The sequence below is a fragment of the Diadema antillarum genome, unplaced genomic scaffold (genome assembly GCF_040938485.1).
Source record: "Diadema antillarum isolate AM-2024a unplaced genomic scaffold, OU_Dant_1.0 seq00001826_RagTag, whole genome shotgun sequence".
NCBI lineage: Eukaryota > Metazoa > Echinodermata > Echinoidea > Diadematoida > Diadematidae > Diadema > Diadema antillarum.
Window position 1 is genome coordinate 220,149 of NW_027272500.1, and position 72,089 is coordinate 292,237.

At 36.2% G+C, this 72,089-nt stretch overlaps 1 protein-coding gene across 1 annotated transcript; it reads right to left on the reverse strand.

Annotated features, from left to right (window-relative positions):
* Positions 1-10,158: 10,158 nt before the first annotated feature.
* Positions 10,159-19,209, reverse strand: LOC139712603 (galectin-3-binding protein B-like). Its single transcript, XM_071624411.1, has 6 exons — positions 19,042-19,209; positions 16,375-16,453; positions 15,372-15,680; positions 11,640-11,768; positions 10,610-10,891; positions 10,159-10,269 (listed from the first exon to the last, which is right to left on the reverse strand). Exons 1-5 carry the CDS (start codon positions 19,207-19,209, stop codon positions 10,788-10,790), a joined length of 789 nt encoding a protein of 262 aa, XP_071480512.1. The 3' UTR covers positions 10,159-10,269; positions 10,610-10,787.
* Between the last annotated feature and the right edge of the window lie 52,880 nt (positions 19,210-72,089).

A 72,089-nucleotide genomic window follows, 5' to 3' on the forward strand; every position in this document is an offset into this window, starting at 1 on the left:
TAAATCCATTATTCAACTGATGGTGTAGTTGTAGTTGAAATGGGGCTTCAGGTTTCGAATGCTTTCGTATGATTATTGGAAACTTTCTTTTTATGAAGCATCAAAAAGCATATAATCTTAAGAAGAATTCAAAGTTAATTTGACGAAAATTGCTTTTGAAATGGCTGAGATATGAAACAAGAGGTCCTGATAAAGGTGCCATCTACTTTTTAATAGGACAATTTTGTTTTTATCAAATAAGCTTTGAATTTCTTTTTAGAATTGTATGCTCTTTATTGAAACATCAGTGATTTCTAATCATCTCTTTAATAAGAAGAGAGTTATTGCCCTCGAATAAGCAAATATAAATATAAAAGAGATTTTTGTCCATTGAAATAAGGTAAGATAAGGAAGTCGGGATGGAATTAGCAATATATTTGACGGCTAAAACAGTCAAATTCACCTTAAGTTATACGTATAATTATAAGCGTCATAATTATCCATTTGCAACACAACTTTCACTCACTGATTTACTGCTTCACACTCTTTAGTTGTCAACAGAGAAACAAACTGAAATGACGTATTGTGAAAATAAAAACCATTGTAGGAAACTATTATTCAGCTTACCACTGAGGTAAAGATTTATGAGAAGAAGCCAAGTATGCTGCAACACTCGGCTGGCAATCATTGTGACGAGATTCCTGTATGATATAGTGCTGATGGAAAAAAGGGGGAAATCAATCAATTAACAATCAATCAATCCGTAACTGACATCACCAATTATCATAAGCGAAGCGATATGAGGTAAATCATTAGCAAAATCATTATGTTCGATTGCCGTGGTTTTACGAGGAGTTGAAATGCAAAATAAGGATGTCACTGATTCAAAAAGAAAAAAACGAAAGTTTGGTTAATAACATTTGTTTATTGATATCCTCACACCTACTCTCGAGTTAATTTCTCTTCAAAAATGGATAGAAGTCGAAACGGTGAAAAGTTGTAAGATTCGCCAATCTTCAGACATAAACTTCTCTACCTCCTTACCACGAAACTCGTATCAAATCTAGTTCGGTTTCATGCATTCAAAATGTCTTCTTTATATGAAGTCACGGGAAGGTACGTGTCAGAGCCTACTCGCATGGTGAAATTCACAAGATTCATCCGCGTAGCGTGATTAGTCATTTAGTTTCCTGATTCACAAGCGAACACGATTTTTGTAATGGGATCTTGTTCTTATATTTCACTTTAAATGAATATCATTTGATGAGCTCTTCATCTTGCAGCTTCAGTGAAGGATATCAGATTTAGACTGCACATTCTTGTCTCTCTTACACTTATATTAGATGTGAACAATTTACTATAAAATATACAGTGAAGTTGGAATATATCGATACAGGGTCACTTTCGCCAACTTCGACAAATTCCCTTGTATCTTAGAAAATAAATCTAGCCTGTTTTCTGCAGTTTAGAGAAACAGAAAAAAAAAATCAAGCAATTTTGCAAAAGTGGTGTAATCAGCGTGTGAAGTGTCTCGTGAATTTAAATTACAGGACGTTTCTTACCAGACTAATGGTATTTAGATTTGAAAAGCGCGTAACACAAATCAAAGCACTAATGTAAGTATATAGGAATGAAAGAACTAGAAACAATACATTCATATACGATTGCATTGTAAGTCCTTGCATTTGCCACTTAGTTATATAAGGGATTTTTAAAACAAAATTTTCACATCTCTGAGAAAATCACGATCTTCAAGCACATTCAAGGGTCACCTCAAATGAAAAAAGAAAATAAAGAGAACATATCATTGCCTTCTAAATAATTTGAATTTGATGAAACCCATTGTAATGTAATTTAACGATTAATGCTGCAAGTTATATACGCACTCAGACAGGTGTGCCCTAAATTTATAGAAGGTATTTAGTAAATTATTATTTAACAGCATCCATTTCATTCATTTACCGATGAAAGATGAAATAAAAAGAGTATAGAGAAAGATTCGTAAGCGAATAACTTTTAGTTTAAATGTGAGTAGTAACATCTCAGGCATTTTAATGTATCCATTTTAAAAAGACGAGTTTCCCATGCTGGGAAACAAAACACTGCCTTTCAGTCCTAGATCATGTAGCATCTTAAATCCTACACTATTTCTCCCTCTCTATTGACATGATACTTTATCCTTCTATCATCTCATGTCTCAGTACTCTTGTTTTCACTGCCCGTCTATTATTACCGGTTTTTGTTGACTTTTGTCATTATTATATTCCTTGACGTTAATAATCACACCGTACTTCCTCCATTACATGCATACGGTGCCAGATACACAGGGAGGGACGTTAGATGTGTACACAGATACATGAATCAACTTTCATGTGTAGCAACTCGAATATGCAACCACCATTAAGTGCGTTTGTGAGTGTGTGTCTGTGCATCTTTGCATAGTCGTATGTTTTTCAGATGTAAAATACTGACTTGATTCTATGATGATGTAGATAAGGAGATATGGAGAAGAATAAACGTATTTTAGTCTTTCCAAAGTCTATTATTCGTTTGATTTCCCATGACCAACCAGGCAAACTATTCTATAAGAGATGACGAAAAAGCACTTGAAACAGCTGCTGAAGCACTCTAATAATTATTATTATTTCAACATGTATTCAAACAAAATCAATATTTTTAAAAGAAATCACTATTTCTGTAATATTTCAAGACGGTATTTTAAATTTCAACATATAACATGACATTGATGCATGTCCAAACAATTTTAATTTCTATTTTAAAAGATAAAAGTTATGAAAAGTTCAACACATGGCATAAGAAGACAGGGTGGGTGTCTGCACATTCAATTGTGGTTATAATCAACCGAAGTACAGTTGTTTTGTTTTTTTAAACGAATGGGTTGTTTCTTTCTAAACTCATGTATTACTAATACATTCAATGTCTGTAAAACAGAAGAAAAAACTGATGGTTACAGGAAATGCTGTCGGATGATGTATTGTTTCGGTATTCTGTCTGCTAGAACCCTCGCATGCCACCTCCTGCAAAGAAATACTTACAAAATTCCTCTCATACTGCTAAGCTGTTTTCGCCTAATTACATTTCGAAAATTGGAGTCCAGCCTTCATGCAGTAAGTGATCTCAAATAGGAATAACTTGCGTACATTAGGCCTATGTTCTTTTGTAGAAATCCAGTGTATAAACTATTCAAAAAAGTAAGGTAGTCTAATGTATATCACATTAAATACAAATGAATTGGTTACTTATTTCAAATACAATATGAACTGGAGCAGTGTAAGTTCAGAGAATAAATACACGGGTGCCTAGAAGTTTGCCTGCCTTTCAATCACGATTTCAGGATAGGTGGTCATGCGTTATTTTTCTTCATGGTTCTTTTTCGCTCCAATTCTTCTTACGTAAGTTTCAAGATCCTTTCATAACTCATTTGTTGGTCATCTTCTTCAACTGAGAACACCATTATTCGTATCATGTCAAGTCACTTTCCTTTGTTTCCTTGTAAACTTTATTCTAATGCTACATTTTATCAAATAACAAAACAAAATTTAAGTGAATTATGCAAAGTAATGTAAGCAAACGTGTAAGATAGTTTTGTCCTTGGATGAGAATGGGAACTGTTGGCAACAGAAAAAGGAGTCATGGAAGAGGTTTGTGAGGAGTGGAGAATGGAGAAAAAAAAAGTAAATACGCCAAAAAGAGCCAGCTAGGGAAATTTAAATGACTTGATAATTACACAAACAAAAACAAGATAATATATTTAACACATGTCATAAAATATGTCCTAAGCGTCATTTTACTTTAATAGACAAAATGAAAAAAGAGGATTTTTCTTAACTATTGTCAACCATTACTATTAGAATGACGATTTTGCTCATCTACTGATATCAGCAGTAAGCAGAGAAAATTTGTCTTACTGAGGAATTCACTGTCTGCTCTGGTCTATGTGTACAGATTACCGTCACGTGAATCTTGTCTAGTTCTTTTAAACATGTACTATATTGCGATTAATTCTGAATTACAGATTAAGAATTTTATTTTGTAGAACAGGTTTTTTTTTTTTTTTTTTGGGGGGGGGGTTAAATATATAATTGGAGAAAAATTCGAGAAATTCTTTGACTGAGGTCAGAAATAAAAAGCATGCACACAACAATTTCCTTAGAAAAATGTGCATGTAATTATCTAATAAGTACTAATTGAGGAAGAGAAGGAATAATAATTAAGAATGCTGACGTGTGTTAGGTTTAATGTTATAACAGTGGAGTAGGTCTACAAGAGGAATGTTACATGGTAATCGTTAACTTCTGATTGGCTAGGCCAGCTTTGGTGAGATCAACAATCACAGCTCAGAAGAAGTTGAGGGCTAGAGGGCTTTCACAAATCTCACGCCATCGCAGTTTTCAATTCAATTTAATTCAATTTCAACTTAATTTAATTTTTTTTTCGAAAAGAACATAAACATTTCACTTTCTTTTGTAACAGAGAATAAGATTGCATAATCAAAATAAAGTAAATTGAGAAAAATATAATCGTGGAACCTTGGAGTTACAAATACGCTGTCATGAAAATTGACTGAAGTGATATAGACGATATAACAATACGTAAAACATCGAAAAATGGAGGACCCCACTAAAAAGACAAGGCATGTAGAATGTAGGCCCCTCAGGTACAGAATGTCAAATAGAAAAAGAAATAACTGATGCAAAAAGGGGGGGGGGGGAAGGCTGGAAAAAAGTCAGAAAAAAGCCTTGAAGACCACTAAGAAGACAGAGTTACAAACAGATACACATACACACGCGAATAAAAATTTGAACGGGACTGGGACGACGAAACTAATAAAGGAAGACTAAAAGACAAGACAGAATGAGACAAGACATAACATAACAGGAAGAAAATATAGACCTAGGCCTGAGAAAATTCAGATATGACAATATTAGTGTAAGCATTTTCTTTATCGGTTTGTGTCATCAAATAAGTTATACCTTATGTCTGTGTAAATGTATAATATATATATATATATATATATATATATATATATAATATAATATAACTTTAATATGTTCCTAGTACTTTCCTACGTCTTGACTTGAATTGATTGAATGCAAAAGTGAAAATAATTTTAAAAAATCCAAGCACACACACGTCTTGTATCATGTATAGCTGAATAAGTGAGCAAAATTCTGAAAGCTTTTCCAACTTTTCTTTCATATGCAGGGCGGATTTTACCATTATCGCTGAACACAGCTTTCCCTTTAATACGTACATGTTCATCAAATCATCACAACTAACACACATACGAGAAGAAAAAGAGATATCACACAGGAATCCCATTCGGTCTAACCAAGGCAGGAATGACCTTAAATACAACACAACTGCCTAGAAATTCAGAAAATGACTTCATACAAGCAAAGGTAACACTTGCGTATATATAATGTCATATGAAATTAACTTTACGATAGAGTTTATGTTGAGACTGCAGATTATATATATATATATATATATATATATATATATATATGTATATATATTCATTATATAGTATTATATAACCATACGTCGAAACCTCCAAAACTGCCATTGTCAACAAACTTTTCGGACGCAAAATGATTTTGATTGCGAATAGTAAAAATTTAAATTGTCACAAAGGTTGTCAAAAAAAATACAGAATTGCACTTAACATTATAACCTCTTCTCTCTCTCTCTCTCTCTCTCTCTCTCTCTCCTCCCCGTGAGTCGGTAATATGTTTGTCATGGTATTGTAAACACACACACACACACACACACACACACACACACACACACACAAACGAACCAATACAAGAAATTACTGGCATTATAAAAACACATTGATGAAATCAGATGACAGATAAAAAGACATCATTTTTAATCTTTACTGGGTAATATCCTTTGCACAATCAAATAAAATAGATCCACGTTATAAGATTCGGTTTATCAGTTACCAAACATGACTGGAGTCATGCAGTATTTAAGCAAAATACATTCTTAGTATTAACCTAACTGTAGCTTGTTCACTAATCAATAATGCAATGAAATTGATATTAAAAATAGGTATTAGGTATGGCTTTCAAATATCAGTGTTATGAAATGTTATTGATTACAGAGGTCCGAAACAAAAATAAACAGCGGTTTGAGCAACATGAATAGAGACATTTGGTAATAGAGCTGTCTTTTTTCATCACAATGTTATTTTTTTTTTAATTCAGAATCAAATAGTAAAATGACTTGAAAGAAATAAAAAAAATCCTACTCGTTCTTATTCTTACCATGTGCCAAATACATTTATCAAGAATGATACGAAAAAATGAATATCATGATAGTTTTAGAACAGTACTTGACAGCACTTAAGTGATGAACAGGTAGGCCTAATTATGTAAAGAAAAAAAGATAACACAGAAGCTTTTTTCTCCCCAGCTTTATGAGTATCCCTGTTTTAAGTAAAATGAGCGCTTTATCAGAGTTTATCATTATCATTGAATAAAATGTAAAGAGTTCAACCTGCAACTGTTAAACTGTTCAAGAATGATACGAAAAAATGAATATCATGATAGTTTTAGAACAGTACTTGACAGCACTTAAGTGATGAACAGGTAGGCCTAATTATGTAAAGAAAAAAAGATAACACAGAAGCTTTTATCTCCCCAGCTTTATGAGTATCCCTGTTTTAAGTAAAATGAGCGCTTTATCAGAGTTTATCATTATCATTGAATAAAATGTAAAGAGTTCAACCTGCAACTGTTAAAGCAAGTCATAATGCTACATATTCATGAAAACAATCAAATCGCATGAAATCGATACATTTGCAATACAGATATCGATACGTCCAGTCTTAAATGAAATGAATATCTGTGGTTTAATAATAAGCAGGAATGAAACAAGACGCAGATGTAGTGTTTAAGAAAGAGCATGAAGCAAAACGAAAAAAGTATCCTATCATAGACAAAAACAACAACAAAAAGAAAACAAAACAAAACAAATATGGTTATCCCTGTCATGATTAAGAAGGTCAGATTGAAGACGAAGGTTAAGCTTTATTCAGCAGAAGCAATTAAACAGAAAAAAAAGGTTTGAATGTAATACAGGGCGTTTAATTTTCAAAAGACAGTGGCCTCTCTTCTCTTGACTATTACTGTCGCACAGGTCAACAACGACAGGAAGAACACGGCGACGAGCAGGGCGTACATGGTCGACGATTGTTGGAGAAATCCTCGACGAAGACCAGCAATTGGACCTGTAGTAATGCAGGACCAGATGTTAAGTGAGTGAAAATCACTTCGACAGAACGGAAAAAAGAACTATAAAGACGTTATGAGGAAATTTCATTCTGCGTCTAGACTGTAAGACCCCTGATTTTCTCGTCCACTTACATACAACTGATCGTATCACCTACAGGATGCAATAATGTATGAGTTTGACACCGTCTTTCAGTGTTTCGTAGGAGTTAACTACAACTGACAAACAAACACACACACACACACACAGATTCCTGCTTTCGAGTGAATTATACTATTAGAACATGTCTTACAAAATCGAGTCAAATTGGTATATTTATTTAGAGTTTATGAAAACACTCCATGACTTCTTTACGTATTTCTATTACAAATGTGTTTATTTCTCTGTTTATTTGATGGTAATGAAAATAATTTCAAACTTGGAACTTGAACTTTGAATCATCATCGGAGTACCTCGCGCTGACTTTAATACCTTTATCCGAGCCCAAAGTTGGACAGTGTTCAGCACTTGTGTAGGTCCAACCAATCCCGTTAGTCCCAGAGCACGTGACATTTATGCACCTGTTGCCTGGGCGTGGTCTGAAGAGAGCCGAGGCGCAGCTGGACGAGGAAAGCGTGGTGTTGTCGACTCCGATGGTGTAAGTGTGAAGGTGTGGGAACGGCTGGTCTTGAAGACTAATGTGACACGTGATGACGAGAATGACCTGGCTTCTTTCCCCATTGATCTCCTGAGTCTCAATGGAGAGGATGTTCCTCGCTGGGGGCGCTTGACCTATGAGAGAGGATACAATGTATGTGTCTTCATCCAAAAGCAGAACAAACTTATTCTCGACAAGTTCATTAAAAACAAAAAGTACATAGTATTATAACCATAAAATATTGTCACTTAGAATAATTTATGAAATAAACAAGCCATTTGTTTTCTCTTTAATTGTCTTATCTCCACCCATAACAAGCCTATAAAACTTGCCTAAACAAAACATAATAAAGAAATCAAAAAGCCGAAATAATATATGTGACCCTGCACCTCAAAACAAACAAAAAGTCGCCAGACATGAATTTTTAGTTAAGACCATATTCTGAAAGAGCAGACTTTAAGCTTTAAAATGATGTATAACTCAAATCAAATGGACTCTCCTAACCTATCTAAATATTGGAAAGAAAGCAAAAACTCAGGAAAAGTGTGAACTGAGAAAAGAGGCTCTGAAGTACAGTGTCTATTCAAGCGCTTAATCTTTACCAAACCGTGCTGGCTGTGCGATGAATGGGACAAAAAACAGGAAGTAAACCTCCAGAGTAACAACAATGAAGGGATTATCAGATTAAACTGAAATTAAGCATGCCTCATTAACACATTCTGTCCATAATTAATGCCAACTTTCAATGCAGTAGCCTTATCTTTTCAAAAGTTATTAAAGTTGAAAGTGAAGAGTGTGGACAAGGTTTTTCAGAAATGAAAAAGGGACTCTAAAGACACACCTAATCACACTATTCTACCAAAAATGTTTGAAATAAACTGCTAAAAAACCACACTTTCCTGCCCATTTTATGATACCAAATTTTAGCATAATGTAAAAGAAGACCCACTCTTTCAGAAAATACGAAAAAGTCAAGTTCGGCTAAGTTGACCCATTTCACTTATTTTCAGTCCTCACGCAAAATCAGTGTGTGCGACTTTATGTTCGTTTTGAGGTGCACAGTCACATATAAAAGCATTTAAACACATTTGAACATGAACTCTCAATCAAATAAGAAATATCATCTATTATCCTTTCTATTATTATCAGAAGCTATAAGGAATCTACCTGGTCTCAGTGGGCAGTAGTTCCACGTAGAAACCGTCTCCCCGAATTGATTGATACCGGTACACGATATATCGATACACCGGTTGGGTTGACCTTCCATGATCGTTGAAGATGCGTTTGACCTTGACAAAATGTCTCCATCAGCGGTGATTTCGAAGACACCGATCGGTGGAAACGGTTGATCGATCGGATCCACGTGACATGAGATACTGAGATTCGTTCCCCACTCATCCTTGTCTTCTTCTACCTTGATAGAAATGATGTTAGGCGCAGGTGGGTCTGAGAAATGGAAAGAGATGTACATGGGGTGTAGTACAAAAAGTTGACAAAAGTTGAGGAGGCCTTATAGCATAATGTATTGCTTTAAACATAGACATGAATCCGGCTTTATGGACACAATGTGTTGGAAGTGTGCACTAAATAATGCCAGCGCTAAAGCAGGCAATTGGAAAGGACTTAATAAAGTTAAACAAGACACAATTACTTTATGAAGGAGACATGTAGCATCTCCTTAATTAAGTAATAATGACCATGTAAAGTTTCTCTAGGGCTGGATCCAATGCACACGTCAAACGAGTCTTACTTCGGGTAAAGCGCTAAAGCAGAACAATGAAATTCTGTATTATATTTTGTTGTGAAAGGAAGCCTTCTTCAATTACAAACATTGTTTGGTTGTTTGTAATACATTAACATTAATGAAAGGGGAAAAGTCCATATTCCTGGACAGAAATTAAACTTAATGAATGGCAGATCTCTGATATTTTCAGCTTTTCCCACGAATCCCTAAAGTCCCGAATTACTCCATACCATTGCAAATGATTTCCAAAATTTACAAGAACATGTCCCGTAAAGGATTTCTACAGAAGAAATAACTCTATTAATCAATGCCGTGGAGACGATGGGAGAGAGGTACTTTTTGATTTCCTATTGCTCACCCCTCGGACAGTGCTTTGCCAACGTGGAAGTAATTCCGACGCCATTAGTAGCGGAACACGTGACATTAATACACCTGTTTGGGCGTGGTCTCAAGACGGCCGAGGTCCAGCTCGCGTTGGACAGGATGGTCCCATCAACTCCAATTGAATACGAATGGAGGTACGGGTACGGCTGGTCGGTCAGGTTCGCTCTGCACAGGATTAGTAGATTCATCTGACGGCCTTTGTCTAGGAACTCCGAAGTCTTGATCGACAAGATATCAGATGCGGGGAGTTCGCCACTGGTTTCTAGTGAAAATGAAAGACGTGCAGTTACAATGTTATAACTAATTACGCTCCATAGGTAGTCAGAAGAGTGACACTAGTAATAAAAACGAAATTATCCAACTAGTTTATGCTGGTTTTGTTGGAAATCCTTGTAATGGCAGTGGAATAGTGACATTGATAATAGTTCCAAATCTCCCTGTAGTGGTTATGACCGTCATCAAATTACAAGTGTTCCAAAGCCAAAGCTTACTTCATGTAGTGACCCTATCAAGTATTACAAAATCTCGGATGGCTTTGGAGTGTGATAGATACTTGGTGCCTAATATCATAGCAGGATTCAAAATTGCAAATGTGTTCTTACCGCAGCTTTTGGTACAGTACGTCTGTGTGCTGGTCGTCCTACCGATCTCATTATCACCGGTGCAGGAGATTTCTACGCATCCACTAGGAAGAGGGTCAAGGGTCACCGAAGGGGAGTTTGAAGATGACTGAATGACGTCATTGATTGCAATGTCGTATGTACTGATTGATGGAAATGGTTAATCACATAGGTTGACGTGACACGTGATGTTAAGGTCATTGGTTTCGTGTTCATCCTGGAGATGGCGGATCTGGATGAGGATGATATTATCCCCGGGGGCATCTGTCACGTTAACAAAGGCAGACAGCTAGTCTGGTCACTGCTGATTGAAGTCTACCTCAGGTTATACTATCTAATTTTATACACTGTTGGTCATAAACATTGAATGAATCATTTTAGACTTAATTCAAACGTTTCTGTTAGTATTTGCTATGGTCTACACAAACGGAAACGGTAGATGAGTAATTATGTATCCTGTCCCAATTATACAGGGAATGTCCTAACATTGTGGAAATGTGTCTTACGTAATAATGTCGTTTGTTCGAGACTATAAAATCCTTTACATGGAGAATTCCGTCTCCTCCAGGCAGGTTTTTGAGCTCTTTGAATCGTTTGCAATAAAAATCGGTAGAGATGATCCCTGGGCTATTCCTTGCCTAATGTATAATACTACGCGAGAGAGCTGCAGCACTGCGGCAGGAGGGCTTCAAAAAATATAATATTTAGAATATCGTCGGAACATCAAAGAGTACAATTTGTGAGATCCTGAAACGTCAAAGTGATGCATGGAAAGTGCGTGTGTATTTTACTCCTGTCTGTGTTTTGCAGGATTAGTAAAGTTTTTTATTTGATCTGAATTCTTAAACATGATGGCTTGTCTTTTTACAACCATTAAACAATATCATAAAGTAGCCTAACAATCTTGAATAACCCTCGAATTACATCATTCAAAAAAGCTTATCTCAATCATGCGGAATTTGCCCAATATTTTCCAACCCCAAAATTATTGTTTTAAAGAAAATATACTTACGTTGGACTTGCAATGTTCTGGTCTGTTCGCTGCTGAGAACCTTGCACTGAAGGACGCCCTCATGGTCAGCTACCGTCGGAGTTAATGCCAGCTCGCTGCGAACGTTGTACGTTTTTACTTTGACGGTTCCTTAAAGAGAGAGAGAGAGAGGGAGGGAGAGGAAGCAAAATGATATTAAACGGGTCATTATTTTGATAATTCAATATTAATCTTAACTTGTTTGACCGTAAGGAAGGACCATGAACCATTAACATCCTCTAGTTATAGATCGCAATCTGATTCGTCAAGATATTCTCTTGAAAATGAAATCTTTAAGAACTTTTGTCAAAAAGAATCATATTAGCGAACTTAAGAAGAATCGCATTTCCAGAGCAGCTATTATAGTGCTGTCTAATCCATAAAACTTGTAACAAATATAGATGTAGTAGGGGAAATGATAAATAATGTTCATATTTGAATGTGGCATTTTTTATAGTGTGAAGGATATATTCCTCCACCACCCCACCCAGTGACTATTACTGTTGTTGTTTTGGGGATTTAATCCTTTTCGGTGATACAATGCGTGTCATCAGTAGACATTCTAGTGTCATCCAAGACCGAGTCCGAGTCAAAACACTTTGAATCCACGTCTGTTTCAAATCATATGTCCTCTAAATATGAAATCATCGTAATAAAAACATCCCAAGCTTTAAAACCATCACTTATTGAGATACAGTACATGTATTTGGCTATCTGAACTACCTCTTTATATAGGAAATAGTTTTCCCCCAAATTTCTACGAATACATGGACGGATTTATCTTGTCACTCTTTCGTCTGTCCTATGACACACATTTCTAGTTATTTCAAAGGAAACCAAAACCCAAATATGAATGCGGATTAAGAAAAAACAGCAATATTTAAGTAGGACGTGATTATTAATGAAGTTTTTAAGAACAGTAAACAATTGATTCAAAATGTATAATATACTGTTGATTATGGATATCGTTATAAACTTTTGCACGTGTTAAAGGGATAGTACAGTTTTGGTTGAGATGAGAAATAGGCTTTCGAATTTTTGCAAGATACTAAGAAAACACTTATGATATAGCACAGAGCATACCATTTTAAGAGGAATTCAAAGTTTTTATTTTGATGAAAATCGGGTTTGGAATAACTGAAACATCCAAAAACAAAGTAAAACAAAGCGATGGTTATAAAGTGTGGGTCCCACACTTTATTAGAATCGTTCTTTTTTGGATATCTCAGCCATTTCAAAACCAATTTTTATCAAATAAACGTTGAATTCCTCATAAAATTGCATGCTCTTTCATATTTCATATGAGATTTCTCATTATCTCACATAAAAATGTTAGAAACCTGAAATTAGGTCTCAACCAGAACTGTACGATCCCTTTAAGGGTCATCATATCACTTTTTTATTATCCTTGCAAAGTATACATTTTTTTTCTTTTCATTCAATTCATTTGTAGGCCCTACATAAATTTTGTAATATACTTTGTGATTCAAGCTGTTATATGAAGAGCTCAGTTGCAAAAGGTACTACTTCCATTTTCCATCAAAATCCACTTTTTGGTCTTGATGTACTCATTTTAAGGACCTCTTTACACCTATAATAACGAAAAGCTGAATTTCCAACCAGAAAGTGTTAAAAAATTACATTCAAAAATCAGTTCGGTTGCAAAAGGTACTACATCCATTTTAGTTCGGTTGCAAAAGGTACTACATCCACTCCAATGACATCATCGGGAAATTGACCAATCAGAGTGCAGCATTGGCTTGACCCTCTCCCATTGTGTACTGACTTAATCTGTAAACAAAAGAGGTTGGCTTCTGGCTTTCTGGCTTTCCGTTAAAATCACCACGCAAATCTGACCAATATCTTGAAAAACTCACTACATTTTTATCAAGCAATGTAGGAAAATGAAGGAGAACTCATTGACAAAACAAACCATCCCAGGAGAAGGATCGTGAATTAAAAGCAGTCGACAAGAGCAAAGGGAAAACTGGAGAAATTACGAGACTCTCATGTAGTCCCACATACTGCATCTACTGTTAGTTACCGGTACCGTGCGTTACTGCTAGCAGTGTGTTGAGTTTGAGCCATTAATTGTCCCCAGAGTAAAGTACAGACACTTTGTAGGTATGGTCTATTTCTTACATAAATAGCTTAACAGCTAATAAGTGTTTGACAACTAGTCTGAAAGCAAAGTTACTTTGTTAGATGTATACAGCGGCATGAAATTCTGACATCCTACCAACAGTGCTTTACCTGTGGGTATGCTGTGATATTCTATACGTGCATGATGTCAAGTACCAGGCCTCAGGGCTTGAAAGTACATTGTGATATACAGCTTTGAACACTAGATTTATATTCATTCTTGTAAATGACACCTTTTGCTTATACAATGTCACAAAGGTAATACCAAATGTGCGTTTAATATAGGTGGTCATATTACTCATCGACGGTCTTGATAAGCTATTAGATTATCAAATTTATCTTACCTGATAAAGAAAATACAACAATGAAATTCATGTAATGAATTTAATTACACCGTTGAGAAAATACAGCACATTCAGATGCTGCTTTTCCACCTTTCCCTTAGAAGTTACATTGCAAAAAAAAAAAACGAAGAAAAGATAATAAATACAGTATTCTTGAGACACGTGAAGGGACAATTCACAGAGAGAAAAATAGCCAAAAATTTAATTCAAAGAGGAAAAAGATAAGAAATCTTGAGGTAAAGCTCGTGAGAGAAAAACAAAAGGAAATGGAAGAGAGAAATCACCTGGTGAGATATTGTGACCCCTCCCCGTCTATAACTGGTCACGCATAATGGATCCCCCCCCCCCATGCTTATGACCAATGACAGTCATTCATTCAAAACATTAGTCAGCAAGGGAGAAGTAGGGCATTAGCGATGCACATTGGTTTGTTATTCTTGATGCTAAATAGGGCAGGGCATTGTCAATTACCTAGGCCCCCTTGACCTCGTATCCCATCCCCATCAACACCATTGCTGATAAATAAATCCGCGAAACACGTCATAACATCACACCAGATATATCTCAGGCATGTGAAATTTCGGTTTCAAAAGGTACTACATCCACTTTCGGTTGCAAAAGAAACTACATCCACAAAAATATAAAAATGTTTAATTCATAAAAAATAAATGAATGGACCTGGATTTTCTCAGAGAGTGGTTTTAGTGTTGTATCACCTAGCAGTATAATAGGGGGAAATAGCATGCCAGTCTGAGCTTGCTAAATATGATAATTAAAAAATCTCGTTTTTCTCAGAACTTGAAATTATGGATGTAGTACCTTTTGAAACCGAACTCTTCATATGTGCATCCTTTGCAAAATTTTGATGAGATTATGGTTTGTAAAGTGAATGCATTGGGCATGTACTACAATTAAACCTGAGGTTGGATTTTGATTGAATATGACATTGATGATATTATGCTTTATAGAAAAAAAAAAAAACATTTACAACATGCAAACACCGTCAGGAAAGTCATTTACTATGAAGAATGACATGTAATATAGATATTTGAATCCCCTAAAAAGGAAAACAAAGGCACTTTCAATAGGCAAAACCCCCGACCAGTCCTCAAGAACATAGTTGAGAAAAATACGTTTTGATCCTATGTACCTTGACAAGAGTAGCATGGGGTGCTTTTCTGTCTGCCTACGAATCGATAAGTTCCGTAGATTAGTGGAATAAACTTACTGTCTCCCTCACACCTCACTCCAGCGTCTTCATTATGTTCACAATTTTCACATCCCCAGTACGCACGGCGACATTGCAGCAGAGATTGTTCCGTTCCATCACATCTGATTGGGTCAAGCCAGATAGGTCCAGATCCCTCCCCGAAATGGGCTTCAGTATAATGAGCAGAGGCTGATGGGTAGCCGAGCTCTCTGCACACCACGTGCGCTTCGTTGATACTCCAACAATCGTCACAAACCGTGCCCCACTGCCCGTTACACCTTATCTCAACTCGGCCCTCCCTTTCGCTTGATTCACCTACAAGCCTCACTGCAATTTTTGAGAAAAGAATATATCGATTCGTCTTACCACGACCAAAAAGTAAAATACAAACAACCAACCAATCAACCAACCAACCAACCAAACAAACAAGTAAAAAAAAAAAAAAAAACACGCATTCGGAAGTCAATATGATGTATTATTCTACTACTTATCGGCAGGGTTGAAATTCTTTTACACAATGTCTGTATTCAAAAATTAGAGATGCAGTCAATACGCACAAAAGAATAACGCATGTGTGATCTGATATGTGTATTCTTGTGCTTGTATGATCGAATAATTAACCACTATCAACCTACAAGCAATGCTTCTATGTAGATTCCTCATATTTCATGTTCAATTGTCTTAAATGCTGTATTTGTCAATTCATCCATGTATTTTCTTTTGTTATGTTTATGGTTTATTTGTTGAAATGTGGAATATGGAGCAATAAAAAAATGAAAACAAACTAGATGGATGCTTGCTGGTGAAGTCTTCCGAAAAATTGCTCAGTTTAATTCATTTAGTCATTTCACAAGAGAGGAAGACAACAAAATGTAAAGATCTAAGAAATCTAATGTGGACGCAATGTGTGACATCAAAACTTTCATTTTTTCAAACAAATCATTTTTTTTTTCTTTTACCCGGATGTTAACTGTGTGTTTTGGAACGTTGTCAACATGATTATCAAGCTGCATGTACTCACCCGCAAAGCCGGGACACGTACTTGAGCCAGTGTTACAGTCGCAATTATATAGTGTGGCCGCTGTACTCTTGGACTTGGTCTGTCTTTGTCAGTCAGTATTGCCTTGCATCCATATCGCAAGGCACCATCTTCTTGTCGAGTTTTTAATGATGATTTCCTGAAGAATGTGGATAAAAGGAATAAGTTGGGACTTATCCTTATCACTGATTCACTAAGACAGAAGCACCAATGATTAATACCAGACATATAATTAACATGAAATCGGTGGAAAAAAGGACTGCCATTTCCGTCCATCAGGAATTCAAACCTGTCTGGAAATATCAGCTGCTTGTCAGCAAACCTGTCATAATACTTTTCCTAGAGCCAGTCATTATCACCAATACTGATACTCTTTTTATTTTGAAACGCTTATTTAGAACGGAGTGAGACAAAGGATCAAACATGAAACATCTCCTACATCGAAGTGGCAGAAAATAAACATGAAAACACAATTTATTAATGTCAGTTGTTTTATGAACTTACATCGCTAACACAGTCAACGTCTGCAAGTTTCATATTCAGTGTGATTTATATACAAGGAAGACATCAAACTGTATAATTGAGCAAAAACAATCATAATGCGGTCCTTTTACCTCTGTTGTAGTGGGGACTTTATGCCATGACACACATCACTCTACCAGCACGTTCTATGTCGGAGGATGACAAAGTTACTCGTGAACCCCAAACTACACACCTGATGGACTTATATCACCTCAGGTAAGATGAACAAGTATTCAAACACTAGACGCCTATTGTAAATGGACACAATTCTTACCCTGCAGGGTGTTAAAACGCCTGTTTCTGTGATTAGTCGTGATTGTAGGTGAAAGTTCACTTCCGTTTTCAACTCCAATGCTTTTCCCTTTTGCGGTCCCTGTGACAAATATCTTTAACGCTATATTCATTTCGACAATGGAAACATCAATTACGCTTGAAATCGGTTACCTATATTCTACACACTTGGTATGGCATCGATGCCATTGCTGACTTGAGTCTTTCAAGTGACCCGGATTCAGCAGGGATTTTTTGTGACCTCAAAAATACGAGTCTGGACTAGTACAAGAATGTTAATTGTAATCTTTATAAGCAATAGGCAGAAAATGCATGTCTCCCAACATTAACGACAACCTTTTGATTTAGCTTTTTGTTAGTTTTACAAGTAAAGTTACGACTTCCTAGACTAGTCTACACTCCAGAAAGTTCCGGCATAGGTTTCTGTGCATTTCTTGATCTCTTTGAATATTTTTCCGGTCAGTCTATAACCGTAGAGGGTCCGTTATAAAAACCTCATAACCTGCCTATGTCGCTCTTGAAAATATTTAACACCATGCCTTAAAAGCAGCAGATTTATTATGTTTTTGAATATGACAATGGAAAAATAGGCTGTAAAGTTAAGTACAGTGATTCTTTAGGGACAGGTTGCCGTATGAGCCCACTGAAGAAAATATTTCTGAAGATTAAGAATCAGATCGTTTTGTTTCGCTCTCTTGATATCGGTCAAAGTTCATATCCGATCAACCTGCGCATTGAGTTCATCTGAGAACATGGGTAACTTCGTCATCACTGTAGGCGTGAACTGGAAGATGAGTTTTCTAACATATTTCACTAATCATTCCTAATCTGTAAGTAATATCATTATTATGAGGGTACAGCAGGGTTTCATTCATGTTCCTGTATGTTTTCTTCCGAAATTGTGTTTATAAGTAGTTTTTCTTTTATTTTCATATTCTCCCTACATCTACACACAAATTAGAGTGTCCGTTGAGAGTCTGTAAACTTTCTTCCCTTTCTCTCTTCTCGGCTCTATTGTATGGAAGACGAAAATTACACTCATTCTCTCCTAAAATTTGTCAAATCTTTGCCTTCTACAGCTGTGTGTGGGTAGAAGATGTATTTCTTTGTCTTTTAGAATCATGTTGCGTGTAATGAATGCATTGCCTTCGGAATAGATGTGAGCGTACCCATCGAGGGTATCGCACTAGGTGAAAGGTGACTTCCGTCGGAGTTAGCAGATTCACTTTTTTTTTTAAGCGTCCTCTCTCTTTGCCCTCGATGTAGATATTGAAATTTAATTGAAAAAAAAATTCTGTTGAAATTAGAGTGAGACTAAATCTCTAGAATACGATAGTAAATAAAGGGCAGAAAAAAAAACATCAGTTTAATTGTTATTTGTCTCTATATTTCGTAGAATGCATCACATCTCTCCCTCATCTAAGCGCATTGTCTATAACGCCATGTCATTATTCATTAATGGACATATATATGATATATATATATATATATATATATATATACACACATATACGTGTGTGTGTGTGTGTGTGTATGTTTGATTTTTTTTTTTCGTGCTATAACACGGAACAAATCCAATCCAGCTCTTGCATCACGTCTACTTAATTCTGATATACCCCTGTGCCAAGATGTGACCACACGGAAGCAAGGAGCAGAAATTCGCAACGAAAATTAAGCCTAAAAGTCTTGATTTTCACGCTCTTTCGAAAATTCTGTTCGAATAAACTACGACATCAACTTGGTCCAGACAGCGTCTTAGAGTTCTAAAAATAACAGATTTCAAAGATCCTCGCCTAAAAAGTCATCATTCTATCTAGTGCCGCATGTAGGTTGTACTGTATTTTCCACAAAGACGTCGCTAGTGGTGGTGAAGCCGTCTGAGATATTGACGCCATTCAAAGACCATGTCGGTACAGCCGAGCCTGAGACATCATTTCCAGTGCAAATCGCGGTGACTTCACGGCCAGCCCGTAGAGGCGAGGGTACCTCGAGGTTCAACGTCATTCCAGCTGAAAAGGAAATGTAGGAAGATCGACTGTTAGATCTCAATAAAGTCGAACATAACAAAATGGGAAGAAATGTCTTTTATGGGAGAAATGTCTTCTGTGTTTGCTTGAACAATATATCCATCATTCACAATCACATATATTACACAGGAAAAAGATGATATAGCGTTTTTCCTGATATGATATAACGGATAAATGAAATTGATATTTTAGATGAATAATGCAATTGATGCGATGGTATGATATACATCAAAATGATCAAACTAAATGAAACAGTAAGATAATTATTTTCATGAGTTTGAGGACTTTCATTCCCACTTTTGAATTTCCACTGAAAGTTTCAGCAGGTCTTTTTTTCAGGTCTTTTCATCCTGTTGATTCAGACTTTTAGGATGTACACAGAAATACGTATCAAAATGAACACAAGCGTAAAATGTTGATGAAAAAAAAAATAAACGAAGTCTTAAAGGATTGCTTACCACCGAGGTGAATGTATATGAAAAGAAGCCCGAACAGCACCAATACTCGGTTGTCAATCATTGTGAGAAGATTCCTGTATGATTTGAAAATATTAAAATAAATACATAGATAAATCAATCAATCAATCAATCAATCAATCAATCAATCAATCAATCAATCAAACAATCGATTGATTAAGCAATTATATCACGAATGAACATAAGTGAGGCGAGACCTATCAAACCCAAAGTCATTATTTTTTATTTACATAGTTTTACAAGTAGTTGATTAATACGCTTGAATATGATAACATGAATATCAATATTTCGAAGAGAAACAAAATCTGCATTGGTTGATTGCTTTCCTCACACCTACTCTCAAGTATCTCTATGACAAATGTGAGAAGTTGTAAAATTCGCCAATCTCCAAATATAAACTTCTCTGTCTCGTTTACCACGAAGCTAGTATCAAATCAGGTTCGGTACCATGCGTGCAATTAATATGTCTGGCTTTTATTGAGTCACTGGACGATAAGTGCATATGAAAGAGGCATCTCACATCGTCGGCGTTTTCACGAACCGACGCTATTTCGTTTTTGAGCGAAAATGCAGTTCTGAGAAAATCGCGTTTAAAGATCTCACAAGTTTAGACAACGTTATCAATGACTTTTCCTGTCTTGTGTGTGAAAATTTTGACAGGGTGATGAGAGTGGAAGTTGTTCTTCATATCCATAGTGTAATTTTAGTGTGAATTTAAAAAATCTACGAGATTTCTGTCTTCAAACTCACTGCGTCGGTTCGTAAATCCATCGTTTCTTGCGCGCACCATAGGCTATGTACTTAAGCGCGGGTCTCACGAACCGACGTAAGTTGTATTACGCCGGTTCGTGAGACCCGCGCTGTAGGGCCTGTACAATAGGTAACGTGCAATACGCTTGTATTTACGAACCGTCGCTATTTCATTTTCGTATGTGTTTACATACAAATACTATTGGGGCTATACCTGCTTATCAACAATAACCTTATTAATTGAAATTAATTGTCATGTAATGATTGTTGTGATGATACCAATACATTTAGTGATAATTAAGATGATAATACAAGCCAGTTTCTCTTAATTGTTCTAAAAAGAGTGTTATTGTTTTCATCTTCATTTAGTACACGCATGTATTGTTATTATAGCTGTGGTTGATCGTTCCAAAGATTTCTTTGCCCCCCCTTTTTGTGGATATATTATTTAACACTTTTGCACGTGGACATCTATCATTTGGTAATACATGTACTCGGTATACTGTGTTTCATATTTTTTTACTTTTTACTGTTTTTTTAAAACTTTTTTAACTTACTTTTTTATTTTTTCACATTATTTTTAATTCAAATTTAGTTCACTTCTTTCATAATAATTATGAATATTTGTTCTAAGATGAAGGATACCGCTAAATCTTGGGAAAAAGACGTGCCAGTCAGTAATAATTACTTGTATTTACTCATCTTTCATGCTCATGTATGCACTCTGTTATTTCTTTCTCTGAAATAATCTATTAATTTCTTTATTTCTTATTATTCCACATATTTGTGACATTTACTTTGTCACAATTTTTATCAATGTCATAATTGTCATTTGGCTCGCATGCGAATTCACTCATAATTCCTCATTTTCCATCTTTCTCTTTCCTGCTCAACAGATTCTATGATAGCTGCACCTGATCATATAAAAACATAAAACTCATCCTGCATGCACTCTTCGAAACTGATAAACTCCTAAAAATACATAAATATCAACACTATCAGAATTTCAAGCTTCATTTCAAATACTTAATAATGGTCATGTTTAATTATGCCTTTTGCAGCAATATATTGAAGAGGTACATTATGTAATCGAAGAAACATAGGTACTCAATAAAATATCAAATTTGAATTATTCAGAGATGAGTAATGACAATGGGAAGGATAACAATTGTGGAAGAGCTCCATAAATCAATACATATCTAATGGCAAATGGAGATGGAATCAAGATTCAAGAATATGTGTAATTCAAGTTCATTATTATGTCAGTTCTTGTGTGTTCACAAAAAGAGGAACACAGTTCGAACATGCACACCAAATCTTACATCGTACATTTACATCTATAGAGTGCGGACGGAACATATACAAGAGAAAGAATAACATTCTCAAATCAATATATCAAGCATAACTATGTATATGAACACAAAAAGATGTTGCTGCGTATGCATGAAGCTTGAGAGTGCTGCAACACCCATATGCTCAGATAAAAACTTGATGTATATCATACAAAAGAGAAGAGGTACTGCATGTACATGTAGTTACACTATTCACAGGACAGTAGAGAAAAAGCACGAGAGAGAGCACGAGAGAAATGGGTGTCTAAAATAGGTCGATGTAAGGAGTGCCAAGCCAATTAAGTCTCTAATAGAAGTCATACATATATAAGGAAACAAATTAATCACAACATAAATGATCGTGCTCATGTTAACCGATAATTAGCATCTAAAAATGTGTGTAGAAAGCCCATAATATCAGCCTTTCGCCCCGTAGGCTTGTTACATATGAGAAAAGAGAAATTTTGGCCGACCCCCCCTCCCTGTGAATCCTTGATCCACCAGTACTACATGTATAAACACATTCTGAGAATGTGTTTTAGTACATGTACTAGCAAATTCACCAGAGGGGTGGGGGAAATTCGGCCAAAATTGTGTGTGGCTAAAATAATCAAAAAGAAAGGTCATCAGCAAAACTACGGGGTGGATGCAGACGAATTTTCATGTGATGACTAAAAAAAATGCAGCTAAAGGAAAAAAAAAGACGGCGGAGAGGGGCCAAGGCTAATTTGACTCCCCTCCCCCCCCCCCCACCAAAAAACAAACAAACAAACAATCACCACTGTTTTACAGCACCTTTAAAGGACTCTTAATTTTTTGTTTGTTAAAAACAAACGTCTCGAAGTTAAGAATTCCATATTGTAGGCAAAATGTAGACCGATACAGTGTATAAAGTGTACATCCCAAGCTATTAAAGAAAAAAAAAACAGATTATGAATATCATTTAAAGTAAGAATTTCAGTGTGTTTAATCATCTTTAGTTGAATTGCAAATGACATGTACATATTTAATAAGAGCAGTAAACTTCGAAGCGCCCCCAAGCCCTTCTATACTTAATTATTCATGTGTAAAGGTAGCGCCAGGGCACTTCGGTGGTCTAGTGGTTATGACGCTGGTCTAGTAATCCAGAGGTCGTGGGTTCGAATCCTGCTTGGGCTGCCTGTGATTTTTTTTTCACAGCAGCCTACAAACTGCACACTGCAGTTGCGTGCGTTACTACGGATGGAGACAAATGAATAATCTATTATTTTAATATACAATGTTTGACATCCTTATTGCAATCACTTTCTTTAATCATAAATTTAGAGACATAATGAATTATTATTAAAAGAAATCATATTTCTGTATTTTGTTGTGAGTTTGCATGGGAACATACACGTATCATAATTTACAATTTTAGTTAAATAAAGAACATCTTATAACAGAACTGTCTAGTGATGGTTGAATAATTATGTCAATTTGTTATAAGTCCTATCAGTTACATGGAGTGCATGTTCCCATGTTTATAAGAATCATACGTGACACATTCAAAGTGGGTTGAAGACAACAAAATAATAAATAAAAGAAAAAAGGAGAATAGAACTTAATCTGATTACAGCATCATCTAAATATTGCCAATGTGCACTTAGAAATCTATCAAGATTTATCACAAGGTTATGATTACCACACAAAACCTTCAAGATTTATTATCATGAAATACATACCAATGAACACTTAAAAAAATCTAACATTCCATATCCACATGAAGCTTTCCTTGATATAAATGTCTCTCTGTAGTGTTATTAAAGTGTAGCAAAATTGTAATTACGACATCACAGAATGGAATGCATTGTTTTCACCTTCAATCTTAGGATCTCCTTTCATGTTTCCACTTTACAATCACATTTCACTATAGATATACCGTCCTTATGTTGTCGCCCTTCATCCCAATTTCTCCCTTCTATCCTATCTGTAGATTGTCTTCTTTCCTAAGCCATTGTATTCACATTCCTTGATGATCAGCACGATGCTGTACTTTTTTCTTCTTCTCTGAAACAGTCCAGCTCTTCGCTACTGCATGGCATCAGTCATCTGAAAGAAAAGACAGAAATTAAGAACTTTCGATTAAAATCAAACATCATGATACAAGATACAACTGTCATTTCGAGAAAAAGAAATCAGCCAACTAAACTGTAGTTGAAATTATTTTGCTCTATTTATATTAAACATAAAACAAAACGGTATACAGGATCAAAGAATGTCAAAAAAATACTGCTGTTCGTCTTTGATGCATATTCAAATTGTCTCGCCTTTTACATATTTTAATGATGCAAGATCTTATGTCTAGCACTTAGTAAGTCTCATGTAGAATTTAAATTATTATTCACATGAATAAATCTACATGTCCTTGTAAACAAGGCATTGCTTTGAAAAAGCTGAATATTACTAACTGCATTTGGGAAACAGTCTACGACAATCAAACTTGTTTATTATCAGAGACTTTAACATCTTAATTAGACCTAGACTCTACATTACCATTGTATTCACATCCGTTGGTGATGTACACGACCCTGTACTTTTCCTTTTCTTTTCTGAGACAGTCCAGTTCTTCGCTACTACATGGCACCAGTCATCTGAAAGAAAAGAAAGAAATTAAGAACTTTTGATTAAAATCAAACATCATGGTACAAGATACAACTTTAATTTTGAGAAGAAAAAAAAATCAGCCAACAAAACTGAAGTTGAAATTATTTTGCTCTATTTATATTAAACATAAAACAAAATGGTAGGCCTATGCAGGATCAAAGAATGTCAAAAAATGCTGCTGTTCGTATTTGATGCATATTCAAATTGTCTCGTCATTTACACATTTTACTGATGCCAGATATTATGTTTAGCACTTAGTAAGTCTCATGTAGAAATTGAATTATCATTCACATGAATATAAATCTACATGTATTTGTAAACAAGGCATTGCATTGAAATAGCTGAATATAACTACATGTACCTGCATTTGGGAAACAGTCTATGACAATCAAACCTGTTTCTTATCAGAGACTGTAACATCTTAATTAGACCTAGACTCTACATTATCATTCAGCTTTTAAAGGTATTAACCATTCACCTATAAAACACTGGCATTGTCATGTGCATAATATTTCTTTGATACTGCACATATTTTCATGAAGTCTGTGCAAGAATGCAAATAAAACACGTCTGCTGTTTGGTATTTATGAAAAAAAAAAATATCACTAACCCGGAAGTCCTTGGCCTTAGGAATAACACGTGGCGAGTTAGTAGGAATTGACGTTAAAATAGAATAAGAATAGATCTACTAAATAGGCCTTTGCCTCATGAATGTCTGGTCTAATTATAGACTAAGTGAAGTCTAGACCTTTCACTTTTAAGTTACCAGTGGCACACAGAATTTATATTATAGATCTAGACTACATCTAGATCTAGACATCTAATACTATTAGATCTTGGCAACTTTTGTCTTTGTGACACGAAGTTAACACGTCACGGATGATATTGCGGCGATATCCAACAGGATGACAGTACCACTATTACTGAATCAGTAAGTTGACATAGATAACTAACATCAACTTGTTAACGTACGTTAGAGATGGCACCATTATACAATAACCGGTGACACTGACACTGACAGATCTAACGACTACGTTTAGACTAACCTTAAAGAGTTAGACTCGCCATCTCAGTAAGTCGGCCAAAGACAAAGTCAATACAGGGCTAAGTCAGTGTTACTGTTATGTTAGGCCTAACAAACGTTAACGGTTGCTCGGTTAGGTTAGGTTTACCAGGACTCAAGAGTCCTGGTTAAATCAGTCGAGGGACATTTCTTAGAAGTCCTTCGATTCCAAGAATAAAAAGGGTGAAAGAACAAAGGGAAAAAAGGAAAGAAGAAAGGACAACAGATTATGTATGGCTGCTGTGGAAATCGACAGCGCTACTGTATCACTATCAATCACGCGTAAATATGTAAACGCCATTTGGTTGGGCCGCATTCACAAGTTTTAGGGAAAAAAAGCCCCACCGCTTTGCTTCAAAGGTACTCCACTCGAACTAACGTTAGACATAATGTCACATATCTACACACAGTACGGTACTAGGGCTGAATTCACAAGTATACTAACACTGCACTGTACAGGAAAGCCACCTAACCTGTTAACTACTCGTAGTGTTTAGGTAGTATCACTAGACCACATACTGTCATAGATGACATCTACACCAACGCTGCACACTGGCACTGGTCCGACGGTCCCTGACCAGGAAAAATCACTGTTGGACACTGACCAGTAACTTTTTCAGGAATGGACCAGTAAAAATTGGGGGAAAAAATGGGTGGACTCTACCTACTATTACCACTAGTCTAGATGTAGATCTACAGCTAGACTATAGACTCTGTGTTAATTTGACTTGGTCTTAGACTTCAGCTGATCTTAGTTTTAGTAACTGGTATTACAAGTAAAGTCTTAACTTAGACTTAATAGTTAAACTTGAAAGTTAAAGTCTAACATGTCTAACTTTATTCTTTACTCTTCCTTTGAGTTTTACTTTTAGACTTTTTACTTTTTGTTTCGTTTAGTAGGCCTACTTAGTCAATCTCATGATTTCATTTTCAACTCAAGTCAAGGCATAGCCATGAGTGTCTTCGAGACTTTGACATCTTGCATGTCTTGCACACAGACGTTACGACTACAGTACTCAGTAGTCTCAGAAGTAACGACATAAGTTGAAAAGAAACTATAAATAATATGATTTGGGATCTAATTTGAAATTGGATGGCGTTTACAGACTAGGCTTCATAAGCATCACGCGATTGAATACATGGGACTACACTCTACCGCAATTAATGGTTATGGTAGTCCAACTGAAACTGTTATTTTGAGCATGATTTTAATAGGATTATAGCTTACCATTCACTTTACTCGTGGACAGTGGGCTGGCTTAGGTCGTCATTCATCTTTCAGAAGGTTTGGTTCTCACTCTGAGATCTGGATTAGGGCCAAAACCTAATTCTAGGCCAGTAAGTTGAACAAAGCTCAAAATAATGCAACTGCGACGGTTCGTAAAACCCGCATTGCTCTTCACCCTAGCAATTCGGGTTTCACGAACCGGCGTACCTTTCCTGCGTCGGTTCGTGAAACCCCTTTTTCTCAATTTCTCGATATTTCGAGTACCGTCGTTTTTTTCTTTCTTTGATAAAATTAAGACTAATTAATTTTGTGATCTAAAATTTGGGGATTTGGTAGAGTTTTGAAAGCACTTTCATTTGGTACCAATATCTCGATTTTGAAAATTTTGACCAAAATCGAAATAGCGTCGGTTCGTGAAAACACCGACGACATGATCAAATCCGCAAGATTAGTCCGCGTATTGTGATGTGTCATTCAGTTTCCTGCTTCCCAAGCTGCCATGATTGTTGTTGTTTGTTGCTTTTTTTTTTGATGGTGCCTGGTTCTTTTATTTTACCCCAGATGAATTTTCATTTCATTATCTCTTCATTTTACACTTTATGAAATCTTTCAGATTTAGATTTCAAATCTGTGTCTGTATCACACTCAGATCATATGTCGACAATATACTTTCAGGTATTATATAGAACACTTTAAATGTATCTATAAATCACTGTTTTCAGCAAATTGAAAAAAAAAGCCAAAACTTAAATGAAATGAATATAGTTTGTCTTCTGAAGTTCGGAGAGATTAAAAAAAAAATCAGGGTATTCTACTCTTTTGGTAAAATCGGCGTTTCCAGTGTTTTACTTGTTTTAACTGCATTTTTTTTCTAACAAGCTATTGAAATTTACTTAAGGCTTAAAGGGATCGCATAATTTTGGTTGAGACCTAACTTCAGGTTTCTAACATTTTTTTTTTTTTTTTGTGGTGAGATAGTGAGAAACAACTTATGAAATATGAAATAGTCTGTAATCCCAAGAGTGAGTCAAAGTTTATTTGATGAAAATTGGTTTTGGAATGACTGAGATATCGAAAACAGAGCAATACCCTCGTGGGACCCACCTTTCTTTAGGATCACTTTGTTTTTCTTCGTTTTTGGATGTCTCAGCAATTCCAAAGCAGATTTTCATCCTATTAACTTTGACTTCCTCTGAGAATGGTGTGCTCTGCATGTATCAGAAGTTAATAGCCCAATCCTCATCACCACCAATACTATACCATACCTTAAAACCATGTAACACCGATCAGTGTTCTACCCTAATATAATATATAAGAATGAAAAAACAAGAAAATGAAGGAAACTCACCTTTTTGTTTCTTACAAATACTGTACTTTCAGGGACTTTTGTTAAAACAGTATGTTCAAAACTGTAAAAAGTTACGGTTATCAAGCACAATTGAGATTTACTACAAAATGTCTTGATCTGAACCAAACAAAAACATATTATAGGTTTGTAAATATGAATTGGATGGAATTCAATGCAATACAATTGATATATGGGACATATTATTATTCGTACTCAAAAAGGGAGTCCAAGTTTTAATTGTACTAGGTTTTGTCTTGATATTAAAAAAAAAAATTATCATGAGCCGTATTTTTCAATTCGGTATGGAAGATGGAAGAAAAATAATGGAGAAAGAGACAAGAACAATGATCAACGAATATCGTTAAAATTTGGTGAGTAATATCAAAGAAATATTAATGCCCCAATTTTGAAAATGGACGCGTTATGTCATGACGGGAAATGAAACATTGCATGTCAGTCCTATGTAGATCACGTAGTATCTGAAATCCTACACTAGCTCTCCCTGTCTGTTGACATGATGCTTTCTCGTCGTACCATATCATGTCGCACTGATATTGTTTTAACTGATTGTCATATTACCGGTTTTTGTTGACTTTTGTCATCCTCAGGTTCCGTGACGTGAATAATCTCACTGTACTTCCTCCATTAAAATGTACACGATACCAGATATGATAGCCACTATGCGCAATAAATGTGTACGCGGATACAGGGATCAACTTTCACATGCAGACCCTTGAAATGCATGCATTCATATCAATGCGTTCATGAATGTGAGTGCATGTATCTGTGCATATTAGTATATCTATTCAGATGTAAAGTACGGTCTTGATTCTCATGATGATCGTGTAGAAAATTTAAAGGAGAGAAATAAACTTATCTTAGTTGAATCTATCTCTCTCTTGGTTTACTTCCCCATGGCAAACCAGGAAAAAATATTCTAAAATATGTGACGAAAATGCACTTAAAGCAGCTGTTAAGCACCCTAAGAACTCTTCGATATTAAAACATGTATTCAAACATTTCAAATAATCCTGGCTTGTTTAAAGGCAGTTATTTGAAATTTAACAGGGCACATGTAATACACACAACATGAAAAAAGTTTGACAATTTCTCACATCAAATCTAGGAAAAGTTCAACACATTGCACATTGGATTTACAAGCTACTGAAGGCAGGCTTTTTTTTTTAACTAGAAGGAGTTGTTTCTTTCCAACTCCTTCATTACTATTGATACATTCAACGTTTGTGAAACAGAAACTAAAATGATTCTTACAGGAAATGGTGATGGTTGGCGTCTTGTTCTGGGCCCAAGTCTGGTGGATCTTTTGCATGCCACCTCCTGCGATCCAATACTCATGTGCATCAAAATTACAGAATTCTTTCATACTGAGAAGCTGTTTTTAATTAAAAACATTTTGGAAATCGGAGTCCAGTCTCGAAACTCGCGAACATAAGTTTTGGGAAAATTTCCTGTACATTTACTATTCGATAAAACTAGTCTAACACAATCACGTCAATAGCAACCAACAATATTATTCATATCATTTTACATATATATATATATATATATATATATATATATATATGAAGAACTTGCTACCAAAAGGCGCTAAATCCATTGAAAATGATGGATTTAGCGCCTTTTGGAAGCAAGCTCTTCACACACATACACATACACACACACACACACACACATATATATATATACATTTATACATATATATATATATATATATATCTGAGTTGCCTGCCTCTTTTTCAAGAAGTTTTGCCTAATTGAAATATTCCTTATGATTCTTTATCTCTTTATTTCTTCCTTTATATGTTATAACACCCTTTCATTCCTCTTTTTGGGCAACCTAGTCAATTGAGAACAAGATTAGTCATCAATCCAATTCATCTTTCTTAGTTTCAATGTTGACGCTATGTTTAATAGATAACACAGGCAAAGATTTTGCAAATTATGCAAAGTAATGTAAGCAAACGTCCAAATAGGTCTTTATTATTGACTGAGAATGCGACCTGTGGGAAACATTGATAAGCATTGAGACATAATTACAGAGCGTTGTGAGTAGTGGAGAAAAAAGAAAGACGATAAATACACCAAAAAGGGCCACCTGGGCAAATTCAAATTACTTGGTGAATGTACCCAAAAATTCACTGGTAACCATTTTAGCATGTCATAAACATGTCCTTATGTGATTTCATTTATTAGACAGAATGAGAAAGAAAATTGTTCAGTAACGACAACCATTTTCGTTGGCTGGATGGGCTCATCGCTTCGCAGATGCAATGGATACTAGAAATAATGAAAAGAAAGAAAATACTAAAAAAAGAACAGATGAAATAGTTTTCTTTGTTTTGGTGATTGCTTGATTGCCCCTCATCGACACACTGTGAATACTGGACCTTTATTCAAAGCACAGCCCACGGCATTTGGGCAATGACTTCGAAATTCCCAATATCTCTGTTTTGCTCCTAGTATACAAACGTTATGCGATGAATTAAAATTCACAAAATCGAGGGCTAGATGCTTTTAATGAATCTTAGTCCATCGCAGTAACTTTAAGAAATACGAGAAACTGTGTTTTAGAGCGTAGCCTTTTTGTGTTTTTTTTTCACAGTGAATCTAAAATGTTTGGAATATTCTGATATAGCATTTATGATACATAATTTCACTGATGTGTATGATTATTACATGTATATGAATATGAAATAAAGATGACTGTAATGTCAATTTATGTCATTGATATTCTTATGCATAAATTTGTAAACTGGTTTATTATTTACACTCATGTTTATCATATGCATACTTTGATAAGTTTCTATTACTTTTCTAGGTTATGATATTGCGCTTTGAAATCGATTGAATTCAAAAGTGAAAATTTTGAAAAAAGACCAAACACACACATACACACACACACACACACACACCATCGTCATCATCATCATCAACATTTATGAAAGATAGCAAGTGAACAAAAAGTCTGAAATTTTATCCTACTTTTCTTCAATATGCAGGTCGCATTTTACCATAATCGCATTGAACACAGCTTTCCCCTTTACGCACACACATGTACACGCATCGCAATACACATATCATAAAAGAAAAAAAAAGTAGATATCATACAGGACTAACTTTCGGTTTGGAACAAGGCATGAATGACCTCAAACACAACGCAGTTGACGAGAAATCACGGAAAAAGATTTAACATAAACACAGTTAACACTTATCTATTTGAATAAATGACAGCGGTAAGTTGAGGAAAGAGTGTTATAATCTGAGACTGCGGAGATACATAGGGTACATCTCATTTGAACTTCCTAAATTGTAATTTTCGTCATTTTTTTTTTCACGATTTCCAACGCAACCATACCATATGACTGCAACTTGCGAATAGACAGAAATTTAAGTATACAAAAAAGGTACTAAAAATATAGATCTGCCTCATCATTATTACAATCGTTTTTTCTCTTTTTTTTTGCCCTGCCTCGGTAATGTGCAATAGGTATGTCATGATACTGTACAACACACACACCCACACACACACACACACACAACCACACACACAAACGAATAATTACGAGACATTCTCAACTAGATGAAACACATTAATGAAACCAGACGAATGATGAAATGCATCAGTGTCAATCTTTATCGTAACTACTCTTTACTGGGTAACACACTATGTTCATTGTGAATAAGCTACACCAATGTTGAAGGATTTGGTTCATCGGTTTCGAAACAAGAATGGAGTCATGCATTGATTAACCAAAATAATTTTTACTACTAAACTAACTATAATTTGTTCTCTAAGCAATATTGCTGTGAAATTACAACTTATACCTACAGGTGAAAGGGGGGGGGGGGCATTTTTTTTTTTTGCAGAACATAAATGGTGTGAGTTTTTGCCCCCTACTTTTTCATGAAATATCATGTTTGGTTTTTTGTTTTGGTTTTTGGCCATTGGCTTCTTTTGCAGAACATAGTTTAATGGGGTGACCCCCCCCCCCCCCCTTTCCATAAAATAGTTTTTGTTGCTTCTCAGTCGATGTAGGCTATTTTGGGTGGGAAGTGGCAGCAAAACGACCCATCCCCTTCTAAAAACGAATCGACATCCATGTTCCAATAAAGTCGTCCTCCTTACTTCGAAAAACGTAGCGCCGCCCCTCTAAGTATATTCGACAGGGCTCTTCAATACATGTATCAGTGTTATAAAACGATATTATTCTGAGAGGACGAAAACAATAAACATTGGTTTAAGCAATATGAATTAACACATTTTGTTACTTTCATCATTTTCATTCATGTATTGTCCTTTTGTTTTTTGTTTAGTAGCATAAGAAAAAAAAAATGTAAAACGAGTTGCAAAAATTAAGAAATCCTACTGTTTCGTATTTCAAGCAAGTGCCAAATTGTTAGATTGATGAAGATACAAACACATGGATATATGCTAGTTATGACAGAAAATATATGGATTTCAAGTAAAACTGTCAATTTTATAAATATATCTATGAAAATAAGCTAATCGCATTAAATCTATATTTGCAATACAGTAATCGAAACGTCCTGTCTTGAATAACATGTCAATTTGGGGTTTTGTAATAAGCAGGATTAGAATAACAGGCAAATGTAGTGTCCAATTAAAAAAAAAAAGCCTGAAGCAAACCTTAAAAGTATCTCATTATAAAAAAGGGGAAAAATAAACAAGAACGGTTATCCCTGTTTCAGTTTAAGAAGCGTAGATTCAAAACCAAAGTTCAGCTTTTCTCAGTGGACGCAGTCAAGTCAGGAAAAGACGAGTGGAATTTAGTACAAGGCGTTTAACTTTCAAAAGAGACTAATCTCCCTCCTCTTCACGATCACTGTCGCACAGGTCAACAACGACAGGAAGAACACGGCGACGAGCAGGGCGTACGTGGTCGACGGCTGCTGAAGCACTCCTCGACGAAGACCAGCAATTGGACCTTTAATGAAAGATCAGACATAAAGGGAGAGAACAATTATTTCGACAGAACAGAAAAAGAATTGAAGGGTTTGTTTGCAAAAACCGATAAGTCCATTTTTGAAGATTTTGAAGTACGATCTCTGTCATAAAGTACAAAATAATACCTTTTAAATGATATATCAGTCACTACACATAAAGATATATTTTTGAAGTTATGGTCAAAAGAAGTCAAAATTTTCTTATTATTCTCTTTATTTTTCTTGACCTTTAATCGCAAATATCTCCATTTGGCAAATATGGACTTATCGGTTTTGCAAACAAACTCTTCAATTATAAAGACGTTCTGGTGAAATTTCACTCTGAAACCAGACTGTAAGACCCCAGATTTCTCGTCCTCTTACATACAACTGGTCGTATCACCTACAGGATGTAATAATGTATATGTTTGACACCGTCTTTGAGTGTTTCTAAGACGTAAAATTTCATATGACATACACACACACACACAAACACACAGAGATTCCTTGTTTCGGATGACTTTTACTGTTAGAACCTGTCAAAATCTGTCAAAATCGAGCAAATTGGCTTAATAGATTTAGAGTCATGAATACACTCCATGACTTGTTTGATGTAAAATATATTCATCTCTTCGTTTATGGCTAATCATATATAAATATATATAAACAATACGTTTTCTTCATTTTGTTACTCATTATCACATGCACTTTGGAATTTACGTTTTTGCAATTATTACAAATATTATCTGCTTATACAATGTATATAATTTTCTCTGTTTATTTGATGGTAATGAAAATACATTTAATCTTTGAACGTTAAAGGAACTGTACAGTACTGGTTGAGGTGGGGATTCAGGTTTTGAACATTCCTAAGTTAGATAATGAGAAACCTCTTATGAAATATGAAAGAACATGTAATTTTAAGAAGGATTCAATGTTTATTTGATGAAAATTGGTTTTCAAATGGCTGAGATATCCAAAAAAAAAAGTGATAGTAATAAAAGGCGACAGGCCACGCCTTTTATTAGGATCTCTTTGTTTCACCTTGTTTTTGGATATCTCAGCCATTTAAAAACCGATTTTCATCAAATAAACTTTTGATACCACTTAGAATTGCATGCTCTTTGACATCTCATAAAGTGGTTTCTGAATATCTCGCAAAACGTTAAAAGCTAAATCCTCATCTCAACCAGAACTATGCACACCCTTTAACTTGAACAATGAATCATTATCAGAGTACATCGCGCTGACTTTAATACCTTTCTCCGAGCCCAAAGTTGGACAGTATTCAACGCTGGTGAAGGTCCAACCAATCCCGTTCGTCCCCGAGCACGTGACATTGATGCACCTGTTGCCTGGGCGTGGTCTGAAGAGAGCCGAGGCGCAGCTGGACGAGGAAAGCGTGGCGTTGTCGACTCCGATGGTGTATGTGTGGAGGTGTGGGAACGGCTGGTCTTGAAGCCTGATGTGACACGTGATAACGAGAATGACCTGGCTTCCTTCGATCTCCTGTGTCTCAATGGAGAGGATATTACTTGCTGGGGGCGCGTGACCTATGAGAGCAAAGAACAAAGTAATTGATTTGTCTTCATCCCAAAGCAAAGCAACAGTGTTCACAACAAGCCTCTCTTCGACAATAATAGTGTCAAAACATGAAATTCATGTCATTTGAACTTAAAAGCAGATATCGATTCAAATATTTCATGTTAATTTTCGCTGTTTCCTTCTCATATAACCTGCACAAAGAGACGGACTATACAGAGCACAAAAGCAAAGAAAAGAAAAATCGAGAAAAATAGAAGAGTTAATATAAGCATATCAATTCATTAAAACTAGACTTTCAGACATTCGAGGTATATTCTGTTACCATTTTCTATATAACCAGAACCCATATAACAAACCTACACCTATTCTCAATGGCAGTAATACCGTCTTTATAATCAGAACACATTAGAACCTACCTGCTCTCAGTGGACAATAATTCCGCATAGAAACCGTCTCCCCGTATTGATTGATACCAGTGCAAGATATATCGATACATCGATTGGGTTGATCTTCCATGATCGTTGAAGAGGAGTTGGATCTTGACAAAATGTCTCCATCAGCGGTGATTTCGAACACACCGATCGGTGGAAATGGTTGATCGATCGGATCCACGTTACACGAGATATTGAGACTCGTTCCCCAGTTATTCTCGTCTTCTTCTACCTTGACAGAGATGATGTCAAGTGCAGGTGGGTCTGAGGAATAGAGAAAGATGTGGTCTAAGATGCATTTGATTTTATCAAAAAAAAGTTCACAATAAAAGTTTTAAAAGTGCACAATAGATTATTTGTTAATAAAATCTATATTTGATTATGTGTAATTCTACGAAGCTCTGCCCTATAACTTTTTGCCTCTGGAAGTCCATTCGGGTCAATAAAATGCCTAAATCTACAATTTGGCGGTTCGTGAGATACATTTAACGGTCCAAAATAAAAATAAACGTAATGTGAATCTAGGTTGCGCGATTGCATAATATAATTTAGGCATATCATACATGTATATTTCCATAAAATATGAATAAATGAAGAGTTTGTTCGCAAAAACCGATAAGTCCATTTTCGAAGAATTTGAAGTACGACCTCTGTCATGAAATACAAAATAATACCTCCTAAATTATATCTTGGTCACTACATAAAGGTACATTTTTGAAGTTATGGTCAAAAGAAGCAAAAATTTTCTTAGTATTCTCTTTATTTCTTTTGACCTTTAATAGCAAATATTTCCATTTGGCAAATATGGACTTATCGGTTTTTGCAAACAAACTCTTCAAATAATTGTTATGAGTGAAATGTTTTGAGCAAAACAAAGAATTCTTTGCATGGATTTCATTGTAAATGGCACCCGTTTTCAATCACAAACGTTGTTTCCTTTTTCTTTTGCCAGATTGTCTTGATAAATAGGGGAAAGTTCACCAATCTAAAAAGGAATAAATTCAGTAAATTACAGAGACTCCCCGACTCAAATAAAGAGTTCTAAATAAGTTCAAATCATTGCAAACAATTTTCAAAAAGACGAGACCATCATGTTCCGATTTGATTTAAGAAGTTGAAACATAACTGAATGACAAGCAGACAATGGGAGAGAGAAGCATTTCTCAATTTTCTATTGCTCACCACGGGGACAGTGCTTTGCCAACGTGGAGGTCAACCCGACGCCATTAGTTGCGGAACACGTGACATTAATACACCTGTTTGGGCGTGGTCTCAGGACGGCTGAGGTCCAGCTTGCGTTGGACAGGATGGTCCCATCAACTCCAATTGTATATGAATGGAGATATGGGTACGGCTGGTCGCTCAGGTTCGCTCTGCACAGGATTAGCAGATTCATCTGACGGTCTTTGTCTAGGAACTCCGAAGTCTTGATCGACAAGATATCAGCTGCTGGGGGCTCGCCACTGGTTTCTACGGGTAGATAAAGACATCCGTAACAATGATAGGGAGAATGATGTTCCAGAGATCGTAACAGGAGTGACAGTTACTATAGAAGTATGCTAGCGCTATTATTAATTTTCGCATTATTAGCACAGCAGTGACACTAATAAAAATTGGAAAACTCATTATGGGGATGATACCCGTCATCAAATGAAAAGATTCGAAGGGTGTGGCATATGGTGACCCTGTACAGTATTTCACGTATCTCGGAGACATCGGATTTCTTCAAAACTTGTAAAGATTTTGATACTGCATGCTATTAAAACGGTAAATTGTTAACATCGATATCACCGTCATCATTTTGTTTTTGATAGTTTACGTGGACACACAAAGTTAATCTATTATTTTTGTTTGGCTTGAGAAATATATTTAGTGGAGTATAATGCATAAAATAGAACAACGAATTGATTGTTTTCCATGGCTTTTAAGTGTAAATGGCACCCGTTTTCAATGACAAACATTTTTTTTTTGCGTATTTGGCAATTTTTTATTGGTAAATAGGGAAAAAAATCAAAGTACTGGAAAGGAATACAGTTCAGTAAATCAAAGAGATTCCCCGCAATCCCAACTCAACCAAACAGTTCAAGATTATTACAAATCATTCCAAACAGTGTTCCAAAATACAAAAGCATGTCCCGCCCGGGATTTAAAGAGATGGTACAGTATTTGGTGGAGATGAGAGTTGGGCTTATTACTTTTTGCGAGATACCAAGAATAGTACAAAACATACCATTTAAAGAGGAATCCAAAGTTAATTTGATGAAAATCGGGTTTAGAATGACTGAAACATCCGAAAACAAAGTAAAACAAAGCGATCATAAAAAGTGTGGGTCCCTCACTTTATTAGAATCGCTCTTTTTTGGATATCTCAGCCATTTCAAAACCAATTTTCATCAAATAAACGCTGAATTCCTCATAGCATTACATGACCTTTCATATTTCATAAGCGGTTCCTCATTATCTCACCAAAAAATGTTAAACGCCTGAAATTAAGTCTCAACCAAAACTATAAGATCCCTTTAACAACTTGAAGCATAATTGGGGGGGGGGGGATTAATTTCTGAATTTCCTATCGCTCACCCCTCGGACAGTGCCTCGCCGAAGCGGAAGTGAATCCGACACCATTAGTTGAGGAACACGTGACATTAATACACCTGTTTGGGCGTGGCCTCAGGACGGCCGAGGTCCAGCTCGCGTTGGACAGGATGGTCCCATCAACTCCAATTGAATACGAATGGAGGTACGGGTACGGCTGGTCGCTCAGATTCGCTCTGCACAGGATTAGCAGATTCATCTGGCGGTCTTTGTCCAGGAACTCCGAAGTCTTGATCGACAAGATATCAGCTGCTGGGGGCTCGCCACTGGTTCCTACGTGTAGATAAATACATCCTTAACAGTAATTGGGAGAATAGTGTTCCAGAGATCGTTAAATGAATGACAGTTACTGTAGAAGTAATATGTATGCTAGCGGTATTATTAATTTTCGCATTTGGAGCACAACAGTGACACTAATAAAAATTGTACAACACATTATGGGGACGATACCCGTCATCAAATAAAAAAGTTTCGAAGGGTGTGGCATGTGGTAACCCTGTACAGTATTTCACGTATCTCGGAGACATCGGATTTCTTCAAAACTTGTAAAGATTTCGATACTGCATGCTATTAGAACGATAAATGGTTAACATCATTACCATCGTTATCACGTCTTTTTTTATAGTTTACGTGGGCACACAAATTTGATTTATATATATTTTTTTTTTGTGGCTCGAGAAATACATATAGCGTATTATAATGTTTAAAACAGAACAACGAAGTGATTGTTTGCATGGTTTTAAAGGGAACGCAAACCCAAAGAGCAATGTGGATTGAGTGAAAGCAGCAATATTGGTAGAACACATCAGTGAAAGTTTGAGGAAAATCGGACAATCGATGCAAAAGTTATGAATTTTTAAAGTTTTGGTGTTGGAACCGCTGGACAAGGAGACTAGTAGAGGTTATGACGTATTAGTGGACAACAATAGAAAGAAAACATAAAGGAAATCCAACAAAAGTTCACTTTTCTGGCATTATGAAAGAGCACTTGACTAACCGCTTTCAGAAAGCAGGGGGAATAATTGCTACCCTTAACATAATTATGTCAGCATCAAATTAATGGAATATGTAATTTTCATGAAAAGTGAATTTTTGTTGAATTTCCTTTATATTTTCTTGTATTGTCGTCCACTCATACGTCATAACCTCTAGTAGTCTCTTCATCCAGCGGTTCCAACACCAAACCTTTAAAAATTCATAACTTTTGCATCGTTTGTCCGATTTTCTTCAAACTTTCACTGATGTGTTCTACTAATTTTACTGCTTTCACTCAATCCACTTTGATTTTTGGGTTTGCGTTCCCTTTAAGTGTAAAAGGAACCCATTTTTAATAAAAAACATTGTTTGCGTATTTGGCAAATTTGTATTGATAAATAGGGGAAAGATCACGGTACTGAAAAGGAAAAAAGTTCAGTAAATCTATTCCCCGTCATCCCGACTCACTCAAACATTTCCAGATTACTACAAATCATTGCAAACAGTGTTCAACAATACGAAAGAATGTCCCGGACGGGAACAACTTCAAATATAATAAGGGGGGGGGGGGGGGGAGGGGAAGGGGGAGGGAAGATACATCTCTGGATTTCCTATCGCTCACCCCTCGGACAGTGCCTCGCCGAAGCGGAAGTAATTCCGATGCCATTAGTTGCGGAACACGTGACATCAATACACCTGTTTGGGCGTGGTCTCAGGACGGCCGAGGTCCAGCTCGCGTTGGACAGGATTACCCCATCAACTCCAATTGAATACGAATAGAGGTACGGGTTTGGCTGGTCGCTCAAGTTCGCTCTGCACAGGATTAGCAGATTCATCTGACGGTCTTTATCTAGGAACTCCGAAGTCTTGATCGACAAGATATTAGCTGCTGGAGGCTCGCCACTGGTTTCTACGTGTAGATAAATACATCCTTAACAATAATTGGGAGAATAGTGTTCCAGAGATCGTTAAATGAATGACAGTTACTGTAGAAGTAATATGTATGCTAGCGGTATTATTAGATAACGGGTAGATAAAGACATCCGAAACAATTATAAGGAGAATAATATTCCAGAGGTTGTTAAAGAAGTAACATTTACCAACAGAAGTTTGCTGGTACTATTCTTGTTTGCATTATTAGCACAGCAGTGACACTCATAAAGATTGTAAAACTCATAATGGGGATGACACCCGTCATTTAATGAAACGTTTCGAAGGGTGTGCATGTGGTGACCCTGTACGGTATTTTACGTACCTGGGAGACATCGGATTTCTTCAAAACTTGTAAAGATTTTGTTATTGCATGCTTTTGAAAACTGTAAATTCATAATATCATTATCATCGCTTTCATGTCTTCTTTTTTTATTTTGACAGTTTTCGTGGACTCCTAAAGTTACAGACTTTCAGTTACCGAAAAATCTATGTAGGACCATTCCAGTTTATCAAATGTAGTCTGCTAGAAGCATGAAACTCGTGGCCTCGGATTCAATCATATGAAATGCTTTCCTCAATAAAATGTCTCTTCCTGAAACCAATCTGATAAAAAACTAATTATCTCAGTCATTTTTTTAAGCTTTTGAGCAAGGAATTTTGCTAAAAGTTTGTAGGTTTAATCAGTGTCCAAAGCAGAGGTAGGTCGCTGATTTTTCTTTTTTTCAAAAGTACAGGTCCTTAAAGGGGATGGCTACTAACCGATCAGTGGGAATCAGTGGGAATGCTGAGGGATGATTGTTCCAATCCTTGTGGGATTCATTTAAGAGTTCATTATATATATACTGTTGTGTGAAAATTATTTGGTTCAGAACGGTCTCATATTCAAGTAATGTGCAGATTACTGCCCCGTCAATGACCAGGCACGCTAACCTGGAAACATTAAACTGCACATTACTTGAATATGAGACCATTCTGAAGCAAATAATTTTCACACAACAATAGATGTACTCTTAAATGAATCCCACAAGGATTGGAACAATCATCCTCCAGCAATCCCACTGATTCCCACTGATCAGTTATTAGCCATCCCCTTTAATTTTCTTCGTAATGAGATGAATAATTTTCATTGATCCGAAGCCAACACCAAAAGAGAAGTTAAAACTTTTCAGCAGCACTTCTCCCACATCACCCAGTGGTGAGAATAAAGCGTATTCTTCTCGCCATTCTTGACCCAATTTGCTCTGGATGTAGCCATGACACGGTGGTGGCAATATTGATATTCACATTAAAGATAATGACCACACCGATGATGTCAAGTTATATGAAAATAACATAAAAATATATTGAGCAATGTCACTTATTACCTATATTTCATTAAAAAAAGATTTTAATATCAGGAAAGCAAACTGCTGTTACCCTCCAAACTCGCCATTCATCCTGAGTCACAAACTTTTTTGTGTGTATTATTTTGGTTACCGTAATGATTATTTGTCTGTATGTACATTTTGTGACGCTTTCATGAAATCACATTGATTTCGTTTTTTTTTTCTCTTTTATGAGACGTGGAAAATAAACTTGAAACTTGAAAATTGAAACAAATACTCTTCAATCAATCTAGACATATATACCAAAACTGAAACAGACTTTGCGACAAATAGAATTTGACGAGGAAGAATTCATAAGGTTAAAGTTCATAATGTTAAAGTAATATATTTTTCTATTGCACGTTTAAACACTGAGTCGTTTTTATGCATATATTATTTCTCTCTCTTGAAGATGACGTCTTTCTTTCGAATTCCTTGATATCATTTCATTCTCGATGTGAAAAGACCTGATGCATATAGTACGAACATCTATAATTGTACATATTCACTTACCACAGCTCCTCACGTACACGCAATGAGTCCGTGCAGTGGTAGTGCTACCGATTTCATTGATGCCTCTGCAGGATATATCTACGCATCCATTTGGGGGAGGGTCAAGGGTCACTGAAGGGGAGCTTGAAGATGACCGGATGACGTCATCGATTGCAATCTCGTATGTCCCGATTAGTGGAAATGGCTGCTCACTGGGGTTGACGTGACACGTGATCGTGAGGCCATTAGTTTGTCGTCCATCCTCGTTGTCACCGATATCAATCGAGATGATATTATCTGATGGAGCGTCTGTCACGTGACCAGGGTTAAAGGCAGATTGATATTCAAATAGCCCAAGATTAAAGGCTAGTTCAAGGAATATCGCCTTTAGAATATATATATTCGTATGAAATTGCATCACAAACCTCACACTGTCACTCGGGACTTGATGTACATGTGGACTGAGTGAATGCAGCAATATTAGTGGGACATATCAGTGATAGTGATAGAAGACTACTACAGTGTATGATGTCACATGCTAAGAACAATATAAGGAAGATATAATGAGAACTTGTATATATATATATATATATATATATATATATATATATATATTGCATATCTTAGAAAGCACATTTCTTCGACTTGTCACATGTTAAGGGTAATATCGTTCCCCATGCCTTCTGAAAGAGGTGAGTCAAGTGTTCCTTTATTATGCGAGAAGAGTGAAAATATATTTATTTAATTATTTTCTTTATATTGCTGTACACATGTGACATCACAAGCTGTAGTTGACTACTTCATACAACAGTGAGTATTAAAGCAGAAACTTTTGAACGGATTGTTCGATTTTCCTCAAACATTTAACTGTTGTATTCTACCTATATTGCTGCATTCACTCAATCTACATGTCTTTGAAGGTGGACTTGTCCTTTAACATCACTCATTCGGTCAAAATAATATCTAAGTACCCCAGGGCCATCATACCTTGTATTATTACCCATATAAGGAAGGTAGTATTGCCGGGCAATTGTAGTTGGTATTTCGATATTTCGATGGGGGTTCAATGATAGCATGTGGGTGTAGTTGAGCGCAGTGGTGTAGGGTTCGACCTGGCGCCGAGTGGATTTGTTACATTTGTTACCGTAAATCGGGAAGTTTATTTAGAAATGATTTAAGTTACTGCTCGAAGATGCCTGAAATGGGTTATTATAATAATATGGACTGTCTACAGCATTGGTTGCAATCAAGGCCAGGCCATATATATATACTGTATGTATATATATATATATATATATATATATATATATATGAAGAGTTTGTTCGCAAAAACCGATAAGTCCTTTTTTGAAGATTTTGAAGTACGGTCTCTGTCATAAAGTACAAAATTATACCTTTTAATGATATATTGGTCACTACATATAAAGGTACATTTTTGAAGTTATGGTCAAAAGAAGCAAACCTTTTCTTATTATTCTCTGTATTTTTCTTGACCTTTAATCGCAAATATCTCCATTTGGCAAATATAGACTCATCGGTTTTTGCGAACAAACTCTTCATATATATAAATGTAATCCTTATATATATATATATATATATATATATTTACCGTTATAAATTTTATTTTGCTATCATGTTTCTTCAGATTACTTAGATACGTCTATAAAAACTTTGCAGACCAACAAGTTACCCGTGATATCTCTCGTGCATGTATCAATGTTGCTATGATGATTAATAAATGACGCTGCAGGGAAACATCCAAATTATGCTACTTTAGTTTAGTTTAATTATACGGCACATACATTGTATGTCAATATTCTTTTTGTGATGCCCCTAGAACAAGTCGTGACATTTGGCTATTTAAGTGAAAAGCATAAATGTATCAATGTAAGTCAACATGCATATTATTTGCATTGCTTAGTCCCCTAAAATCCAATGTTACCTTAAGGGAATATGCACTTCGTGTAATACTTTCTTTCGCTCATTACGAACATCCAATGGTAACGAGTTATAAACCATTTTAAAACTTGACGTGTTCTTCGTTATACACGTTTATATTTGGGACGTATGATACAGGATATATTGCGATGGTTTCTTTATGTTATCTGAAACACACGAATTTCAAATGCCTAGATATTCGATAATAAGACAATTAAATAGGGTTCTTTATATATGAGCATTTGTGGCGTCATCCCATATGTTCGTTAATCCAGAGATGAAGAAAAAAAAACGTGCTTTAAATACGGAACGTCCATATGAACCTTATTCCCCTTTAGGATTAACATGCCTTTGGAATAAACGGAACTTCGGAATAACGAACATTTTTTTTTCATTCAATGTACTAACCAGCCTCATCTATTAACAAACCTTCGTAATAGCGAACGGTAACCCGACGTATATTACCCTATTGAAGTCGAAGACATACTAATTGTGAAAGGGTAAACAGCTGAATGTTTTAAAATTCCCTCCTGTTTCGATGAATTTTGAATAGGAAATGCATGCTTTTCTTTGTTGTTCTCGTATGAAGGATCAGGCGTTGCTGCATTACATCGGTATTAGGCTGGCTTCAAGGGGGATACGACATTTTGTTGCCTGAAATAGAACTGTATTGCCCGAGTCGAAGACGAGGGCAATACAATTCTAGTGAGGGCAATTAATGTCGTCTCCCCCGAGAGTAGACAGTCCATATTATTATTATTACCTATTTCAGACATCTTGAACAGAAAAATAAATCATTAAAATGTCGATTTTTTCAAAACTTCTCAATTCACGATAACAATTTTCCACTCGGCGCCAGCTCGAGGTCTACACCACCTTGCGCGCTGCATCCCTATACACAGCTAAGGTACGCGGCGCGCGTACAACAGCCAACTGACACAGGCGCAGGGATCGTCCCTTATTTTAACGTGTTAACCTATGGGAATTGCACTATGTCGCCAAACTCGGGTATGCGTAGAAACAGCCAGTTTACACAGTAACAGCGATCGTCCTTTATTTTTTACGTGTTAACCTATGGGAATTTGCCCTTCATCGCGAAACCTCTCCGCGAGAAACCGTCATCAACAGTAAATTTTGCTGACTGGGAGCTGAAGTGCCCGGAAGCTTTATTCCCCCGTTTTTAACACACAAATCCCTCTATTGCAAAAGCAGGGAATATGGAAAATTTCTCTTCTCCCTGCTGGCGTGGAATCCCGCGCGTAGTACGAGGAGAATTCAATTTTGTATAACCACAGCTCTGATGCCTGATACGGGTAATAATATAATTATGATATCTTTAATTCTGAGATACATTCCATTTTAAACCCAGTTAATACACCCAATTAATATTTTATTTTGTAGTTCCTACTGTGCGCATGAGCAGACAATAGGTAATCTACCATAACAAATATGTTGGTGTTTTATTTCACTCAGGTAAGCATAAAAAATGAAGTGATTATTCGTGCAATCCTTGTAATCCATGCATCTCATGACAAAAAATAAAAGTGTGCACGCAAGCTATAACTACGAAATGGTTTATTGTTTCATTGCGTGTGCTTATAATTTTCTTGAACTTTCTTTGTTTGATAATAACAAATATGGATGCCTTGATAATTTGAGATCAATTAGCGTTCTGTGGTGATAGATCGTACTGTTACATTTATTGGTGCTTTTTATGCATTTATGAAGATTATGTTATACCACCTCACTGACTTATTGACCGATTGATGTGCTTTTTAACTCCACAGGAAAGAGTTTCATTTTTTCCCTTTGATATGTATATATATATATATATATATATATATATATATATATAAAATTTCTGTCTGCAATCAACATTGAACGTACCTAATATCATATACAGCGATTTGTTATTCTTTGAAATTGTCACTAGTAAGTATGAAAACACCATTTTGTTCATCTATGTTCTGAACGTCAACAACCACTGTCCTACGAAATATTCACTCTTTTTATTTTCCATTTCCAAGCGTTCAGCCAGGCAATGCATAATTAACATTAATATTACAAGATGTGCTGGAACCGATTAAGAAAAGAAATGCCAAGGGGATAGGAAAGTGAAACTTTGATGTCAATTCATAAGCAGCCATTGAAGGCGAAAAAGAAAACATCCTTAAAATATTTCACGACTGGAAATGACAGCCGGTTTCTCCCCCACACATTGTTTGTTTGTGTGTGTGTGTGTGTGTGTGTGTATGTGTGTGTGTGTGTGTGTGTGTGTGTTTTGTGTGTATTTCAATCGGAGATATATTTAGAGTTGCACCTAAGAATATTGGAGTTCTCTACTTCTGTAACTGAAAGCAAGCAGACAATTTTGATTGAGAAAGTCCTTTCCAAAATCAAGTTTAAAAAAGACGATCTGCAAAAGAGGAAAGGATATATACACAAGGAGCATGTCTTTTTAATGATATGACAGCCAGTCCTGTTTATGAAGATTAATTATGGTACTTACGTTGGACCTGTAACGTTCTAGACTGTTCACTGCTGCGAAGTTGGCACTGAAGGACGCCCCCATGGTCAGCTACCGTCGGAGTTAATGCCAGTTCGCTACGAACGTTGTAAGTATCTACGTTACCGGTTCCTTAAAAAGTGAAAAGGATCCAAAATAACAATTACAGTTTGTTGTGTCAATAATTCAATTGGGTCGTAACCTGATCATGGCCATCCATTGATACGAGAAAATAAAGAAATAAATGAAGGTAATATGACGTAGCCTTGTCCAATGCAGAGTCTGAGTCACAACACTGAAGTTCAAGCGCACTTCCAAAGCCGGGTCGATGCGTGCAGACCGTATTGAAAAGTAGTTCTAAACAACTTCAAACCGCTCACTATATAGGCTATAAGTATTATACCGTTGCCTCGCGGCACTACGTCTCATTGCATGAATCCAGTACTTTGTTGATGATAAGTGAAAGTTCCAAATATCAAGGTGTCATATCACTTCTTTTTCATTCATCTTGAGACCTGAAATTTCCTCTTGTTGTAAATTATTTCAATCACTCTCTGCTGAGTATTTTGCATTGTTTTAGACAACTGATGGATGTGAATGATGCAGGGAAGCTGTAGATTATCATTATCCATTGTGTTACAAGTGCCAATGACAATGTAGGGAATAATGCGATTTGAGACATGGGATCATTGCATCTAATTAACACTTTAGACGATGCTGTTTTGCTTAACATAGATTTTTTTTTTTGTCGTTGTCGCTGAAAAAGCAAGTATTTTTTTTCACAAGTAATCAATCGCTGAAGTGAGTTAGGTCCCCTTTGAAAGAATAGGCAGTACAGACAACGGGCTTTGCCTCAGTAGAGCACAACTCCTGAGTATATTAGCTGCCATTGCATTGACTGGAACCAGAAACCTACACGTTCTTTGATATCCACTCAGCTAGAAACAGCTATCACAAATACACCCCTAAAGAGAGTGTCCAAAAGCAAGAAATTAAGCGTTTCATTACCAATGTCCCGAATTTTTTTTGAAAACACCCACAGACACACACACATACACACACACACACACACACACACACCCAGACCCTCTTCCACCCTTCTTGGTATGACGCTTATAAGATGACAAGTGTGTGTGTGTAGGGGGGGGGGGGACCGAGATTTGTCCTACATTATCTGACTAGTGATCCACACAGCCATTTTGTTTTCTTGTGCCATATAACATCTAAATTGAGCCGTTCATCACACTTACAATCCCTTATAATCCCTTGTATGGATGTACATATACTTTGAAGTTTTTGCATGATTATGTTGACCTCTTTACTTCTTTCAAAGCTCTTATCACGTATGTGTTTACATGATGTCATAACACTCTTAGAATAGTTAGGCAAAAAATACCAAACTTTTAACCAACACTGGGCAACATACTGTCCACACAACTATTGGTTAAAATCTGCCCAACTGATGTTGGGTAATGAGTTATGTGGTTGGGCAAATTAAGTTGCCCATCAGCTGTTGACCAGTTAGACTTCCCCCAACTTTGCAATTCCCAACCGTTGGTTTAATTTTGAGTTGGGTAATCATTTGCCCAACCAATTTTACCCAATTACAGACGAATTAGATATTGCCCAACTTCCATTTGTCCAGCTGTTTAGTAAGTTGAATTTTGGTTAATCATGCCCAGGTCGACAAACCAGTTGGCAACTGGTACTAGTAACAGTTGATTCCAGTTGAGGCAACGGGTTTCAAAATGGAAATTGGAATGTGTGACTAGAATCAACTGGTGTCCATTATTCAACTGGCATCAACTGGCATTCGTCCAAATGGATTCAACTGATACCAGTTAGAATCAACTGGTATCAAATGGAATCAACTGGGATCCAGTTGAGAAAATTAATTTTGTGTTTACCAAAACATGTGTATGTCAAGACATTGTTCATATCTAACCTATCATAATCCTACAGCTAGTCGTAAAGCCTATACCTAGTACCAAGTACATCCAAGCTTTATAGCCAACAACCTAGACCTAGTTAGTACCAGGGATATTTCATTCACATATATAGGGTCATTTTAGTTGTAATGCTTTAAGACATGGTTACCATGTAGATTACACTTTTATTATAAAAACATTAAAATACCCCATGAAAGATGCAAGTTGAAATTGTGAATATCATGGCAATGATATTCAATAAATTCTTAATACATTTCTGACATTTCAGATTTTATTGAAATCATTAAAAAAAAACATTAAATTTAACAAAATTTCATCTTTTTCACGAAGAAAATTTCAATAACTTATGAATATTCATGAGCAGAAAAAACACAAAAACAGTACAAACCAATATTAACCAACTGGTATCAACTGGTATTGAAATTTCAACGTTTTAGCGTTTGTTTTTTTAATCTGGAATGATGTGGTGTAAAGCAAGTCCATTCAGGTATATGGGTTTCAAATTGTGTCATCTAACTATTTGCACACAAACCGACACACACACACACACACACACACACACACACACATACATACAAACACACACAAAACACACAAGCAATATTGTAGGAGTATCCTGTAGTTTGCTCCCACAGACAGATACTCCCACACTGTTGATCTTTTAACCCCTCCGGTGTTGACGGAATAAAGGGAAACGTAAGAAAATTATGTCAAAATACGTCCACAATGTAGCTCTTGCTTTAATATATACACTGCATATATAGACAATACATTGTGTGTGTGTGTGTGTGTGTGTGTGTGTGTGTGTCTGTGGGAGCGTTTTTCCCCCCTCCCATTCCTAAAACGGAGAACACCCTATAGTAATTCTTGGTACCCCTACAAAATCGTAAGGTTTGGCCATCCTTCCATACGTAGGCCTATATATACCACACACAAACACACACACCGCCATATACATACACACACGCGTGCACGCACAGACTTTTTTTTTTTTACTTATCCATGAAAATTTACCAAGTTAGAAAGGAACGTAACAAAATCACCCAAGTACTGGTAAGAAATACCCAAGCTTAATGTGCAAAAACAAACCCCCCCCCCAAAAAAAAAAAAAAAAAAAATGTTGGTGAATTAATTGATATACACCATATAAGGCGAATTTCTACCAAAGTATCAGTTGCCCAACAAAAATTACCCAACACGCAAAGGGAATGCGTCCCTTACACAACAGCACGGCGGGGCAAAAAGTATCCAACTCTCCATTACCAATTCCGTTGGTAAATATTCGCCCAATATTTAAGTAAGAAGAATTGCCCAATGTTGGCTTAATCACATAAAAGCTCAATTGGGCAATAATTGCCCAGAATGATGATTTCTTTAAACCAACAATTGCCAAACTAAATTTACCCTATTTTTTTTCGAGTGTACATAATACAACAAAATATTAAAACACTAAAACAACATTACATAATATCAGGAAGATAAAATGGGGGCGGTCTCCCTTCCTCCTCCTAGCTTGCTGAAGAAAATCACGAAAATAAGGAAAAATAAAAGAATAACGTCAAATACGTATGTAGGCATTAACACCAGCAATGGAATCAATGGAGCCTATAATTAACTATATATTATAGCGTTATCATTACTTTATTCGTGTATTAATGAATCCAACTTACGTTCTCCCTCACACCTCACTCCGGCGTCTTCACCATGTCCACAGTCATGACAGTCCCAATAGTAACGTCGGCATTGTAAAAGAGAGGTTTCTGTTCCAGCACAGTTAAGAGTGTCAAGCCAGATTGGTCCTGATCCCGCCCCAAAGTGGGCACTCGAGTAATGAGCCGAGGCCGATAAATAGCCCAGATCTCTGCACACCACGTGTGCATCGTTGATACCCCAGTCATCGTCACACACCGTGCCCCAACGCCCGCTACACCTTATCTCAACTCGGCCCTCATTTTCGCTTGATCCAGCAACTAACCTCACTGGAAGAAAATAGTGGAAAATACAAATCGCAGACTAGTCATATTCACACGAGACACAATATCTCATGAAAACAGCCACAAAGAAGATATATTTGAACACACACGTAGTTCAATGTGATGTATTATCCTGCCACGTATCTCTCAGTTTGAAATGTACTTACAAAAAGTGTTTATCGGCAAAGTAAACGAGGATATTCTAACAAAGTGAAACGTGTAAAAGTGACTGTTTTCATGATTTATTTATATCATTAAACATTCGATAGAAAAAACTTGCTGAGCAGAGTTTATCAAAAAACCACGAAGGAGAATGAAAAGGATAGCCAATGTGATGAATGTTTCTTTTCGCCCTGTATGTTTGGTGTGTGTTTTGGAACGTTGTCAAGATATCAAGCCGCATGTACTCACCCGCATAGCCGGGGCACGTAGTTATACGACTGCTACAGCGATATAGTATGGCCGCTGTACTCTTGAATAATGTCTGCCTTTGTCAGTCAGTGCGGCTGGTCATCCATATCATAAGGCATTGTCTTTTTATCAAGTTTAAATGGCGATTTCTTTCAGAGTATGTATGGAGGGAGATGATAGGGATTCATCTTCACCATTGATTCACTGAAATAGTTGCAATAATTGTTAATAGCGTCATATTATTAACATGAACTCTAAGCAAACATGGACTGCCACTTCCGTCCTTCAGGAAATTAAACCTGCCCTGGAAAATCAGATACTGGTCAGCACATCTGTCATAATTCATTTCCTACAAAATATTATCATAATTGCTTCTGTTAATCTCTGCATTTTGGGGAAACATGTAAGACTTGCGTGAGACAAGGGATCAAACATGAAACACTTCCTGTTGAAATAGCAGAAAATAAACCAGAAATGACGGTGTAATTGTATCAGTTGTTTTATGAACGTTCATTGCTTCCACCATTAAGATTCTCCAAGTCTATATCCGTAGTCACTTTTACACAGGGAAGACATCAAACTATAAAATTGAGCAAAAATAACTATAATGCGGTCGTTCTACTACAACGTAGTGGGGACGTTATACCATGACACACATCAGTCTACCAGCACGTTCTATGGAGGAGGATGACAAAGTTACTCATGAACCCCAAACTACACACCTAATGGACTTATATCAGCTCGGGTAAGATGAACAAGTATTCAGATACCAGACACCTTCTATAGATGAAGGAAAATTTACCTTTAAGGGGTGTTAAAAAGCTTGTTTCTGTGACTACTCGTTATTGTAGGTGAAAGTTCACTTCCGTTTTCAGCTGTTAATGTTTTTCCAGTTTGACGTAGTGTGACAGATATCTTTTTCACTGTGCTCATTTCAACGGCATAAGCATTCATTAAGCTTGCAGTAGATTACCTATATGTTACACAAGAAGTATCCCATCGATTACTATTTTTTCCTTTTAATTTTCAGAACTTCAGACTCTGCACTGAATAATTTAGCAACTTCATTAATACGAGTTTCGGCTTGTACAAGAATGTTTATTGTAACCTTTATGAGGAATGGGCAGAAACCGAATGATTCCCAACACCAATGACGGCCATTGTATTCAACATTTGGTCAGTCTTTTAATTTTCAGGTACTACGTCCTCATGGTCTAAACTCCAGGCATTCTCAGCACTGGCTCGTAGGCATTTCTCTATTTCTTCGAAAATGTTTGCGGTCAGTCTATACACCGTAGAGGGTCCGTTATGAAAGTCTCATAACCTGCCTAATGTCTCACATGGAATTATTCACCGTCATGCCTTAAAAGAAGCGGATTTATCGTAATTGTATATTTGGGAATTACAAAAAATTCTGTAGGTTCTAAAGAGTGATTCTATAGGGCCTGTTGCCTTATAAGCCCGACGAAGACAATTTTCTGGAAGACGAAAAATTGGACCGTTTTTGGTTCTTTCTCTTATTGTCGGTCAAAGTTCACATCCGATCAACCTCCGCTTTGGGAATGAATATGGATAAAGTCATCACCATAGTGGGCGTGAACGGAAATTTGATTGGCAGTGTCAGTTCTGATAATCACTCACTATACGCGCTGTATCTTGGAGAAGGAAAGCAATGGTCCATGCATGCCAACTGATCAGCGACTTTCTTCTTTAGCTTTCTCAATGGTTTTTGTTTGCGTTTTATTAATTCAATACATATTTTGCCTATGATAAATTGTGCTTTTCTCATTTCACATACAAAATTGCCACCTAGATGATGTCTAAACGTATAAAGGGGCATACAGGATGCTGTTGATTCAATATGTTCCCATGATCGTTTACAAAGCACTAAGTTCTATTTACATTTTTACGTTATGTTTATATGTATGTCTGCATACAAAAAGTTGAACATCTTCTTCATATACCTTTATTCTTTGTGAAGTTGAAAATTCTATTACAACAATCATTATTGTGTAAAGTTTCTGCAGAAAAGAAATACGGTTTATTTCAGGGATTTCAGAATAGATGAACTGCAGCTGATAGATGGAACGTGCTCCAAATCTCTGTTCCAAGGGTAAAGAAGGATTGTCATGATTTTATTTTTGATGGTATGGGAATAGGAAGATTGTTGTCAGTTTTAGTTGAAGATGAGCAAATTCGTCTTGTGGCTGCAGATATGTTGATAAGAGAGAGAGAGAGAGAGAGAGAGAGAGAGAAATAAAGAGGGGGGGGGGGAAATAATGGTAAATACTTATGGATGGTATTATAATTTTTATAATAGTCCTACATAAGTGATTGGACATAAGGAAAAGAATTACGCGACTGCCAAAACTTTTGGGTGTTTTCTTTACCAGATTGTGACATCGGATACACGTGAGGCTGCCAAACCCCGCCCACTGTCATGCGTAACTGCCAGCTGAATTTTCTTGCATTGTTTTGGAGCTGACACAATTTCTTTTGATATCCATTATCCGAAAGAAGACGAAATGTCAGTCCATATTTCTAATGCATTTCCAATAATAATTTATCACTTGTAAGCAATAACATTATTATTATGGTGCAGTTTGATTTCGTACACCATCCTAGCACGTTTTCTTAGAGACGGTGTTTCTTAGTAATCTTTCTCCCATCTTCATGTCCTCCCTAGACAATACGTAGAGTGTCCGCTGAGAGTCTGTAAAGTTTCTTCCCTTTTACTCTCGTCAGCTCTGATGCATAGAAGACTAATCTTTCACTCACTTTTCCCTAAAATCTGTCAGATATTATCCTTCAGCTCGTGTGTAGGGGAAGACAAAGTATTTGTCCTTCTTTAGAAATCATTCTTTATGGAATAAGAGTACCACTCGTGTAACAAATGAGGGAATATCAATGGAGAGTGCCGCACTAGGTGAAAGGTAACTTCCGTCTTGTTTAAGAGATTCAAGATCTACAGCGATTTCTATCTCCGTCGTGCATAATTTGTCATTTCCCTTTCAAAATGTCAGATTCCTCTCAAGGTCATAACTAGATGGAAGTGGGAGATTAACGGTTCCTTGTCATTTTCTCAGTATTTCGACGAATGCTCACGCATTACCGTCACTTTCTATAACACACACTCCATAATTTCAAAAGCAACACATTGTCATATGAAAGACACGATCGTGCTGAACAGCCATTGCTCTAACTTGAAATATCATTTCTTATGGTGTTTCTTGTAGATGTTTTGATACACGTAGACTTTTAGTGGATGCTGACAATGGCACTTTCTTCATCAATGTTACAGTTGTAAATGTGTATTCTGTTTTCAGAATTTGAAAGGACACAATCTAATTAAGCTCTCGAAAAAGTCAAATGTGTTCTGCTTTGGCACAATGACAGCAATTGAACTCTATGTGTCAGGGAGCAGAAAATGGTACCAAAACTGCAGCATAAAAATGGTGTTTTTCAACCTTCTCCGAAAATCTTGCTGGCAGAAAATTGTACCACTACGTTTGTTTGAATCAATGGTTATAAATTCTTAAAGTGTTTTTGTGAAAATATCATTCCGTCTAAAGTCACCAACCTATCTATTCATGTGATGGCTGTACTATATCATGCTCAATGACTTCGCTGGTTGTGGTGAAGCCGTTTGTGATTTGGACGCCATTCAAATACCAGGTCGGTGCAGCTGAACCTGGGACGCCATTTCCTGAGCACACTGCCGTGACTTCACGGCCAGCCCGGAGAGGAGACGGCACCTCGAGGTTCATTGTCATTCCAGCTGCAAAAAGAACAAAAAAAAATTATATTATCAAACGTCCATGGTTGTGTACATCAATTATTCAACTGATTGTAGAGTTGTAGTTTAAATGGGGCTTTAGGTTTCCAATGTTTTTGTGTGTTATTGAAAACTTTCTTTTTATGAAACATTAAAGAGCATACAATTCTAAGAGGAATTCAAAGTTCATCTGACGAAAATTGCTTTTGAAATGGCACAGATATGAAAAAACAGGTCCTGATAAAGGTGCAATCTACCTTTAATTAGGATCATTTTGTTTTTATCAAATAAACTTTGAATTTCTTTTAGGAATTGCATGCTCTTTATTATTTCATTAGTCGTTTCTCATTATCTCTTTAATAAGCAGAAGGATATTGCCCACGACTAAGCAAATAAAAAACATACAAAAATGTCTATTGAAATAAGGTAAGGTTAGGAAGTCGGGATGGAATTAGCAATATATTTGATGGCTAAAACAGTCAAATTCACCTCAAGTTATACGTCTTTGTATCCGCACACTCAAATGAAAATATATCATAAGCGTCATGATTATCCATTTTAAACACAATTTCCCACTCATCGATTTCCAGTTCTAACCTTTTTTTTTGTCAACAGAGACACAAATAAAAATTACCCAAAATGCGTATATTATGAAAAACAAAAAACAAAAACGTTGTATGAAACTATTATTCTGCTTACCACTGAGGTAAAAATTTATGAAAAGAAGCCCAATCTGCCCCAACACTCGGCTGGCAGTCATTGTGGCGAGATTCCTGGAAGATATAATGCTGATGGAAAAAAAAATCAATCAATTAAAAATCAATCAATCAATCGATCAGTGAAACATAATCAAATAAATGAATTAATCAATCATTCAATCAATCAATTAGTCAGTGACACCACGAATTATTATAAGCGAAGAAATATAAGGCATATCATACGCAAAATTGATGTTCGACTTCCGCGGTTTTACCAGGAGTTGAAATTCACAATATGGATATTACTGATTCAAAGAAAAACGAAAGTTAAAAACGTTAGTTAAAAACGTTGGTTAATTGATTTCCTCATTCCTACTCTCGAGTATTTCTCTGCAAAAATGGATAGAATTTGAAACTGTGAAAAGTTGTAAGGTTCTCCAATCTCCAGACATATACTTCTCTACCTCCTTTACCACGAAACTCGTATCAAATCTGGTTCGGTATCATGCTTTCAAAATGTCTTGCTTTTATGAAGTCACGGGGAGGTACATGTCAGAGCCTACTCGCATGATGAAATCCACAAGATTCATCCGCACAGCGTGATGAGTCATTTAGTTTCCTGCTTCACAAGTGAACACGATTTTTGTAATGGGATCTGGTTCATATATTTCACTTCAAATGGATTTTCATTTGATGACCTCTTCATCTTACAGCTTCAGCGAAGGATATCAGATTTAGATTTACATTCTTGTCTCTCTTACACTCATATTACATGTGAACAATTTTATATCGAATATTATAAAGTGTAGTTGGAATAATATTATATCAACTTCGACAAATTCCCTTGTATTTTAGAGAATAAAATCTAGCCTGTCTTCTGCTGTTTAGAGAGACAGAAAAAAAAAATCAAGCAATTTTGCAATAGTGATGTAATCAGCGAGTAAAGTACCTTGTGGATTTAAATTACAGGATGTTTCTTAGCAAACTATCGGTATCTAGATTTGGAAGCCGTGTAAACATAAATCAAAGCACTGATATAAGTATGTATGAATGGAAGAACTAAAAACAAGACATTCATTTACGTTTGCATTATAAGTCCTTGCATTTGGCACAAGTTTTATAAGGGATTTTCAAAACAAAATTTTCTCATCTCTGACAACATCACGATCTTCAAGCACATTCAAGAGTCACCTCAAAATAAAAAAGAAGAAAATGAAGAGAACATATCATTGCCTTCTAAACGATTTGAATTGGATGAAATAAATGGGAATTTGATCGATTCATGCCGCAAATTGTAAACGTACTCAGACAGATTTTTCCCCCAACTTTCAATTGTATTAGAAGGTTCCTGTACTTTAACAACATCCGTTTCATTCATTTAGCTATAAAAGATGAAAGAAAATTTTGGAAAAAGATTTGTAAATGAATACCTTTTAAAAATGTGAGTAGTATGAACATCTCCGGGATTCTATTGTCTCAATTGTGAAAAGACGAGTTATCTAATGTTGGGAATTAAAGCACTGCCTGGCAGTCCTGGATCATGCAGCATCTCAAGTGATACTCTCCCTGTCTATTGACATGATACTTTATCGTTGTATCATCTCATGTCTCAGTACTCTTGTTTTCACTGCTTGTCATGTTACCGGTTTTTGTTGACTTTTGTCATTATTATATTCCTTGATGTGAATAATCTCACTGTACTTCCTCCATTCAACGCACACGATACCAGATACACAGCGAGGCACGATATATGTGTACACAGATATACATGAATCAACTTTCACATGCAGCCACTCGAATATGCAACCACTATTAAGCGTTCGTGAGTGTGCATCTATGTATCTTTGCATTTTATTATATTTTCAAATACAAACTGCTGACTTGATTCTTATGATGGTGTAAATGAGAGGGAAAAGAATAAACTCATTTTAGTCTTTTCAACGTCTTTTCAAAGTCTATTATGCTTTTGTTTCCCCATGTCCAACCAGGGGAATTACACTGAAAGAGGTGACTAAAAAGCATTAGAATCAACAGCTAAAGCACTCTAATGATAATTTAATCGTTTAACGTGTATTCAAACAATTGCAATACTCCTGGCTTATTTTAAGACGGTAGTTTAAATCGAAACATGGAGCATAGGATGCATGCATGTTCAAAGAATTTTAAGATTGATTATAAAAGATGAATAAAATTATGCATAAGAAAGACAGGCTGCATGTCTGCACATTCCTTCGTGGTTACGATCAACCGAAGGAAAGCTGTTTTGTTCACATTGAATGTCTATGAAACAGGACAGAATTATTATTACAGGAAATGATGATTGTTAATGTATTGTTTGACCTCCTGTCTGGTGAATCTCTCGCATACCACCCGTCCTCCTGCGGAGCAATGCACACAGAATTTCTTTCGTACTGAGAAGCTGCTTTTACTTAACAATGTGGCTAATATTTACATTTCGAAAAGTGGAGTCCAGTCTTCATGCAGTAAAACCTCTTCCACGGGAACAACTTGCGTGCATTCTTTTGCAGAATTCCTTTGTATAAACTATTCAATAACGTAATGTCGTCTAATGCATATCACATAAAAAAACAAAGGAACCGATTATCTATGTCAACTACGATATGATCAGGAGGAGTGTAAATTCAGAAAATGAATTACGGATGCCTAGAAGTTTGCCTACCTTGCAATCACGCTTTCAAGAGGTTTTGCGTTATTGAAATATTCTTCATGGTTCTTTTTCCACTTCAATTATTCTTACATAAGTTTGAAGATAATTTCACTACTCATCTGTTGGTCATCCTCTTCAATTGGGAGCACCATTATTCGTATCAATTCAAGTAACTCTCCTTTGCTTCCTTGTTGACTCTATTCTCATTAGACATTTTATCAAATAACAAAAGCTAAATTTAAGTAAATTATGCAAAGTAATGCAAGCAAACGTTTAAACTGGTTTTTGTCATGGATGAGAATGGGAACTGAAGGCAACAGAAAGGGTGGTCATGATAGAGGTTTGTGAGGAGTGGAGAATGGAGAAAGAAAAGTAAAAACGCCAAAAAGAACCAGCTAGGGAAATTCAAATGACTTGATAGTTACCCCGAAAATCTCAGATCTTTTTTAATTTTTTGTCCCAAGTGTTATTTCACTTTAATAGACAGAAAGAAAAAGATTATGCTTCTTAAGTAACGACAACCATTAATATTAAAGGGATCATACAGTTCTGGTTGAGACCTAATTTCAGGTTTCTAACATTTTTTTTTTGTTTTTTTTTGTGAGATAATAAGAAACCTCTCATGAAATATGAAAGAGCATGTAATTCTATGAGAAATTCAACGTTTATTTGATGAAAATTGGTTTTAAAATGGCTGAGATATCCAAAAAAGAGCGATGCTAATAAAGTGTGGGACCCACACTTTATTACGATCGCTTTGTTTTATTTTGTTTTTGGATTTTTCAGTCATTCCAAACCCGATTTTCATCAAATAAACTTTGAATTCCTCTTAAAGTGGTATTTTCTGTACTACATCACAAGTGTTTTCTTGGTATCTCGCAAAAAGTCGAAAGCCCAATTCTCATCTCCACCAATACTGTACCATCCCTTTAAAATGACGATTTTGCTAATCTACGGAAATCAGCAGTAAGCACAGAAAATTTGTCTTAACTGAGGAATTTTCCGTCTGCTCTAGTTTATGTGTAAAGATTACTGTCACGTGAATCTTATGTAGTTCTCTTAAACATGTACTATGTTGCGATTAACTCTGTATTACAAATTACAAATTTTATTTTTTATAACATGTTTTTTTTTTTTGGGGGGGGTTAATATATTTTGAGAAAAAAATCGGGAAATTCTTTGACTGAGGTCACAAATAAAAACATGGACACAACATATCTTTATTAGAAAGATGTGCAATGTAATCATCTAATAAGTAAAAGGAAGAGAAGGAAAATATTTATTAACAATGCTTCAGTGTCCTACAGCCTCGACCAAGCTAGCGTCTGTTACGTTTAATTTTATAACAGTGGAGTAGTTCTACAAGAGGAATGTTACATGTTCATTTGTTCTATTCTGTTTGGCTAGGCCAGCTTTGGTAAGATCAGCAATTACAGCTCAGAACAAGTTGAGGGCTAGAGGACTTTCACAAATCTCACGCAATCGCAATATAGACATAAGCTTGAGAAAAACGAGATATGACAATATTAGTGAGAGCATTTTTTTCCAGCTTGTGTCATCAATTAAGTTATACCTTAAGTCTGTGTATATTTGTATAATACACTATATATATATATATATATATATATATATATATATATACATATATATATATAGATATATTATATATATATATATATAATATACTGATATATACGTATAAACACATAAAATACATTATCTGCATAACTTTAATATATTCCCATTACATTTTGACTGGAATAGGTTGAATGCAAAGTGAACACGTTTTTGAAAATCCAAATACACACAGGTTTTTTTTTGTATCATGTACAGACGAATAAGTCAACACAATTCCGAAAACTTATCAAACTTTTCTTACATAATTATGCAGGGCGGATTTTACCATCATCGGTGAACACAGCTTTCCATTAAATATGCACACAGTCATAATAGTTCTCATCAAATCACCACAGGTTATACACATACGAGAAGAAAAAGAAACATCATACAGGAATCACATTCGGTCTAGACCAAGGTAAGAATTACCTTAAAAACAACACAGCTGCCTAAAATTTAAGGAAAATGACTTCATACAAACAAAGGTAACACTTGCGTTTATATATATATATATATATATGTATATATATATATATATATAACCGTACGGTGAAACCTCCAAAACTGTAATTGTCGACAAATTTTTCTGATGCAATTATGCCATTGATTGCAACTTGCGAAAAAAAGTAAATTGTGCCAAATGTGTTAAAACAATACAGAATTGCACTTATTTTATCATTATAACCTCTCTCTCTCTCTCTCTCTTCCCCATGAGTCTGTGATATGCCATTAGTTTGTCATGATATTGTAAACACACACACACACACACACGCACACGCACACACAAGCCAATCAATTCGAGAAACTACTGGCATTATAAAGAAATATTACTGAAATCAAATGAGAGTTAAAATGGCATCATTCTCAATCTTTACTGGGTAACATCCTTTGCAATCAAATAAAATACATCCACGTTATAAGATTCGGTTTACCGGTTACTAAACAAGACTGGAGTCGTGTAGTAATTAAGCAAAATAACATCTCAGTATTAATTTAACTTTAGCTTGTTAACTCATCAACGATGAAGTGAAATTGCTATTACCAAAAGGTATTAGGTATGTATGACATGGCTTTCAAATATCAATGTTATGAAATGTTATTACTGAGAAAGGTCAGAAACAAAAAATAAAAAGCGGTTTAAGCAATATGAATAAATACTTTGGTAATAGTTTGTTTTTGCTGATTAATGTTTGTTTGTTTTTTTATTCAGAAGAATTGAAAACAAGTAGCAATACGAGATGGAGAAAAAATGAGAAATCCTTTTTTTTATTATTCTAACCAAGTGTCAAATGCATATATCAAAAATGATACGAAAAGATAAATATCATGATACAGTAGTTTTAAACCAGCACTTGGCATGAGTGATGAACAGGTAGGCCTAATTATGTAAAGAAAGAAGATAACATAGCTTTTTCACAACTCATGAGTATCTTTTTAAGTAGAATGAGCGCTTTATGAGAGTGTATTATCATCATTGTATAAAATTTAAAGCGTTCAACCTGAAACTGTTAAACAAGCCACAATGTTATATATATATGAAAACAAGCAAATCGCATGAAATATATGCATTTGCAATATAGCAATCGAAACCTCCTGTCTTAAATGGATTAATAATAACAAGGATTAACACAAGACGCAGATGAAGTGTTTAAGAAAGAACATGAAGCAAAACTAAAAAGTATCCTATCATAGACCAAAAAATATGGTTACCCCTATTATGATTAAGAAAGCCATATTGAAGACATAAGTTTAGCATTATTCAGCGGAAGCAATAAAAAGAAAGGCTCGAATGTATTACAAGGCGTTTAATTTTCAAAACACAGTGGTCTCTCTCCTCTTGACTATCACTGTCGCACAGGTCAACGACGACAGGAAGAACACGGTGACGAGCAGGGCATACGTGGTCGACGGCTGCTGAAGAAATCCTCGACGAAGACCAGCAATTGGACCTGTAGTAAGGCAGGACCAGATATTAAAGAGTGAAAATTACTTCAACAGAACCTAAAAAGAACTACAAAGACGTTATGGGAAAATTTCACTCTGCGTCCAGACTGTAAGACCCCAGATTTCACCTCCACTTACAAACAACTGGTCGTATCACCTACAGGATGCAATAATGTATAAGTTTGACACCGTCTTTAAGTGTTTCTTAGGAGTTAACTACAACTGACAAAAAACACACACATACACACAGATACACACACACACACACACACACACACACACACTGATTCCTGCTTTCGAGTAAATTTGACTATTACAACATATCTTGCAAAGTGGAGTCAAATTCGTTTATTAGATTCAGAGTTTATGAAAACACTCCATGACTTCTTTACGTATTTTGTAATTGATACAAATGTGTTCTGTTTCAAGCATTTTATATAATTTTCTCTGTTTACTTGATGTTAATGAAAATAATTTCAAATTTGGAACTTGAACTTTGAATCATCATCGGAGTACCTTGCGCTGACTTTAATACCTTTATCCGAGCCCAACGTTGGACAGTGTTCAGCACTTGTGTAGGTCCAACCAATCCCGTTAGTCCCAGAGCACGTGACATTGATGCACCTGTTGCCTGGGCGTGGTCTGAAGAGAGCCGAGGCGCAGCTGGACGAGGAGAGTGTGGTGTTGTCGACTCCGATGGTGTAAGTGTGAAGGTGTGGGAACGGCTGGTCTTGAAGACTGATGTGACACGTGATAATGAGAATGACCTGGCTTCCTTCCCCATTGATCTCCTGGGTCTCGATGGAGAGGATGTTCCTCGCTGGGGGCGCTTGACCTATGAGAGAAGATACAATGTATTTATCTCTATCCAAAAGCAGAACAAACCTATTCTCCACAAGTTCAGCCAAAAGAAAAAGTAGATAATATTCAACCATTAAATAATCTCACTTAAAAGAATATATGAAATCAAACAAGTCATTTGTTTTCTTTTTAGTTTACTTATGTCCACCCATAACAAGCATAATAGTAAAGCATAATAAAGAAACCAAAACGCCGAAATATTTAAAAGCTATTCAACACATTTAAACATGAACTCTCAGTCAAATAAGAAATGTCATCTATTATCCTTTCTATTATTATCAGATGCTATAAGAAATCTACCTGTTGTCAGTGGGCAGTAGTTCCACGTAGAAACCGTCTCTCCGAATTGATTGATACCGGTACACGATATATCGATACACCGGTTGGGTTGACCTTCCATGATCGTTGCAGATGCGTTTGATCTTGACAAAATGTCTCCATCAGCGGTAATTTCGAACACACTAATCGGTGGAAACGGTTGATCGATCGGATCCACGTGACACGAGATATTGAGATTCGTTCCCCAGTAATCCTCGTCTTCTTCTACCTTGATAGAAATGATGTTAGGCGCAGGTGGGTCTGAGAAATGGAAAGAGATATACATGGGATGTGATTTTAAAAAGAAGAAAAAAAAAAAAACCTTCACCAAAATTGTCAAGGAGTATCATAATGTATTGTTTTAACCATATTATACATGCATCTGGCTTTATGGACATCATGTGTTGGAAATGTGTATTACACAATGCCAGTGCTAAAGCATTCAAATGGAAAGGACTTAACAAAGTTAAAAAACGACATAATTACTTAATCAAGGAGATATGTAGTGTGTCCATAATTAAGTAATAATGACCATGTAAAGTTTATCTAGAGTTGGTTTCATGGTTTAGTATACGTCAAGCGATTCTAACTTAGGGGAAAGCGCTAAAGCAAGATAATGAAATTCTGTAACATAATTATTTTGTTGTAGAGGAAACTTTCCTCAATAACAAACATGGTTTGGTTGTTTGTTACATTAACGGTGATAAAAGGCGAAAGTCCATATTACTGGCATAGATCGAATTCGGTAAATCACAGAATATATTCCAAGCTTTTGCCGCCAATCCATAAAGTCCCAAATTAGTTCAGACCATTGCAAATGAATCTCCAAATTTTCTAGAAAATTTTCCCGCAAAGGATTTTAACACAAGGAATTGCTCTATCACTTTATGACGCGAAGACGATGATAGAGAAAGAGATACATTTTTGAATTTCCTTTCGCTCACCCCTCGGACAGTGCCTCGCTAACACGGAAGTAGTTCCGACGCCATTAGATGCGGAACACGTGACATTAATACACCTGTTAGGGCGTGGTCTCAGGACGGTCGAGGTCCAGCTCGCGTTGGACAGGATGGTCCCATCAACTCCAATTGAATACGAATGGAGGTACGGGTACGACTGGTCGCTCAGGTTCGCTCTGCACAGGATTAGCAGATTCATCTGACGGTCTTTGTCTAGGAACTCCGAAGTCTTGATCGACAAGATATCAGATGCGGGGGGCTCGCCACTGGTTTCTAGTGAAAATGAAAGACGTGCAGTTACAATGTTATAACAACTTTACTAATTACGCTCCAAAGGTAATCAGAGGGGTGACACTAGTAATAAAAACTAAATTATCGAACAAAGCTATGCTGGTTTTATTTGAAATCCATATAATGGTAGTAGAACAGTGACATTGATAATAGTTCCAAATCTCCCAATAGTGGGTATGACCGTCATCAAATTACAAGTGTTCCTATCAAAGCCAAAGCTTACGGCACGTAGTGACAATATCAAGTATTACAAAATTTCGGATGGCTTTGGAGTCTGATAGATACTTGGTGATAAATATCATAGGAGGATTCAAAATTTAGAAATGTCCTCTTACCACAGCTTTTCGTACAGTAAGTCTGTGTGGTGGTCGTCCTACCGATCTCATTATCACCGGTGCAGGAGATTTCTACGCATCCACTGGGGAGAGGGTCAAGGGTCACGGTGGGGGAGCTTGAAGATGACTGAATGACGTCATCGATTGCTATCTCGTATGTCCCGATTGGTGGAAATGGTTGGTCACATGGGTTGACGTGACACGTGATGTTAAGGTCATTGGTTTCGTGTTCATCTTGGAGATGGTGGATCTGGATGAGGATGATATTATCCCCGGGGGCGTCTGTCACGTTAACAAAAGTAGACAGCTAGTTAAGTCACTGCTCATTAAAGTCTATCTCAGGTTGGTTATTCTCTAAATTCATACACTGTTGATCATAAACATTGAATAAAATATTTTAGACTTAAACTTAAAAACTTTAGACTTTAGACTTAAAAACCGATGTGTTGGCTCAGTGAGTAGAGCGGCTGCCCTCACAATCGGGAGGTCGTGGGTTCAAACCCCGGCCGCGTCATACCAAAAGACGTTAAAAGATGGGAGTTGCTGCTACCTTGTTTGCCGTTCAACAGTTGAAAAGGTTAGAGCAACGTCGATCTGGCGCTGCTCAGTGGCTGCCGGGCCCACGATCAATTGGGCAAAAAGAATTTCCATTCTCGGACAATAAAATTTGGAGTTTATATCCAAAACAATTATTATTATTATTATTATTATTAATTCAGATGTTTCTCTTAGTTTTTCTAGTCTACACAAACAGAAAGGGTACTTGAGTATTAAAATACGTATCCTTTTCCCAATTATACAGGAAATGTCCTCACATTGTGAAATTGTGTCTTACGTAATAATTTCGTTTGTTTGAGATGATGAAATACTTTACATGGACAATTCTGTCTCGTCGAGGCAGGTTTTTTCAGCTCTTTGAATCGTTTGCAATAAAAATCGGTAGAGATGATCCCAGGGCTATTCCTTGTCTAATGCAAAATACTACGCGAGAGAGCTGCAGCACTGCGGCAGGAGGGCTTCAAAAAATATAATATTTAGAATATCGTCGGAACATCAAAGAGTACAATTTGTGAGATCCTGAAACGTCAAAGTGATGCATGGAAAGTGCGTGTGTGTTTTACTCCTGTCTGTTTTTTGCAGGATTAGTAAAGTTTTTATTTGATCTGAATTCTTAAACTTGATGGCTTGTCTTTTTACAACCATTAAACAATATCATAAAGTAGCCTAAATTACAATCTTGAATAGCCCACGAATTACATCATTCAAAAAAGCTTATCTCAATCATGCGGAATTTGCCCAATATTTTCAAACCCCAAAATTATTGTTTTAAAGGAAATATCCTTACGTTGGACTTGCAATGTTCTGGTCTGTTCGCTGCTGAGAACGTTGCACTGAAGGACGCCCTCATGGTCAGCTACCGTCGGAGTTAATGTCAGCTCGCTGCGAACGTTGTACGTTTTTACTTTGACGGTTCCTTAAAGAGAGAGAGAGAGAGAGAGAGGGAGGGAGGGAGAGGAAGCAAAATGATATTAAACGGGTCATTATTTTGATAATTCAATATTAATCTTAACTTGTTGACTGTAAGGAAGGACCATGAACCATTAACATCCTCTAGTTATAGATCGCTATCTGATTGGTCAAGATATTCACTTGAAAATGTAATCTATAAGAACTTTCGTCAAAAAGAATCATATTAGCGAATCAACCTAGCAAGAATATATTGACACATGATATCACATTTCCAGAGCAGCTAATTGTAGTGCTGTCTAATCCATACAATTTGTAACAAATATAGACGTAATAGGGAAATGATAAAAATGTTCACATTTGATTTTTTTTAATAGTCTGAAGGATATTTCCTCCACCACCCCACCCAGTGACTATTACTGTTGTCGTTTTGGGGATGCAATCCTTTTCGGTGATACAATGCATGTCATCAGTAGACATTACAGTCTCGTCCAAGACCGAGTCCGAGTCAAAACACTTTGAGTCCACGTCTGGTTCAAATATATATATATATATATATATATATATATATATATATATATATATATATATCATCTAAATATAAAATCATGATAATAAAACATCCCGAATTTTAAACCCATCACTTTATTCGGCTACAGCACATGTATTTGGCTACTGAACTTTCCCCCCAAATTTCTACAAATACATGGACGGTTTCATCTCGTCACATTTTCGTCTGTCCTATGACACACATTTCCCGTTATTTCAAAGGAAACCAAAACCCAAATATGAATGTAGATTGAGAGAAAGCAGCAACAATTAAGCAGAACATGATTATTGATGAAGTTTTGAGGAAAAGTAAACAATTGATTCAAAAGTTATAATGTACTGTTGATTATGGCTATCGTTATACATTTTTGTACGTGTTAAGGGTCATCATATCACTGTTTTTTTATTATGCTTTTCATTCAATTCATTTATAGGCCCTACAGAAACTTTGTTATATACTTTGTGATTCAAGCTGTTCCATGTGCATTCTTTGAAAAATTTTGATAAGATCTTATGTACCTTGACAACAGTAGCATGGGGGTGCTTTTCTGTCTTCCTACTAATGTAACTTCCGTAGACTAATGGAGTAAACTTACTGTCTCCCTCACACCTGACTCCAGCGTCTTCGTTATGTTCACAATCTTCACATCCCCAGTACGCACGCCGACATTGCAGCAGAGATTGTTCCGTTCCAGCACATCTGATTGGGTCAACCCAGATTGGTCCAGATCCCTCCCCGAAATGGGCTTCAGTATAATGAGCAGAGGCTGATGGGTAGCCGAGCTCTCTGCAGACGACGTGCGCTTCGTTGATATCCCAACAATCGTCACACACCGTGCCCCACTGCCCGTTACACCTTATCTCAACTCGGCCCTCCCTTTCGCTTGATCCACCAACAAGTCTCACTGTATTTTATAGGGGAAAAATATTGTATAGAATAGACTGAGTACAACCAAAGCGAAAATGCACACATACGCAATTTAATGTGATGTATTATTGTGCTACAATATCCCCTGGTTCAATTACACACAGTCTGCATTGGAAAACTGCCGATACATACACAGATAATAATGATTAGGGCCCCGTTTCATAAAACTTGTTATCAGTGACAACTGCTACATTACTATGACTCATTTGCTCTCAGACAATCACAGATGCAATGATTTCAGCAGCTTGTAACAACTATCACAATTTGTCACTGATAGCAAGTTTTATCAAGGAGGTTCAAGAGAATGGAATCACAATTTACTGTCATATTTCCTTTGAACCCATGTTTGATGGCGCCACTGGAAAATATTTGAAGCATGTGCCAAACTGGATCTGCCATGCAGATAGGAATAAGATTTACAATAGAATCAATTGACAATTGCATAATCACCAGCCACTTTCTGTAAGGAAGATATGTCCTTGTGATGGTAATTACTTTACGCCATCCTTACTTATAAAAGATAGTATCATGGTAAAGACACGGGGATGGACGGGGATAGAAATTGTGCCAAAAAAAAAATAATAAAAATGAAAATTACTCGACTGGCCGTGCCCGACCGCCAATCTGATATATTTATTAATAAAGGATCATGCTTATAAAGGATTATACATTTCAGGTTTATTAGTTGGAATTAAGTGGAAAGTGATAAAATCGTCTTTCCAGGAGGGTACAGTTTTTAACATTTTCACATGATACAGCTCTGATTTACACTTTTGCACATATTTCTGGACGGGATTGACTTTTGTTTTATATTCTTTAATTTCATTTAATTAATGAACAATCAAAACATAGCCAACATTGTGTTAACGCTCAAAATGAATCTTCCAAATTGCTCAGCAAGACAACAGCATCGAATCCAGAACAGCAAAGACACAAATTCAGCTGTTGAATTCTTTTGTACATCAATAGAAAACTGACAACTGTTTGAATAATTACAGCCAGTTGGAACCCCAACTCCTAAACCTCCTTGGTTTTATGAAACGGGACCCAGGTATGTGTATCAAAGTTACTGTATGGTCATATTATTTATCAGTAACATTGTAATGAATAATTGCTGGAGAGATTGGCTAGGCTTAGTTTATGTTTATTATTACTATTATCCTCATCATCATTTTGCCATTATATTCTATTAACAAGAAAAGACGACAGCAAAATCTTATGTCGACGCTGATGCAAAATCAGACATTTCTGTTTCATTTTGCCCTTCATATCAAGTGTGTGTGTTTTGGAACGTTTTCAAGATAATTATGAAGCCGCTCAACTCACCCGCAAAGCCGGGACACGTACTGGAGCCGCCAGTGTTACAGTCGCAATAATGTAGTGTGGCCGCTGTACTCTCTTCTTGGTCTGCTTTTGTCAGTCAGTGATGCTGGTCATCCATTCCACAAGACATCATCTTCTCATAGATTTTTCATTGACGATTACCTGAAGAGTGTAGATAAAGGGGAAAATGTGAGATTTATCCTCAACACTAATTATAAGAAAGAAGCAACGATGGTTAGTAGCGTCATGTTATTAACATGGACTCAGTAGAAAAGTCAAATGTCATTTCCGTCGGTCAGGAATTCAAACATGTCCGTGAAAAATAGGTACTCTTCAGGAAACAATTTCAATGCTCTTCTCCGAAACTATTCTTATCATTACAAATGATACACTTTTTCTTTTGTCAAGCCTGTCTCAATAATGTGATACAAAAATTAAAACATAACATGCTTCCTGCGAATGGAATTGGCAGAAAAATGAACCAGAAAAGACAATTTACTATGGACAGTTGCTTTATGAACTTTCATAAATAACTCAACCAATATTTGTCAGTTCATATTCAATGTTATATTTGCACAGGGACGGCATCACAATGTATAACTGAGCAAAGACAGTTATAACGCGGTTCTTTTAATTCCGTCTTAGAGAGGACGTTATATCATGCAACTCATCACGCTCTCAGCAGGTTATATCTCTGAGTACGTGGAGTATAACAAAGTTGCTCAGGAACCCCCAACTACACACCTGCTGGACATATATAATGGCAGGTAAGATGAACAAGTATTTAAACTCTAGAGAGTTTCTATAGAAGAAGAAAATTTTAAACTTAAAGGGTATTAAAACACATATTTCTGTGATTACTCATTATTGTAGGTGAAAGTTCACTTCCGCTTTCAACCTCCAATGTTTTTCCCTTTGTGCCGTAAGTGCGACTTAAATCTTTCTCTCTATGCCCATTTCGACAATGTCAACATTTCCTACACTTACAATAGAATAATTATATGGTATACAACAAGCATAGCATTTGTAAGATTTGGCTTTATTGTTTTGCAGTAATTTAAAATCTGCAATTATCAGTTTTTGTAACCTCAAGAATGCGAGTCCCGGCTTGTACAAGAATGTTAATTGTAACCTTTATAAGCAATGGGCAGAAATTGAATGTCTCCCAACACCGATGACGGCCATTTGATTCAACATTTGTTTAGTCTTACAAGTTAAAGTACCACCTCCTAAAATAGTTTACATTCAAGGCGATCTCATCATAGACTTGTTTGCATTCATCTGTTTCTTTAAATATTTTTGCCGTCTGTCTAATCACACCGTAATGGGTCCGTTATCGACGTCTCATAACCTGCCTAATGTCTCTCTTAGAATTATATCCACCGTGCCTTAAAAGAAACAAATTTATTATGATTTTAAAAATGAGAATGGTAAGATAGGCTGCAAGGTTATGAAGAGTGATTCTTTAAGGCCAGGTTGCCTTATAAACCCATGGCGGACAGCGTTTCTAAAGATTATAAATTGGTTCGTTTTGTTTCCCTCTCCAGATGTCGGCCAAAGTTCATATCCGATCAAGCTGCGCATTGAGTTCGTCAAAGAATATGGCTAAGCTCATTATCGTTGTAGGCGTGAACGGAAAGGTAAATTTTCCGGTGAACTATAGTAATAATTTCCGATCTATAAGCAATAACGTTAATATGATGATGCAGTGGTATTTCAAAAGTCATATTCGTACATTTTCTTGTAGAAGGAGTTATTGGGTAACGTTTTTCTTACACTCGTGTCTCCCCTATAAATAAACGTTAGAGTGTCCGCTGATAGTCTGTAAAGTTTCTTCCTTTTCACTCATCTCAGCTCTGATGTGTGAAAGGCGAATCTTGCACTGATTTTGTCCTAAAATCTGTAAAATCTTCGCCTCCAGCACAGTCATGTGTATGGACAGGTAAAGTATTTGTGAATTTCCAGAATCCATGTTAAGTGAAATACGCGTAGTATTTCTCCAGTAAATGTACTGATATCAATCGAGTGTGTCGCACTAGGTGAAAGGTGACTTCCGTCCGCATTGACGATTTCAATTTATGAGGCATTCTCTGTATTTGCCTTAGAGGTACGTAGATATTTTCATTGAATTTTCAAAAAAAAAAATTAATCAGTTCCTGTTGGTATTAGAGAGAAACTATAATCCTAGAATACAATAGTATAAAAAATGCAGGAAAAAAGAGCAGTTTACTTGTCATATTTTTCTTTGTATTGTACAATGCATCACATATGTCTCCTTCATTTCAGAGCATTCACTGTTTGACGACATCATTGTTAAGCAGAGGAGAATATATATATATATATATATATATATATATATATATATGTGTGTGTGTGTGTGTGTGTGTGTGTGTGTGTGTGTCTTTCATTGCTACGACACGGTACACGTCAGTCCAACTCTCGCATAACGTCTACTTTCTGACATTACATTCCGCCAAGATGTGATTACACGGAAGAAAGGAGCAGAAATTTGCATCAAAACTGAAGCGTAAAAGTCCTGTTTTTCACGCTCGTTCAAAAAGTCTGCTAGAATCAACTGCGCCATGAAGTCGGCCCCAAGAGTACCTTATAGTTCTAAAAATAACAGATTTCAAAGACCGTTTACTCAAAAGTCACCATTCTATCTAGCGCATTCGGGTTGTACTTCATTTTCCACGAAGATTTCACTGGTGGTGGTGAAGCCGTCTGTGATTTGGACGCCGTTCAAGTACCAAGTCGGTTCAACTGAGCCTGACACGTTATTTGCAGTACACACCGCTGTGCCTTCACGGCCTGCCCGTAGAGGCGATGGTACCTCGAGGTTCAACGTCATTCCAGCTGCAAGAAGGAGACACAAATATTGATGAATATATCTCGTATGGAATCAAACAAGGGGGAAAAGCCTTCTATGCCTGGTCATTTATATCGCTCCTTGTAAACCACAGATATTTGTAAAAACAATAATGAAATGTTGTCAACAGCATCCAGCTTTTCCTTGAATAACACAGGGAGATCAAGAAATCAAGAAAACAGTTGATAAAATATAATATACATCTGAATCAAAATTTTCGACACTCAAATAAAACAAAAACAATCGGTTCTCATCATTTTGCATGTCTCTGTGCCCTCCATTGATTTTGAAATAAAGTTGTTGTTATCGATTATATTTTGCAACAAACATTTAGCTCGTCGCTTTGTACTTTGTACAGGGTACATATCAAAACGAAAAGGGGAAAAATGACAAAGGAAGTCTTATAAAAAGGAAATCAAGCAACTTACCACCGAAGTGAATGCTAATGAGAAGAAGTGCGACTTGGACCAACACTCGGCATTCAATCATTGTGAGTAGATTCTTCATATTCTGCAGATTGTATGAAAAATGAAATGTGTATTCATAATATACATATGGATAACTATAAAATATGACAACATTAAAATGATAGAATTAATAGGAGGAGGAAAGTTTATGAGAGAACCAGTATATGAAAGAGATCAGGATATTCAATAGATCATCATGTTCCATTTATTTTCGTGACATGAGGAGATCATGTCTGGAATAAGAACAAGAGTTTTAACAGAAAAATTATATAAATACTGGTACATTGATATCCCTATGTCTTCAAGCGAGTAGAATTCTTTTGAAATGAGGAGGAATTCTGTGCCGCTATAGATACTGTAAGATTTACTTTTGTCAAAATATAAACTCATCTACCTCTTGTACCTCGAAGTTGCTATCAACCCCATGAAGTTGAATGTCATGTAATGGAAATGCCTTGCTTTTATGCAGTCACGGGTAGGTAGGTGCACGTGAAAAAGCAGCTAACATAATGGAATGAACAAAATTCATCCGCGTTAAGCGATGAATCATTTTTTTTTTCTCTCTTCATTTTTTTTCTTAAGCGGCATCTGCCCCGTAGTTGTATTGTCATTTGATACGCTCTTCATCTTAAAACTTTCCTGAGGGATTTCAGATTTTGATTTCACATCCGTGTCTCTATCATACTCGTGTTAAATGTTAGAACTAAGCTCTACACTCATAATAATACATCCTGATTACTTTCATTAGCTAAAGCTTAAAAAATGTTTGTATGACAAACCTAGTAAATTAAGTCTATATTCTAGTAAGTATCAGTCTTCCGGAGTTAAAAAATAACAACACAAACAACAACAACAACTTACTTTGTTCGTGCATCAAATGTGATAGCTGA

What these genes read in the sequence shown, in the direction of transcription:
- LOC139712603 (XM_071624411.1), bottom strand. Translation starts at nt 19,209, where the DNA reads ATGACGTTGAACCTCGAGGTACCCTCGCCTCTACGGGCTGGCCGTGAA. An exon ending in TACGTGTCCCGGCTTTGCGG is followed by an intron (nt 15,681 to 16,374) that starts GTGAGTACATGC and finishes CAAAAATTGCAG; the next exon opens with TGAGGCTTGTAGGTGAATCA. An exon ending in AGTGAGGTGTGAGGGAGACA is followed by an intron (nt 11,769 to 15,371) that starts GTAAGTTTATTC and finishes TCTCTCTTTAAG; the next exon opens with GAACCGTCAAAGTAAAAACG.